Source organism: Amblyomma americanum, chromosome 2, assembly GCF_052857255.1.
Source record: "Amblyomma americanum isolate KBUSLIRL-KWMA chromosome 2, ASM5285725v1, whole genome shotgun sequence".
Taxonomy (NCBI): domain Eukaryota; kingdom Metazoa; phylum Arthropoda; class Arachnida; order Ixodida; family Ixodidae; genus Amblyomma; species Amblyomma americanum.
In genome coordinates, this window is record NC_135498.1 from 178,943,138 (window position 1) to 179,015,226 (window position 72,089).

General features: G+C 45.6%; 1 long non-coding RNA gene across 3 annotated transcripts; it reads right to left on the reverse strand.

Moving 5' to 3' along the window:
- Nucleotides 1–27,435: 27,435 nt before the first annotated feature.
- LOC144122020 (uncharacterized) lies at nucleotides 27,436–44,345 on the reverse strand. Of its 3 annotated transcripts, none has more exons than XR_013312780.1 (4): nucleotides 44,219–44,345; nucleotides 42,741–42,813; nucleotides 37,838–38,063; nucleotides 27,436–28,614 (listed from the first exon to the last, which is right to left on the reverse strand). It is a non-coding gene; the product is annotated as an uncharacterized LOC144122020 (long non-coding RNA). The 3 variants fall into 3 exon arrangements; XR_013312779.1 differs by lacking the exon at nucleotides 27,436–28,614 and adding an exon at nucleotides 32,134–34,465; XR_013312778.1 differs by lacking the exon at nucleotides 27,436–28,614 and having other exon boundaries at nucleotides 37,709–38,063.
- Between the last annotated feature and the right edge of the window lie 27,744 nt (nucleotides 44,346–72,089).

The following is a 72,089-nucleotide window of genomic DNA, read 5'->3' on the forward strand; positions in this document are numbered from 1 at the left end:
TACCTTCTGGTACGCCCGCACGTATAGCTTTTATTTCAGACACACAACCATGTATTGCTATCATTTGACAGCGATGTTCAAAAATACGATGCCAAAAGGTTCAAGAATGTTCCTCGAAAACCATAGTATTTCAGTTTTGTAAATAAAGTATTACGGTTCAGGCGATCGAATGCCTTTGAGTAGTCAACAAATATACCTAAAGCATTTGATTTCTTCTCGAACGATTCTAGAATGTATTCTTCCGGGGTTAGGAGGGCAGCTTCGGTAGAGCTGCTTTTTCTAAAGCCAACTTGACAGGGAGTAATTAAATTGTGTATGGTGGAAAAACTGATCTTGCGATTGTGGAGTATATTTTCAACGCATTTCTAAAAGCAGGCAAAATATAGATAGAGCAGTAATTCGATGAGTTATTTCTGTCGCGCTCTTTGAACGGAACGGTCACTTTCGCTACCTGGAGCCGTCTAGGAAAGGTTGCTTGTGAGAAAATAAGGTTTATAATTTGTTCTTATTCGGAAGAAATAATACGTACTGCATGCTTAATCGGCAAGATTTGAAGGTTATCAATGTCTACACTTTTGATGTTACTTAATGACAGGATAGTGGCAGTGACTTCATGCGACATGGTTGGCATCAAAAGTGCGCTGTCCGAAAGCAGGTCTAAATTTTCTGTGCACTTGGCATCGTAAATGCCTTTTCCCAAAGAAGCAAAATGGTCATTAAGGACATTAGCAAATTCTTTCCCATTTAATATTTTCCCGTGAACAGAAACAGAGATCAAAGGGGTAGAGTTGAAATCTCTGCCAAGTACTGTATTGATTCTTTTCCATAAAAGATAAGATCTTTTAAGTACCTCTGAATTAAATATATTATCATAATATCTTCTCCTGGCAATTCGAAGAGAATTATTTAGCCTATTCCAGTGAGCTTTAAAACACGCAAGCCATCTACATTTTTCGTACTAATAAACCGGTGGTAAAGTCTGTTTTTCTCATCTACAGAAAGGATATGTTCTCTGGTTATCCAAGGTTTTCTTGCTTTACGTCGCGACTTAGTGGTTTCGTACGGAAAACATCGGCTGTATACTTTCTTAAACATGTCTAAAAAGGTATCATAAGCTTTTTCAACGGCTCTAAAATCGCTCGTTCAATTTGCACGACTAAGTTCGTTACTAAGAATCTGCTGTGTGGTGGAATTTATTTGCCTGAAAGGTATACTTGGAGAGGGTGCCTTGCTAGACTGCTTACCGCGACTATTACTTGTTGCGAGAAAAATGTGCAAATGATCGATAATATGCGTATTGATAATGCCTTCTGTGAGCGGAGCAGTAGAGAGGTTCGTGATAATTACGTCAATTAGTGTCGCTGTTGAAATCTGAAGCGCCTGTAGGCAAACATATAGCGTTGATGAAAGCACTTTCCTCAAGGATTCTACAAAGCTCGGTCTGTGTTCCTGACAATCGAACAAAATTAGTGTTCCGGTCACGTCCCACGATTAATGTGTAACTTTTATCATTGACCCAAATTAAATATGTTTCAAGAAATGCAGAAATCTTAGAGCAGTGGCCACTGGGAGGGCGGTACAGTACGGAGTACACGTTAACACCGCTTGTTACTGCTAACATTTCGTAGTCTGCTGTTGACTTAGAAAATTGTTCAAGGATCGAGCACTGTAGGCTATCTTTTATCAGCATCATCACGCCGCCACTCTATTGTCGCGCCGGTTTAAAAAGTAGAATTTATAACCAGACAGTTAAAAATATTCTAACTCATTGTGATACCAGGTTTCGGTTATCATAATAATATCTAAATTTAATTCGAGAGATTTTAGCGACAAGAAGATTTTATCTTCTTTGTTTCGAGCCGATTGTGCTTTATGTGTGCTAATGAAAGGAAATTTTTCTTTTTGTTGAATAAAGCCGCAAATTCATGCGGCGATAAAGAACACTTTTCTATCCTTCTTGCTTTAAGGCTGCACTGCGGTTTTCTTCCGTGTATGCTAGTCTATCTTAGCCAAGTCACTTGGTCTCCAAACGTGAAGTGTCCCCGATGATTCGCCCTTTTTCGCAAACATCTTTTCATCTCTGACATAAGCGAACTTCCACTTCATCTCAGGTTTTTGGCTATTGTTGTTCCGAGCATATTTTTTTAGTGCTGGACAATGCTCCATCATGAACTTATCACGCGCACAACCTGGACATATTTCCTATTGTGTAAATAGTTTGTGTATATTCCCTCTCCCCCTTTCCTCTCTTCCTGTCCCCTTACGTATTTCGTTTCATTACTCCATTCTGCCTGCTATCTTTTATTTCCGCTGCCCCAGCTCAGGTGCTTCAATATCGATGTCAGATGTGCAGGCTAGCAAAAATATTTTCCGTCCTTTTTATTATTATTTAACAAAAACCACTTAGCGCTACTACTGCTGGACAAAGATGCTCATTTATATATATCGCTTGAGGATCTTCGAGGCATCGATTAGCGGTGTAAAGACGTTTTTTTCGAGCCTTCTCAAGAAGGGTGCCCTTTGAGCGACTGTAGAATTGAACAATAATGTAGCATGAGCCATCTTTAGTGGCTACCCTGTGGCAGATTTCCACGTCATGTTGGGAAACTGGCTCGCTTACGGCGTCTCCTATGGTAGCAAGGATCTTTGGTAGGCTTTCGCCCGGCAAACTTGAAATCCCTTTGATTTCAACATTTCGGTTTCTTGAGTGCTGTTCGAGCATTGTGATTCCTTGCTCGTTTTCGCAAGCCTGCTTCTTTAGCAGCGCACATTCTGTCGAGAGGGAGTTTTTCGTTTCCTTCAGGTACGCATTTTCTTCCCGTGATTACTTGAAACGAGAAGTCATCTATTCAAAAGTCTCGTTGACAAAATCAAGAATTGTTTTCATTTCGCGGTGCACTTTACGAAGCTCCCTCTCAAGAGACTGACACATCTCGGCTATGTCTTGCCGTAAACTATTTATCAACGTTTCCACTTCCATACGAGAAATAGACATGGTAAAGGAGCCTCTGGTGAACTAACACTGAAATAACTATTACAGCACGAAAACAGCGGGAACATGAAACGAAACATTCGGCAGCAGCAGCAATATAAAAGGTTGCTCAGAATTTCTCTAATTAATAGAGAAGTGAAAGCAAACTCCTAAGTAGCAAGCAGGTAGCCGTTAACAGTGCGTTCGCCTGCCGCTCCTGCTGCCAAGTGGTCGCCGCAGGGGAGGTGAACTGCCTTTTGAAGCGTTGTTCCTGGTGGCGACTGGTTTTCCTTGAGGTGACGTCACGACGCAGTGATAGTACTCAGTCGATGAGCCGTATCCGTGACGCAGCTGGAAAGTAGGCGCGTATGTACACAGTCGGTGTGATCTGCAAGCAGTAGACAGGTAGATGTTAGCCGTGCGTTCGCCTGCCGCTCCTGCTGCCAAGTGGTCGCCGCGCGGGAGGCGAGCGGCCTTTTGAAGCGTTGTTCCAGGTGGCGACTTGTTTTCCTTGAGGTGACGTCACGATGCTGGGACAGGACGCACTCGATGAGCCGTATCAGACGCAGCTCCAAAGTAGGCGCGTATATACACAGTCGGTGTGATCTGGAAGTAGTAGACAGGTAGGCGTTAGACGTGCATTCGCCTGCCGCCGCTGCTGCGAAATGGTCGCCGCAGGGGAGGTGAGCGCCCTTTTGAAGCGTTGTTCCTGGTGGGGACTGCTTTTTCTTGAGGTGACGTCACGATGCAGTGAGAGTACGCAGCCGATGATCCCTATCAGTTACGCAGCTCAAAAGTAGGCGCGTGTGTACACGGTCTGATTTGCAAGTAGTAGACAGGTAGGCGTTAGCCGTGCGTTCACCTGCCGCCGCTGCTGCCAAACGGTAGCCGCAGGGGAGGTGAGCGGCCATTTGAAGCGTTGTTCCTGGTGGAGACTGAGTTACTTTGAGGTGACGTCACGACGCAGTGAGAGTACGCAGTCGATGATCCGTATCAGTGACGCAGCTCGAAAGTAGCGCATATGTACACAGTCGGTGTGATCTGCAAGTAGTAGACAAATAGGCATTCGCCGTGCATTAGCTTGCCACTGCTGCTGCAGTTCCGCGCCAACACCTTCACAACTAGTGATGGATGCAGTACTGGCAGATCTGAAGTGGCAGAATTGTCTCTTGTACTTAGATGACGTCGTGGTCTTCGCCTTGAGCTTTGATGACCACCTGAAAAAGTTTCGAACAGTGCTGGAGGCCGTCAATTCGTCGGATCAAGCATTGATACCAGAGCAGTGACGCTTCACCTATAAAAGAGCTGCTGTTTCTTGGCGACATCGAAAACAAGGATGGAGTACGCCCAAACCCACAGAAAACAGTCGCTATCGCACAGCTTCCGCCAACAACTACAAGAAAGCTGTGCACAGATTCCTTGGACTGGGCGCGTTTTACCGACGATTTGTAAATTTACGCGCAACACCGATCCAGTGACCCCACTAACAAAAGCAGGGGTGCCATTTAAATAGCAATCACCAAAATCGGAGGCCTTCAAGGAACTTCAGCGCCATTTACAGTCCCCTCCGGTCCACGGGTGCTTTGATGAAAACGCCAAGACTAAAATTGATACCGACGCAGGCAGGGTGAGCCTAGGCACGGTCTTCGTTCAGAAAAGTGGCGGACTGGAGAAAGTAATCGCGTCTAGAAGCCGTTCTCTCTCGAAGGCCGAGGCTAACTATTCGACAACCGAGAAGGAGTGCCTCACCATCATCTGGGCTACATCGAAGTTCCGCCCCTACCTGTACGGAGGGCCATACAAGGTGACAAGTGATCAGCATGTACTTTGCTGGCTTGCCGGTTTGAAGGACCCCTCCGGCCGCCTCGCTCAGTGAAGCCTGCGCCTCCAGGAGTTCAGCATCAGTTCAGGTCGACAAATCTGGGCGCAAGCACGCCGATTCGGACAGCCTATCTCAAGCACCTGTCCAGAATCCACTTGTAAAGAACGATGAGGACACCTTTTTGGAACCGATTAGCACCAGCTACGTCACGCAGAACCAACGCTCGTATCCCGAGCTACAGCTTCTCATCCAGCATCTGAGGCTTTCTTAAAAGACGTTTGCAGGCTTCGCACGACGAAACAACAGCGACGAACCAAAAACCAGAATTCTTCGTCGCATTCAAGATCAAAACTCGCCGCCTCCGAGTCATTCAGTTCATTGTGGGCACAGGTCAGCCCAATAAACAGCTTTCTTTTCGAAGAACATTTCGCTTTCTCCTTCACTGCCTGAACGGCCGTGACACTGCACATTGCGAAGGTTTTCTCGAAAATAATATTCTTTGCTCATCACTTCTACCAGCTTATCACATTGCTTCGAGGGAGCATGCTTATAGTCTAATGCACCATCTATCTGTTTATCCTCTTCCTTGTCGCTGTTAGTAACCTACCAAGTCAAATACCATTTGTTGTATCTGTACATATCGACGGTCCCAAAAGATACATCCTTGCCTAACAGCGTTGTTTTAAGGCATAAACGCATTTTTAGCCTCCACCTCGCAGTTTCGTGTTCGCATTTTGGTTCAGGGCATAGCCTTGAGCTCCCTGCTTTTAGAGCATCTCGATGCCAAGCTCGCTTTATATTTTTATCTAAAATAAAATTTGATAGGAGGAACTCTAGGGCAATATTATGCCTCGAAGATACAAAATTCGTGCTCTCCGAAAATATGTTTGTCTTGACAAATTGAGCGGGCGGCCCAGAATTGCGCTGAAGTGACAGCTAAGTTTTCTGTCGATTTCAATGGTTCTAGTCGGTAACCTGATTTCTTACCAATCAACTCCTTTCACAGATGTCCAACATGTTTGGAGTGAAGAAGTTATGTCAGTTGTCTCATTCTATTAAGTGTTATATTTGCAAAGCAGGAATGTTTTCTGGGCCTCGGCCTCACACTTTCTGACCTTGCAGACACGGCGGGCTATTGTATTGTTCGCAGCAATTGTCATCGGGTGGGACGCAGTCCTGTGTCGCCGCTAAGCGCTTCGAAGCAACCCTTCAAGGCTCCTTGCTTGTCGTTGTAGGCATTATAACTGACGATTGCGTAGGCCAAGCAAGTGCAAGACGCTGCCAAACGCTTCAAACAGTTTCTACGACGCCATGAGAACGTCCAGTCAAGTTTATTCCAGCTTTTGTCGTACAGAAACCGTGGGTGACGAAAAAAAAGTGGTTCGCAATGAGCGCTTGACAAGCTTCGTCACCCGTAAAAGTCGCCAGCATTAGTATAGACAGTTACACAGGAGAGTCATTATACATTGTTAGAGGAAGAAGAAAAAAAAAAGAAATGACAGGTTAAACATCTCAACACAGTAACAAAATACAACCTAGTCAATGGCCAGTTCCTTAAGTGGAGAAGAAGTGATTTTTGGTAAATTGCTATAGAGAAGGATGTTCAAACATTCCGGAAGAATATATTTTCACATCGCACAACTGTAGTTTGTTCTGCTTCTGGGCATCGCACAATCGTAGTTTGTTCCACATATTGGAGGAAAGGCTGATACGCTGACTGATGTTCATGCCATGTGGAACTGTGAACAAAAGTGAATACGTAATGAACTTCAGAATTATTTTGGTATTTAATTAAGTTTCAGCATAAAAAGAGTAGTGCTTAGAAAATACCACTGCAATACCCCATTCCACTGGATAAAATTCTTTGAAAAGGCATTACCTAGACGGACATGTAACGAGTCATTGATCAGGATTTTTATCAAACTGCTTATTGTACTTCCCAGGATGCCTAGGTTGGCCAGGTTGCGCAGGATTCCGAGCTTCCAGTTTAGGACGTGTGCCTTTTCCAGATCGAAGACAGCAAGGTAGCTTCCCTTTGTATGAACGCTTCTAGGACTGCAATTTCAAGGCTATCTATACGGCCAGTTTTGAGCACGCTTTTTCAAAACCGCATTCATTAATGTCCAGAAGTGCGTGGGATTGAAGGACAATGGTTAATTTACTATTCAGGATACTTTAAAAATTTTTTGGTAAGATTAGCTACGGGCCTAACACTACCGCTAGACGTTGGTTGTTTTCCGGTATTCAGAGAGAAAAAAATTGCAGTATTTAAATCCTCGGGCATATTTTGTAATACAGACATTGTGTTAAAAAATTGACTTGCATACAAATTTGCTGAAGTGCTTCTGCAGGTGGTCGGGAAAGATGCAACAGCATTTAATGATGTATTTTACCAGCGCGTGATGCTGCTTGTACATGGGCAGCCAGAACAATGTTAAGTTCTTGCTAGGTAGTAAGACTAGCGTACGCTTCGTTTTTCCTATCACCTGTTGGAAATATTCGTTGTTCAGCTGAGTTTCTGGGCTATGTCAATGCTTCTGTATAATCCGAAAAACTACATGGTTCGAAAAACTTTCACCAAAAATGTGTGCTTTTTCTTCCGTTTGTTTGGATACCAAGGACTCTAAAAATACTTATTTGGAAGGGTGCGTAGCGGTCTTTAGGTCTACGGGGCTGCTCCCATGTTTCTTTAGATGTGATTGAACTGTTTATAGAGAACATTTAAATTATCCATGATGAGATTTCAGACGTCCACACATCAAGTGGATAAGTGGTCATCTTAAATTCGAAGTTCATCATACAGTTGATACTTCGACACTTCGTAGGGTGAATCTCCCGCTCTTGTGCGATATCCCTAGCGCTTAGTGGTCCCTGGAAGGCATCGTTACCCTCTTGTTTCGGCAGCGCGTCATCGGGGGCTCGTTATAGGCTGTGTCGGAGTGCTTACGATCGGACTTGTTGACCGTGGGGGTGTCGAACGCATCGAATTGCAAGCTCCATTGAGCAAGTTAGACGGGCCTTTCAAATATGCTAACCAGCGCAATACATCATCGTCAGTCACAACTTTCAATGGACTTCCGTAAAAGTACTGCAGAAATTCTGGCGTGGCCAGGCTAAGCACAGTCACGTCTTATTTGCCTTTCAGTAGCTCCCTCCTGCTTGACAGAGCGACTGCTGTACGCTGGAATCTTCTGCAGGCCCTCCTGGTTTCAAACGAGAATGGCATGCGTCTGTCATGAACAGGGATAGGCAAAATTTAGTGCGCCACAGGGCCGGACGTAATCGAGTTTTCGAAATCCTTAAATCGTGAGAGCGCCTGCCTCGACTTCGGGAAGTGAGTTTGAGTCACACTGCCGGCTGGAGAGCGACCTGTTTCTTCAAATGAATACAAGGGTATCCCCCACACGGCGCTCGGCTGTCCGAGGTGGGTGATAGGCAGCGGGAGGGATGCCTGCGCCTTCAAGTCTTGCCGGTATGAGGCTGACCAAGCATTTCAAGGAAAAGAGGGGACCACTATGAGCTCTCACATCCATAAAATAGGTGCGACCAAAACTCCCGGCCTGGCAGCCAGCGCTTTATGCAGCGTTCAATGCTCGCAAACCTCTCAAGCCTATACCACAGGAGGCCCGCAGCCACGGAGCATTTGGCCTGGCCTGTGGCACCCTACGGGAGCCCGCCGGCACAAATGGGAAACGATGTCTAACTAGGTGCTCGGTCACTCAGGAGGTTATGTGGCGTGCAAAAGAACCAGATGCAGTGCAGCCACATTTATTTTAGAGTGTCCCAGAGCGTAGCGCTGGTTGCCGTGCCAGCAATGCGCCTCCGACGTTCCAGTCGGCTTGCGCTCCAGGGTCTTCGTTCTCTTCGCGCGTGTCGCTACAAGACAAGGTGGCGCAAGAGTTCCACGTGCAAGGGAGGCTGCAATGCTTCCTCCGACGGGGGTTGTCGGGCTTCCCTGTCCAACCACGGAAGGTTTTGTAGTTCAGCCTCCGCCAAGGCCATGGATGGATTTCAATATCGCCATGGAGCTAGCAATAAAATGTGGAGGAGTGGGCTCCTGGTCTGGTGCTCGCCCGTTATAGGACCAGGGGACCTCGACGCTCCGAAAGATGGCCCACCTCAGTGTGGGAAATTAAAAAAATGACAAGTCTGTTACCCATAATTAATGAGAGATTCTAGGGTGCTCTTTTTATATTTTCACACAGCCATTTTTCATCTAGGCCTTCTCTCCAGTCCGCGCGCCCGTGAAGCGCAGCGCCATCGATAATCCTCTCCTCGGGCGACGCGTTTCGCAGCACCTGCCGCAGACGGACCGTGCTGCCTTCCTCCGCTCCTGCCGTACCCACCCTCCTGTTTCCACTATTATCATGTCAAGGATGGTTACCGTGGTGCACCTTTTTGCACTCTCCCCTTGCCTTCCTCATCTCGCCGTACCTTCTTCGTTCTTCTAGGGTGACGACCCTATGGTTGGTTCCCATGGCAACCAACCACCGGTTGCACCTTCTCACGTTCTCGCCATAACCTCTTTCTTCCACGGTATTCATCCTCTGGTTAGGAATTTCTCTGCCTTCACCACATCCCCTTACGTCCACGGTTGCGACATTCCGGACGTGTTTACCTTTGCAACTACAATCTCATTACGCCTTCTTAACTCTCTCCATATCCTCTTCATTCCAAGGGATCCCTCCTAGTCCTTCTAGAGTAACTATCCTCCCGGTAGTTTCCATGGCAACCACCAAACGTTAGCACCCTACACTTTCGCCATACCCTACCCTTTCAACAGCAACTGTCCCCCAGTTAAGAATTCCTCCGCACTACGATCGTCATCATCATCAGCCTGACTATACCCATTGCAGGGCAAAAGACTCTCTCATGTCTCGCTAATTACCCCTCTCATTTGAAAGTTGGGCCCACCCTATGCCTGCAAACTTCTGATTCTCATTAACCCACCTAACCTGATGCCGCCCCCTTCTACTCTTGTCTTCTCTTGGAATCCACTCTGTTACGCTAAAGGAATAGCGATTCTCTTGCCTTCACATTACATGCCCTGCCCAAGCCAATTTCTTCCTCTTCATTTCGACTAGGCTGTCATTAACCAGCGTTTGTTCCCTCACCCACTCTGCCCGCTCCCGGCCGCTTAATGTTACACCTATCATTTTTTCTTTCTATGGCTCGGTGCGTTGTCCTTAACTTGAGCTGAACCCTTTTCGTTAGCCTCCACGTCTCTGCCCCATAGGTAGGCACCGGTATTAAAACTCGTCGCTGTCGTTGGGTTCCTCGCCAGCGTTAAGACGGCTGGCGTAACGGTTTACAAATGTGTTTTTGCGGTTGCTGTATTCTCTGCATCAACTCTTCCGTGCACATTCTTTTTTATCTATAGAGTCTCAGAACAAACACACCGGCATGTTGTAAATTGATTTTATTATGTGCAGGAGTAAAGGCCTATGCTGTCTTTAGGTTTTTCGCCGTCGCCGAGTACCACGTACGGCACACAGCAGGTTGGATGCACGCATGTGATTCTCCGTTGCAGTATCACCTTTTGCGCAAATTAATTTTGTGTTTAAAGACTTTCATGTTCTTATTATGTTTCGCAGTGCCGTCTGGATGAGCACGTTCGAGGAGCATTATCCTCTTGAGGACAACAACAAAGCAGCATTGATAATAAAAGAGTAATGACATATATATTTAGCGTCGTCTTTGGAGAGCGGGCACTACCGTCTGCTACAAGTAGACTGACCGAAAGGCGCGGCCAGCAGTCTGATTTACGCGCAAAATTATTGCAGCAAAAAATGTAAAAACTGTTGAAAACGCGTATTTAATGATCGCCATTGCACAGTTTAAGAACAATTACAGAAATAATTGTTCATAAGCTTTAGTCAAATTTTTATGCCGCGAGGCGGCATGAGCAGTAGACAAGTTCCAATATGTGGACATGTAGACGGCTTCCTAGAAATCAGACTAGACGTCCTTTCGGACGTCTAGAGAATCGGAACGCACACCGAGTTTATGGAAGCAAATGCGGTTCTTGCGCTTGTGCCTAAATGAAGGAAGCAGCCTTTCTATTTCTGTTACGATATGCCTGGTAAATAAGCCTGGTAAGCGTGTAACAAAGATATTAAATAAGGAGTGCCCTAGCAAGTTGTGTGAACCTACTAGTTGGGTGCTGCTATGAACCGTGTGAACTAGTCTTTAGCATTTTTACATCCTGAAAAGGCGCCTAGGGAAAATCGCGTTATAGCAGTACCTAGCGCCTCAAAACACACGCGCTCTGAAATCAAAATCCGCCCATTTCCGAACCGCTGCCGCGACTCGATCTGCTTTGCGTTTGCAGTGGCCGCAAAATATGCGCCAGCAATCTGCAAGCCCGTTCGTTGGCTAGTTCTTTTAGGAGGATAAAAAAAAGCTACGTAAATAGTGCCTTATTGATAACGTTTCAGTATGCTTCAAAATATACTTTTTCCCAGGTGCAGTATTTAAAAACTTAGGCTTATTATTCAAGGTTATTTTACCGAACGCACAAAATATAGACAATCCATTCTGCCACTTTTCTTAAACACGCAGTGAACATCATGTCCTGCTAAGAGGATTGAAAGCCGGCTCAATGATGAAGCATGCCGGGGACGTGCGAAGATGGCTTGCGAAATCATACGGATGAACTTATATAAGCAATCACGTCAAGAAGAGGCGCACAAAATGCGCCAGTAGTGGTATTCAAGTAATTCTTGTCTAAAGCGCATCACGAGGTGAAGCAGAATAACATAGACACCGTACAGTAGCGTGAAAAGTTTGCATGAAGTAAATAAAAACTCACAGGACGGCTTGGCGTGTTTAACGTGATCGAATGACGGGGCGCTGGCGGTAGTGCGAGCAAACAATTTTTCAGACTTCTTCTATTTTGAGAGTTGCAATTTTTTAATGTAGCGACGACGGCCTAGTGGTTGCTAAGCGAGTTGTTGGATGCTGAATATCGTGGATCATATCATACCTTTTAATCTTATCGCCCGCTCCTCCTGAAAGTAAAGGATATATACTTGTTACTCTGCCTCAGACGAAAGATATCTATCCTGCCCTCTGGACTCAAGCGTATGCGTACAATTGTTGAGCGACTTGAGGCCATGCGCGGAGAATCACGAAGGTACTCAAGTCGAAATTCTTGCTACATAATTAAGTTATTTTGCTAGGAGACTGCATAGATCGCAGAAAACGCTGCATTCACTCGTCGCAAGGACAACGCCGCTTAGGGCACAAGATGCTGGCCGCTTAAACCGCAGAATGTATGTGGCTGCGCATAAGAATGAATCTTTAAGCGTGAAATTGTCTCTCTGAATACAGGAACCCATGGATTCGTTCTCTGTCTTCTCCCGTACATGCGTTGAGAGCGTCTCCTTGTTGGCTCCTCTCTCCTGCGGATCCCCTCACCCAGCGGGCCATTGGCCTCTACCGCAGGTGCTTACTTCGCACAGGTGAGACAACGGCCCCGCAATTTTGCACGAAAATCGCGGGTGTTGCGCCGAGTTCACTCCGCAACTCATTGGGCCGCTTTTCGGGACAGTGAGGGGACCAGGGGTCGCACTGAGTCCTGTAGAGTGATTTGAAAGCGTGCACGCACACGGCGTTCGTTTTGCGCGAGCTTGGGGGCGGCTCAAGCAAACTCAATTAACCCAGCGTCCGGCGATCAGGCGAGACAGAATGGAAGATTCTGTCCGGGGATGACGGTGCGGCCGCCATTGACGAAGATTACGCAAAAGAGCGCACGCTCAAAAAAAGTTCCTCATCAAAGGCTCGAGTACATACGCATAACGCGACCGGCTCGTACACACCTGTCAAAGCGCTCTGCCGCGCCCGGCTCTGTTTACGCTGAGAGCTCGCACTGCGCTTTTGGCTCTCACCACTATATCGACAAAACTCAAAGGTGCATTTCCAGCTGTCTTTTTTCTTTTTGGGCACTACGGCCTAAGCAAAGTCTAGTTGGCACGTTTTATGAACTAGAATATTACAATGCTTGTCTCGATCGACATCACGCGTAGAGGCCAAGCAGTGCATGATCAATGTCGACGAACCATCAATATTGATGGCAGAATACTGACCTATGTACGCGGGGATGTATGCAATTTCGGCAGCCAGTCGCAACAGGCAAGACAGTGTTGAACAACATATGCCCTTATATGCGCATTTTTTTATGAACAATCGTTACTGGTGGGAAAATATTGACAAACGCATCTCAATTTGTGTGCTGCACTGGCTACCCATCGCAACCAGTGGGGCCATAATTGGTTGCCAACCCCAGTTTGTATACACGGTTGGGAAGCCATTCCAACTTCCAGGGCAATAATGACCCCCGCAGTTTTATTCCCCGCACATCACAGGATTGGAACCGCCTTCCTGGACTTATCGCCGGCATTGAAGACCATCACCACTTTAAAAATGCACTAGCTAACATTGTATAATTAAGAGCCTAATCAACTTGTATTTTTTATTTTCTGTTGCGTTGCTTGCTTTTGTTTAATGTGTTATCATTTTAATCACTCCCCTCTGTAATGCCTAACGGCCCTCAGGGTATTAATAAATGAAATGAAATAAATGAAGATATATTTAATGTTCACTGGTCATAAAAATTGGCATGACAACATCGACCAACGCATGCCATGATGTATTACACACTGGCTAGCCTACGCAACTGCCCGTGCAATATTCACCATCCAATGCCACGTTTGGCGCGATGTCAGCGGGCCATTACTTCTGGCTGGCCATCGTTTATTGTTGTTCACCAGGGCATGCAAATGTTGGGGAATAAAGAACATAGCCGGGCCATTAATAGACGCGTTCTTGAATCGCATCGCCATTATTGGTCACGCATTGGCAAAAACGGGCCAACATAAGACCAGGGACCGCCAACGCATTTACAATATCGGGCTGATGACATGTGCTGCCTGAGAGTTGAACCTCCGGAGGTCCAAACTCTAATTTCGTCAGCGTACAGCGAGTGCTTGATACCCTGTATGCTGCTAGGTCATCTCGGTAATCCTAATAGGGCAATGTTGAATAGCAAGGGGACAGCACTGCCCCTGCGGTGTCCCCCTATACTTCCAAGACGCATGAACTCCAGCTTTTCTTATGTGACATTGAGCCTAACCCTTCGATTCGCAATAAATTTTCTTATATAATTATGCGTCCTTACACCACAATTGCAGTCCTGTAGATTTTTCACTATTATTACGTGTTTGACAACATCAAAGGCGCCTCTCAGGTCAAATACTAGAATTTCTCTGATGTTATATCCCTTAGGTTTGCAGACGATTTCTTCTTTTAGCTGTAAAAGTACATATAGATTCGAAAGGATTAGTCTAAACACGAATATCGTATTTGGGAAGAGGCCACTTTTATATAAATTTCTGGAAATTCTTCTGTAAATAACATTTTCTATCAACTTGCCGGTGCACGAAGTTAGCGATATTGGCCTCATGTTCACGATACCGACCTCTTTACTGGGTTTCAGAAGAAACAGAACTTCGGCCGCCCTCCGTTTCTCAGGAATTCTACATTCCGACCAGCATTTGTTAAAAATTTCATGAAAGCCTCCAATGACTGGTCGCCCAAGTTAGCTAGCATTCTTGTGGTCACCCGATCTCCGCCAGGGCAGGTATCACTCCTCATGTCCACGAGTGCAGAATGCACCAACGAGTCTGTGACCTCCTTGTACATCTCCTCATTCTCTGTGCTTTTGTATTCTGCCATGTTCAGACTTACACCCTCCGAGTGTACAACTTCAAGAGGAGCGAAAGGGCGCTCATTGGCCACAGTGATATATCTGTTTCTAAAGCCCTCGCTGTCATCGCTTCGGTGGGCCCGGTTGTTGTGACGCCCGTCTGCTCTATCAATCTTTATCCTCACATCTCTTTCAAGTCTTCTCGGCAGCACATGGCAGTGATTGTGCCTCAGCTCAAGGTGGTGGACTAGCCCTAAACACTTTAATTTTTATTCTCCCTTCAGTCGCGGCATCAACTTGTGCTCCTCCAAAGCACCCGCGGCGGGGGCTGAGTGGTAAGAACGCTCTGCTACTGAGCTGCAGTGCCTGAATTTGAACCCGACTGCGGCGGCCGCATTTGGATGGAGGCGAAACGCTAAAGACGGCCTAGTGCGGTGCGATGTCAGTAGAGTTTAAGGATCCCCAGGTGATCGAAATTGTTCAGTAGGCCTGCTGTACGGCTTTTCTTTCTCTATTCGCTGTACGGCACTTCTTTCTCTATTCGTTTACTGCCACGTTCCTTTCTTCCCTCACGACTCAGTTGAGATGAACACAGAGAAGTAACACAGTTACTGCACCATTTACTTTCCTCAAAAAGCACTCATTTACATTTGATTTCCTCGCAAGTGTTTTTTTTTTGTTTGCCCACAGAAAGCCACATGGTGGTGGCGGTGGTGGTGAAAACTCTACTTGAAACAGGGGAGTTTAGGGCACCCAGGTCCTTGAGCTCCCGCAGCGACCCCACTGCACACAAACGTTCAGGTCCCGGAGGCTCATGACGCTGGCAGCCCGGCCTGCGGCGATGGCTTGTTCTACGGGGTCCTCGGAGCGCAGTAGGGTCTCCCAAGCCTCCCAAGCGTTAAGGTGCTCCAAGCCCCACGGGGGAGGATCTGCCGGGCAGAGTCAAAGGATATTGTCGAGAATGGCTATGGGGTGGTGGCAGAGGGTACAGGAGGGGTATGTGTGGACTTGATGATAGCGCCAGCGTATATCCGTAAGGTGCGTGTTTGGAGCCGCCTTAAAAGTGTCTGATGATAATTGTCGAGCCAGGGATGCGGTGTGATGTAAAGGCAACGCTCAGCTTTGTTGGCCTGCATCAGTTCACTTAATGGATGCATGTGCTGCTGTGAGAACCATAGATCAAATGCCGCCGGTTCCTGGTTGAGAGAACATCGAGCTAAAGCGTTGGCAGCCTCGTTTCTGGGATTCCCAGAGTGGGCAGGCACGCATATGAGCTCCATTTGTCGAGGCGGGTGTGCGGCGATGGAGTTGAATGTGCGAAATGCAGGGACGTTTATTCTCCCGCGAGCAAAATTCAGTGTTGCAATTTTAGAATCTGACAGTGTATACAGGGCGTCCGTGTGCGTGACGGCTAGGGCAAAGGCGGCCTCCTCAACCTTTTCCCATGTGGCCGTGGGAGATATGTAAAGGGTGGCAATCGGTTGTAGGGAGACGTTCGTGATGGCTACAACCGCGTCCTCGCCGGTGCATGCGGCATCCACCCACACGGCATACGGTTCTGTGCCATAGTGTTTGTGGAGAGCCCGTGCACGAGCTCTGCGACGGGGTTCGTGGTGGGTGGGATACGTGTTTTGGGGAAGAGGCTTAATAAGTACATCGCGGTGAATGTGGTGGGGGACCTGTAGCTGTGCGTGATCCGTGGCTGCTATACGGATACCGAGGGTTTGTAGGATGTCTTTTTTTAAGCAAAATTTATTGCCCCAGGGCATCAATGATAGATGAAGGTGTGAGGAATGATGTAGTAGAGATTAAATGAATGGAAAAAGGTTAGCAGATTTGATGAAGTCCTGTAAAGAACGATGGTACGGTCCCGGCGTCCAGGCAATGTATGAAGCAGGGTTGCTTGGTGAAAGGCCTGCTATCATCAGGTGCCGGATCTTTGTAGGCTTGAGAGCTGGGCAGTTCCACAGTAAGTGATGTATGTGGGCTTCAATGCCCTCAGGTTTACATACGGACACCCTGGCCGAGGAAACAAATCTCGGTACTGAGGCCACTTCCGAATGACGGCTGGTGTGAGGGCAACCCCGACCCGGTTTCTCCTAAGCGCAACCTCCTCTGCACGGGTAAGACCACGGGGAGGGTTACCGCACACGGAGGAATGAGAGCACGTGTGCGGCGCCGGAGGAGTTCTTTTCTTGATGAAAGTATGATAAAATTGTCCAAATGAAGGGGCCGAGGCGGTGATAAGTTGTGTAGGATGTGTCTGCCGATGGTGGTTCTCGCGAGACATACGCATTGTTTCTGTCGGTGGACCTCGTAACTTTCCATTTAGGAACGTTTTCGGGCTAAACCGGTTTTCCTCTTTAGTAGGACACCCATACTCTGCTGGCTGTGTTTCTGAAAAGTGGAGTACGTTCCGCTCTATAAGAGACCTTTATTGTTTTTCGTATATACCTGAAAAATTTTATCGCAGTTCCTTAAAGTATAGTGGTGAAATCCTTTTAATTGTGGCCTAGGGCTCTCTACAACTTTGATTTCCAGCTTGATGTTGTAGTCTGGGCGTTGAGTCTTACTGTACTGAACTGGTGGCTTTAATTTTTGCATGAGCGATATCAATATATTCGCTCGAAAACGTCCCTTACTGAGTGCTACCAGCACTTAATGTCATTCCCTCTTCACAGCATTCTTAATACTCTTTTAATTTAAACTTTGCTGTGACAGTAGTATCAACCAGCCCTTGGACTTCTCCGTATCACTCACTATAAGCAAGTACTTTCGGCTTGAATATTTTGTCGGTTTACATACCCGCTGACATCTTACCGGTCCCGGCATTGCTGATCACACATTAGGCAGCCTATTTTACATGAGACATATTTTTTTAATATCACTGTCGCCTGGAATAATTCTCCACTGCTCTGCTCAAACATTATTTTTCAAAACGCAAAAATGTACAAGCTGTGTAATTTTGATTTACCTGGTTATTACTTCAAATCATGACTCCCAAATTATTTAAATTCTTTTTAGTTCTACATTCACTAAATGTTTATTCGTTTGTGCAGGAACAAAAAATTTTTCAATCAGTATAATCTATGTTGGTGCTTGGCCTTCTCACCAGCAGGCGCAAGAAATAACAACTTAAAGTAAAACAAAATAAACGATTGAAATGTCAAATTAAAATTGGCAGAGCATAACGATAGTCACTAATGCGACATTTGAGCGCCGATCTTCACACGGCAGCTGTCACCGCTGGTAGGCAGCTTGTTAGACTGCAGCCACCCACCGGCATCTTTCCGAGGCAGCCACTTTCAAGTTGGCTGCTTAGACAGCCAGTTACAAGGACAACGCAGATGACAACTCCGACGCCGACGATTACGACTACGACGCGGAATGCAGGAACGGGGGCCTCAGTGAAGCTGCGCTCTAAAAAAGACCGCCTAAATGGGACACAACTAATTCTCGTCTTAAACCTGCCAAGTTAAAACGCCGTAAAAATGCAGCGTTGCGCTCCTTTCATTTTACATATCACCAGGGGCGTGTATTGAGCTTTCCTCCTTTACAAGCATTTCGCAATGGCACCAACAAAACAGAGCTTCTCGATTGAGGTCGATGCTCAATGTTTCCAACTCTTTCATTTATTTACACTTTTTCTTTCACATTTCGACACTACGAAAGTCCGCAAAGGTATTCTCTTAACAAGAAACATTTTGCCGTTGGTCTAGACAATATTTATGCTTACCACAGGAACCGAATAATTTGTGACATTTTGTAAGGGCTTGCACGTATAAACAACCTGAATTTTGCAACAGCAATTTTCAGCTGCGAAACAAAAAGAGTTAGGTTTGATCGCTTGCTAGGTTTGTTCTGCTTGTGCGTCATAGTAAGTCTTATAGCCATCGAATCCCCAGAGGAGCTATTCCTCGCGGTTTCTACACAGTCGCATGCGTCTCGTCTACGTAAGGCACCGCCACCGCCGCTTTTGATTTCAAAAGCGCAGGGTAAAAAAGCTATTGTTTGCCATGTGAGAAAAAACAACTTTCTCTCTGGGGACGCATTCAGCACCTACGTGTTGGCAGTTTGCAGCGCAAATGCTCATTTCCTTGGGGAATAATGTTATTGTGATCGCATTTTGAGCACACGTGCGGCATGTTCGCGTTCAAGTGAGAACAACAAGAAAACGCAAGAAATGCTCAGCAAATGTTCAGCAATATATCACGCGTGAAATATGTGCGACCGAAGGATGCAGATTATTACTCAGACGTGGTCTTACGCGCGGGCGAGACGGAGAAAGTGGCGTGATACGTCGATCATTTAATGATGCATCCTGGCAGGTGTGTTGTTCAGCGGGATGAACAAAATTTTTTGTGTCATATCATCAGAGCATAATCGCGTTTTGGAAATCCAGAAAAATTATTCGCCTGTTATTGATGGCCAGCTACGGGTATCTGATCGCAGCCAGGCTCTCACTGTAATGGTTGCAAATTTAGGAAATTATTAAATTTGCAGTTTAGTGACAGGAAGACTAATGAAATTGAATCACATGTTTTCTTACGTCGGCCACTGCTGGTATTTCCGTGCGACAGAAGCCATCTTTATGCGTAAAACTATAATGAGCGTTGGTAGCAGGCTTCATCGTATATTTGTTATTAGGTGAAAAATATGGGCACCTCTATGAAATAACCCCTGAGAAATGTTGTGCATTAGCCTTGCATATGATATAACTTCTCTTGAGGGGAACATAAGTAGAAGCAAGTACTCAACGAAGTGTAGGCCGCAAACGTTTGCTCGGACGCCAGATGCAATAAACCACATCGAAGCCACGAGCACAGAGCTTCTTTTAACATTATAACGCTGGCTGTTCCCGTTTCGCTTCCTCGCAGTGAGCTTCCTCCAATCGCCCAACTTACCTGTTCAGACTGGCAGCGATCACTTACTATTGTTATCATAAAACATTACCTTTCTCAAGTGTTCTCAACGCGCCAGTGTAAAGGAGCTCGTGTCAGCGAAAATCCGGCGTCGGTGTCGTCAGCGTCGTCGTCGTGGTTGACCGTAAGCGAAAAATCCACGAAAAAACTTCAGAGAAGCAACCTAGGAGGCTGGTGAGCTACCTAGGCCACGTAACCTTGTGCCGGCATCACAGCCTGCCCTCCGGATTGTGAGCAAACTGTGCACCGCAGTAACTGGCAGTTATATTAATTATTGGTAGCGAGAGGTTGCCCGTGAAGAGCAACCTGTCTCACAAGCAGCACCGGTGGCAGCACCTTGCATAGCACGGCAGTGGCGCATTGTTCAAACGTTCTACCACTGCTCCACGAGCGGTATGAGGACTCCCAGTGATATACGATGCTGAAGCAGACAATTCTGCATATGTGGGCAAGAACACCCTTAAGGAGGAGCTTAAGTGTCGCATCCATTTTTTTTCTTTCACTGTCGCTGAAGCGGAATACTGCGAGCTGGTGGAAAGCTCTAAAATTTCATATAGAACACGCTATTCATCAAAAATACGGTAGAGTACATGATGTTTAACGTTCCAAAGTGACATGGGCTATCAGGGGCACCGTAGTAGACGACTGTGGGTTAACTTTTGCCACCAGGTGCTTGTTACATGCATTGACGTCGCCCAAGGAAAGGCGTCTTGCACTTCGCCTCTAACTTATGCTTCTGTGGTCGGAATAAAACCCGCAACCTCTGGCTCAGCTATCGAGCGCCCTAACCGCTGAGCCATCCTAGCACAGCTCATCAGAAATACATTCAACAATCAATAATATTCGCTTCAAATAGCGGGTGAATGCTGCATTACTTTAAAGCCGTTCATTAGAACAGGTAATAAGGTTTTATCTTAAGACCACGTCTGAGTAACAATCTGCATCATTCTGTCGCACATATTTCACGCGTGATATATTTGCAGAACATTTGCTGAGCATTTCTTGCGTTTTCTCCTTATTCTCACTTGAACGCAAACATGCAGCAGCACGTGTGCTGAAAACGCGATCACAATAACATTATTCCCCGAGGGAAAGAGCATTTGCGCTGCAAACTGCCAACGCGTAGGTGCTCAATACGTCCCCAGAGACAAAGTTACATTTTCTCACAGCGCAAACAATAGCTTTTTACCCTGCGTTGCTGAAATCAAAGGCGGCGGCGGCCGCGGCGGCTTACGTAGATGAGACGCATGCGACTGTGTGTAGAAACCGCGACGGATAGCTCCTCTGCGGGTTCCATGGCTTCCGCGTACCATGGGTTCCGCCACCCCAAAGCCACTATCGACCATTTCATTTTCCTCGGCCAGGAAGATCCTTTCCCGTGGGGCCTGGAGCACCTTAACGCTTGGGAGGCTTGGAGAACCTACTACGCTCCGAGGACCACTCAGAGCAATCCATCGCTGCAGGCCGGGCTGCCAGCGTCATGAGCCTCCGGGACATGAATGTTTGAGTGCAGTGGGGTCGTGGTGGGGATCAAGGACCTGCGTGCCCTAAACTTCCCTGTTTCAAATAGAGTTCTCACCAGCACCGCCGCCACCATGTTGCTCTCTGTCGGCAAACCAAAAGATAAAACGCTTGGGAGTAAATCAAAAGTATAATAATTGCTTTTTGTAGAAAGTAAATGGTGCGGTAACTGTGTAACTTCTCTGTGTTTACCTCAACCAAGCCGTGAAGGAAGAAAAGGCGGCAGGAAATGAATAGAGAAAGAAGTGCCGTCCAGCAAGCCTAAAGAATTATTTCGACCACCTGGGCATCTTTAACGTCTACTGACGTCGCAACGCACTCGGGCGTCTAGCATTTCGCCTCCATCCAAATGCGGCCACCGCAGTCGGGTTCGAATTCAGGCACTGCAGCTCAGTAGCAGAGCATTCTTACCACTCAGCCCCCGCCGCGGGTGCTTTGGAGGAGCACAAGTTGATGCCGCGACTGAAGGAAGAATAAAAATTTGTGTTTAGGGCTAGTCCACCGCCTTGAGCTGAGCCACAATCACTGCCATGTGCTGCAGAGAAGACTTGAAAGACATGTGAGGATAAAGATTGATAGAGCAGACGGGCGTCACAACAACCGGGCCCACCGAAGCGACGACAGCGAGGGCTTTAGAAACAGATATATCACTGCGGCCAATGAGCGCCCTTTCGCTCCTCTTGAAGTTGTACACTCGGAGGGTGTAAGTCTGAACATGGCAGAATATAAAACCAGAGAGAATTAGGAAATGGACAAGGAGGTCGCAACCTCGTAGGTGCATTCTGCACTCGTGGATATGAGGAGAGATACCTGCTCTGGCAGAGATCGGGTGACGACAAAATTGCTAGCTAACTTGGACGACCAGTTGGGTTGGCTAGCCAGTGTGGCATGCATCATGGCATACGTTGGTCGATGTTGCCATGCCAATTTTTATGGCCAGTTAACATTATACATATCTTGGTATAAGTTGGTCATTATTGCTTGGAACCTGGGATGAGTTCCCAACAAAGTATACGAACTGGGCTTGGCTGCCCAATATTGCCCGACTGATTGCGATGGGCAGCCAGCGCAGCACACACCTTGGGATGCGTTGGTCAATATTCTCCAACCAGTAGCGATCGTTCATAAAAAATGCGCATATAAGGGCATATGTTGTTCAACACTGTCCTGCCTGTTGCGACTGGCTGCCGAAATTGCATACAACCCTGCGTACTTTGGTGAGTATTCTGCCACCAATTTTGATGGGTCGTCGACATCGATCATGGCACTGCTTGGCCTCTACACGTAATGTCGCGCGAGCCAAGCATTGTAATATTCCACTTCATAAAACGTGCAAACTAGACTTTGCCTAGGCTGCAGTGCCCAAAAAGAGAAAAAAACAGCTGAAAATGCACCTTTGAGTTTTGTCGATATATTGGTGGTAGCCAAAAGCGGAGTGCGAGCTCTCAAAGTAAACAGCGCCGAGCCTGTACAGCGCCGGGCGCGGCAGAGCGCTTTGACAGGTGTGTACGAGCCGGTCGCGTTATGCGTATGTACTCGAACCTTTGATGAGGAACTTTTTTTGAGCGTGCGCTGTTTTGTGTAATCTTCGTCAGCGGCGGCCGCACCGTCATCCCCGGACAGAATCTTCCATTCTGTCTCTCCTGATCGCCGGACGCTGGGTTAATTGAGTTTGGTTCAGCCGCCCCCAAGCTCGCGCAAAACGAACGCCGTGTGCGTGCACGCTTTCAAATCACTCTACAGGATGCAGTGCGACCCCTGGTCCCCTCACTGTCCCGAAAAGCGGCCCAATGAGTTGCGGAGTGAACTCGGCGCAACACCCGCGATTTTCGTGCAAAATTGCGGAGCCGTTGCCTCACCTGTGCGAAGTAAGCACCTGCGGTAGAGGCCAATGGCCCGCTGGGTGAGGGGATCCGCAGGAGAGAGGAGCCAACAAGGAGACGCTCTCGACGCATGTACGGGAGAAGACAGAGAACGAATCCATGGGTTCCTGTATTCAGAGAGACAATTTCACGCTTAAAGATTCATTCTTATGCGCTGCCACATAAATTCTGTGGTTTAAGCGGCCAGCATCTTGTGCCCTAAGCGGCGTTCTCCTTGCGACGGGTTAGTTCAGCGTTTTCTGTAACCTATGCAGTCTCCTAGCAAGTTAACTTAATTTTGTCGCAAGAATTTAGACTTGAGTAACTTTGTGATTCTTCGCGCATGGCCCAAAGCCTCTCAACAATTGTTGGCATGCGTTTGGGTCGAGCGGGCACGTCGATATCTTTCGTCTGAGGCAATGTAACAAGTATTTATCCTTAACTTTCAGGTCAGGTGGCGATAAGATTTAAACGTACGATGTGATCCATGATATTCAGCATCCAACCACTCACTTAGCAATCACAAGACCGCCATCGCTGCATTAAACAATTGCAACTCTCAAAATAGAAGAATTCTGAAAATTTGCTCGCACTACAGTCAGCGCACCATCATTCGATCACGTTACACACGCGAAACTGTCCTGTGAGTTTTTATTCACCCCACGCAAACTTTTTACGCTACTGTACGGTGTCTATGTCATTTTGCTTCGCCTCGTAATGCGCTTTAGACAAGATTTATTTGTATACCACTACTGGCGCATTTTGTGCGCTTTGTCTTGCCGTGATCGCTTATATAAGCTCAACCGTTTGAGACCGCAAGCCATCTTCGAGCGTCCCCGGCATGCTTCATGATTGAGTCGGCTTTTAATCCTCTTAGCATTACATGATGTTCACTGCGCGTTTAAGATAAAGTGGAAGAGTTGATAGTCTATAGTTTGTTCCTTCTGTAAGATTACCTTGAATGGTAAGCCTAAGTACTTAAATACTGGAGCGAGGAAAGAGTAAATTTTGAAGCACACTGATATGTTTTCAATAAGGCACCATTACGTATAGTTTTTTACACTCCTAAAAGAACTAGCCAACGAACGGGCTTGCAGATTGCTGGCGCACTTTTTGCGGCCACTGCAAACACAAAGCCAATCGAGTCGCGGCAGCGCTTCGGAAATGGGCGGATTTTGATATGACTGAGCGTGCGTCTTAAGGCGCTAGCTACTGCCATCACGCGATTTTCCCTAGGCGAATATATGAAATATTAGCCACTTAGAGTAAAAACTGAACACCTTTTCAGGATGTAAATATGCTGCAGACTAGGCCTCACGGCTCATAGCAGCACCCAACTAGTCGGTTCACACAACTTTCTAGGGCACTCTTTTTTTAATATCTTGGTTACAGGCTTACCAGGCTTACTTACCAGGCATATCGTAACAGAAATAGTAAGGCTTCTGCCTTCATTTATTCACAAGCGCGCGAACCGCATTTGCTTCTGTAAACTGGGGGTGCGTTCTGATTCTCTAGATGTCCGACAAGAAGTCTAGTGTGACGTCTAGGAAGGCCTCTACATATCCACATATTGGAACTTGTCTACTGGTCATGCCGCCTCGCGGCATAAAAAATGTATCTAAAGCTTGTGAACAGTTATACTGTAATTTTTCTTAAAGTTTGCAATGGCGATTATTAAAAGCGCGTTTTCAACAGTTTTCATTTTTTTGCTGCAATTATTGCGCGCGTAAATCAGACTGGTGGCCGCGCCTATCGGTCAGTCTACTTGTAGCAGACGGTAGTGCCCGCTCTCCAAGACGACGCTAAAGACATGTCATTACTCTGTTATTATCGATGCTGCTGTTTTTCTTGTCCTCAAGAGGATAATGCTCCTCGAACGTGGTCGTCCAGACGGTATTGAAAAACAAAAATTAACACGAAAGACTGTAAACACAAAATTAATATGCGCGAAAGGGGATTCTGCTGCGGAAAAACACATGCGCGCATCAAACATGCTGTCTGCCGGTGGTACTCGGCGACGACGAAAAATCCAAAAACAGCAGCGACCATTACTACTGCGCATACTAAAACCAATTTGCAACATGCCGGTGTGTTTGTTCTGAGACTCTAGAGATAAAAATAATGTGCACGAAAGAGTTGATGCAGTGAATACAGCAACCGAAAAACACATTTGTAAACCGTTACGCCAGCCGTCTTAACGCCAGCGAGGAACTCAACGACAGCGACGAATTTTAATACATAAAATCAAGGCGCTAAGAGCTGGCATCGTCAGATTATAAAAAGACCGTGTAAAAAGACCTACAGCGTCCACTGCTGTAGCAAATCTCTCAACCGCACGATTCTCTCCTGCGTGAATCACTACTAGGAATAGCACGTCCACGAATACTGCTTAATTAGGCAAAAGTTTAAGTATACGAATTAACTTAAAGGAATGAATCACAATTGAAGGCCTATTCATATTCCAGCTGCAGTCTCACACCCGCGATGAGCGCAATTCGCTCCGCGTACGTCTGCTCCACCATCTTTTGACAGGAAGTTAGCCTGCATCGATTTTGACTGCGGTGAAGCAGTCTTATGAGACTGCTTCGTGAGAAATGAAACGCGTCCCAAGATGGCGGCTGTCCGGCTAGATGTCTAAGCAGCCGTCTACTTGCAGGTATATGTAGGTATTGGAGGTTTTGGAGGGGACAGTTCGTTCGGCCGGTATGTTCAGTCCCTGTCTCTCCGGGTGATGTGGCCTTCGGTGGCATGGGTGGGGTGCAGCCCGCTGCAGTCTTTCTTTTTGTCTGTTCCGCCTCTGCGTTTTTTTCTCTCTTATCTCCCTTCCTTTCCTGCATCTGTTCTGTTTCCCCCTTACGTCTTTCTTTTGGCTCCAGTGTCCGGACACCGACACGACCTTTCAAGGGGGTATTTTTTTGGCCCCTTCCGTCATTTTAGACCCTTCCCTTCTGCCTCCGAAGCCCGGCCGCTTCGCTGGTCCCTCTCGGCTGCTCCCTGCTGTCCATGTGAATCCTGACTCCAAGAGCAGGGGCCGATTTCGGCGGATAGGAGACGTCGCTCACCTCCTCTGTATTCAAAGTCGCCTTTGTCAGCCTCCTCTTGACCGGATTACGCTTCACAGCCAATTAAGACGCTCATCTCCTTAGGCGATTCGGTTGTTGTTGCGTTCACAGTGCTCGGCGATGGTGTTGACTTCCGAATTCATTGACCGGACGTTATTCTTGTGCTGCCTGTTTCTCTGATCAAGCTTTTTATCTAGATGCATAGAATTTTGTAAATTACATCCGGGTGTTTCTCGGTGGAGACACGATCCTTGGGTCGCGGTGGAAAGCGGCTGCTCGTTGAAACAGGTTTGAGACACGCAGATATCATGTTTTCGCAAAAAAGTACAAGGATCGTCGTGCTTCTTCAAACTTGTTCTTTTTCATTTTTGCACTGTAAGACTTAACATACATCACCAAGTAGCCGAGCAGTTTTTGTCGCAGAAGATATTTTTTTGTGATTTCCAATTTTCATTCACAATTATTTGCGTCTTGTTTTCAGCGCTGGCAGCTCATCCAGCTAGGGGCCCGCAAGCTGCCAGAGGTTGCGGCCTGTGTTATAAAGGCTATTAAGGGCCATCCCGACCAGCTCAAGTTGAGCAAGAAAGCCTTTATTTTGACAAGGCTCTGCAAAGTAGCTACAGGTGATAATTTTATTTCTAATCCTTACTGCATGTACTAGCTATCCTAGCTACAATTGTCCAAAATGCATTTTGCCAAATCACATTTTCTTTTGCTGTTTGTATCTCCAGATGCCATCACCAAAAAGAACACAGCTCTGCAGGTTTTCTCGGCTTACATTGGCAGGCGGCTGTCTGAAGATTGTCACCGGGTTAGGCGGCCGCAAAAAGCGCATGGCTGAGGTGCTAGCTGCCTGGGATAGCACCTGGGCCTGCCCTCAATGCAGCCGCTCTCTCGTACCCGGGGCCTGCTACAGCAGCGGAGCCTTTGACGAGGCGGTCGAGCCCTGATGAGACCCTACAGGACTAATTAGTCACTTCCGCGCAGCCTCCACTGCCTGCCCAGACCTGCGGCTATTTGTTATGTTTTTAATAAATTTTCAAACATTAAACTTCACTGCTGGTCCACTCACTTTCAATAAGTGTAACACCAGAGTGTGGCATTTACAAACTCATTGCATAGACACTGGATGCCAAAATGAAACATTCGTCATAGATGCATTTGGCAGTGCGAAGCACAGAGTGCATAGTAAGCAATTTTGGGGAACGACTAATGGCACTGGTAGTGAGCGTGCCTGGATGCATGCGCTGACCAACCAGCGGGTGAACTTGGGTGGGAAATATTCGGTAGCCAGTGAGTGGCTCAATGCTTTTAGCGAACAACCAGTGCATTAGCTTGGGTGGGAAATACTGGGAGCAGCGAGTGTCATTGGAAGCCTCTAATAAACAACCAGTGAATAAGCTTGGGCGGGAAATATTGGATAGCCGCTGAGTTCACCTTAACCACAGGTGGTCGAAATTACCGGAGCCCTTCACTACGGCGTTCCTCATAGCCTGAATCGCTTTGACACGTTAAATTCCCATAAACCGTAAACCAAACAGGCTTTTATTGTGAGCAGAATCGCTTACACAGCACCATATCTGAAAACGGAAGGAAAGTGAGAAGAACAAGTTGGACGTCATAATACGCAGTTTATAAAAGAATGCTTGGTATCCCGGTAAACGCAGGAACATAAGGATACTACACATGGGGATTCACAACATTGTGGATGAAATTACTGAAGGCCAGTCGACATCGCAGAGGATGCGGCTATCAGAAAGCAGGACAAGAAGAGAAGTACTCGATTGACTAGGGCTCCCATGCATTTGTTCTGTGGAGGACAGAGAGAACGCGGGAAATGAACTTAGAAGCAAGATCGAGGTGCAGCCAATAGAAGTGTCCATTACAGGTATGTCTTCGAAGGAAAATATGGCTGGGAGTTTGGATTGTTGCGCTTTGTCGCGGATTTCGAGGAGTACGTCGCCACTAGCCAGCTTTGTCACCTTATAGCCAAGGTCCAAGGCATCAGTCAGAAAGTTAGAAACAATGAACGGAGATATTCTCCTTGCTGATTGGTCTGCATCTCCACTATATGCAACATGGTGCCTAGGGAAATCTTTTGTTTCTTCCAGGAATTATGCTGCTACATCGGTCCGCACTCTTTTTTGAGGGCTATCATTTTGTGGGAGAGGGGGGCTGTGTAATGTATGCGTTTTTCGGCCGTGACGTGTCAGCTAGCAACCAACCGACCACCCCAAAGAGGGGACGGGACAGGAACTTGTAAGCAGGCGCTGCCTACGCTAGCTCTACACCCCAGCTATAACCAAATATGACGCCACTCAGGGCAGTTGGCCACACAAAGTTAACCCTCGCCGCTAAAAAAAGGAAAAACTAGGAAGTGAGTAAGAAACGGGAGAGTTGTGAGAAAGGGATAGGAAGGTGAAAGATAGAGAAGAGGATAGGAAAACGCGACTGCCGATTTCCCCAAGTCGGATCAGGCCGAAGGTGCCGTCTACAGGAAGCTGGGGCCAAAGTGGTGTGTTTCCTCCGCCGAGGGGCCTTAAAGGTCCAAACGCTCGGTATCGGCTCAGCCACCACGATCCCTTTTTCCTCGAACACGGCTGAGCCATGCAGGGCAATGCGTCGCCACAGTCCGTGGTGATGCACTGCTCACCATCATCCCGTAGCAGAGATATTCCTGCGGATGCTCAGGAACCCGTGGTGTCGCAACTCACCAGCATCTCCACGCTGCAGAAGCCCCTGCGGTGTCTGAAAAATGAAATGTCACCGTTAGGTTTTCAATAATGCAGCGTATTCATTTCTGAAACAGTTTTGCTTGCACTTCCGTATTCCCCAGTATTACACGCCGGGACTGAGTAATATTGTACGTTGCCACTGTGTTTATTTTTCCTCTGCCAATCCTGTCTCTTGCATCATGTTGTAGCCTGCTTTCGAGTCAGAGAAATGTGTGCTGCTAGTGTGATCGCTTATAAAAAACACTTTCCACGGTGCACAACATTCATACCGATGTTTTCTGATGCCGAATGCATCGTATTCGCTTAGAGAGTAAGTCCCCTGATGAGACGTCGATGATCAATTTAAGTGCTTCATGGCCTCGTCGTTATGTCGCTAGCGAGAACGATTGGCAAAGTACGGTCGAAATCGCCGAGGGGGCACTTGATAATTTTCAGGATTAATCACTGGAAGGTATTTGGAGGCATCTCGCGGCTTGTTCCGGCCATAAGCGCCAACCGGCGACTACGACGCTCGTTCGAGTCTCGTCTCGCGAGGTCTGAGCACTTTGGCTACGATTGTCTTATCGTCAACTGAAACTCTTCAGATCCGCCATCGAAAGGCGCCCGTACCTGCGTCTTTCCTTAGCAGGAAGACCAGTGTTCCGTCGCACTCCACCCTTCTCCTTCCCCTGGACGACTGCGCCATTTCAAGGGCAGTTAGTGCTCCATTTCTTCTTCTAAAAATTCATTTTTTCATGTTAACAAATACCGCTATAAAACAGGAAGGCAACGTTTGCGCCATGATCACGCGAAGAGTCAATAAAGGAACTGTGGGAACACGTTTTACTGCGCACCACGTGATTAACTGTTGACCAACTTCTAATCTCTATCAGAAATGTCAATATTCACCACAAGGGATCCTTCCTTAAAATATCCTTCAAAGGTAATTTTATTTCTTGAAACGCTTATCGAAGCTCTTATGTATAAATTCACTCCACGTTTATGGATTCCACATGCATTTGTTAATACTGACACCTTCATGGGGCACATTGATGAACATAGCTGTTAGATAGTGGAAGCTATTCAGATTGCAAAGAACTCTGAGCTTTGTGCTAGTGAACCCTTCACCGCGCATAGAATCATGATTTCTATCATTTGTAACTATCTCAGCCACTGCATTCAGAGCCTGCAGTGGTTGTCGGGTTTGTACAGTTTTGTTTCTTGAACCTGTGCGTGTCGATTCATTTAATTCACTTTCGCAATAAACCTTCAGTTTAACAACAGTGACCGGCCGATATGTTCGCTCTCTGCCTCGTCTTTTTTGCCCTTTCCGCCTCGGACATGAACGAAGAGCAACTCGCCCTGTTCTCCATTCTTGTATTCTTTCAAGGTGGCAAGAGGTTGTCGTTGTCTCTACTTTCGCTGCGACAGGTGAACAGGAACTCGTAAATGATTCTCATAGATCTGCTCTAGTGAAAGTTTGTAGATACGACACACAAGTAGCAAAATCCTTTGGAGACGAGTTGTAAACAGTGTTCTGAAAAATGAGAGCGAAACTTTATCAGATTTGGTTTGCGGTTTTTAAAGTCCCAAAGCAACTCAAGGTATGAGAGACGCCATAGTGGAGGGCTCCGGATGAGTTCGACCACCTGGTGTCTTTTAACGCGACTGACATCGCATAGTAAACGGGCCCCTAGCATTTGACCTCCATTGAAATCCTACCGCCGCGGCTGGGATCTAAACCGCGTCTTTCGGGCCAGCAGAACACTATAACCACAGAGCCAAAGCAAACTTTGCGGCGGGCCAATGCCATACTCAAGCAGTCCTTTCTTTCTTAAAACAGTTTCTTTCCGCATCAAGCACAATGCGGCCAGCGTAATCGATATCCGATTCTACGCGGTTCTCTTTTTCAAGAACACTGTAGGCCACGGCTTAGAGTGCTCTCATTGGTGCGAATCTTGGTTTCGGCGTCGTCATCAAAAACTTGAGGAAGTAGGGTGATTTGAGGTGAGGCTGGCGTTCACTCTACATTCCTACTTGCAACTGTTCAGAGAAAAAAGCATCTCTGGCTTTACCAATTTTTTAGTGATTTCCTGATTGGCGAAATGTTATGTGGAAAGTGGCTGCTGAGAGCGCAAATCCTCTGACGTCCTTCCGGTGTGTCGACTGCAAAACTTATTTGGCGGTTGTCTTTTGCGGGTCCATGCGCACACCTCCCATGCGAATAATTTTAATGTACAGCAATTAAATTTCAGAGGAAAATAGCCATTTCCTGATCTAAAGATATGACAGTTTGATTGCGTGTATCATGCCTGTAATTTTTTTACGTGCTCATGAAGGCTTCCGGCAAGTATGACTGCGTCGTCTATTAGACGAGGCAAGTCTGACTTTTCGGTTCTACCCACAAGATATCCATGTCCTATTTAAACCTGGCTTCTGGAACGCAAGGATAAACTTGTGAGACACTGAATTAGAAACAACCTCCGACGTAATGTAAGGAGCCTCTCGCCGGCTTCTCCTGTCCACTGTCATTCACCAAGAATTTATTCTAAAGTCATGATATATGCCTTATGTCGGTAGCGCAGAAGAACCATGTTGCGCTGGACAGCCAGTGCACCATGCCATCGCTTTGTTTTTCATCATGAACACATCCAGGGAGTGGCTGTCGACACGAAGCTGCAAGGTACCATCTTTTCTATGTATTGGACAAGTAATGTCGTTATAGCATTTATAATTTTATTCTATGATCATCCTATTATTTCGGTATTTAAAATTGTCTTTTGATGAACTGGTTGCTGTGATTCGTCAGTTAGAACAGGATGCTTGTCGACTGAAGTTTCACAGACCTCTGATGAGAATAAGAAAAACATTTTGCACCTATGAAGGGGCCTATGCGTCTCTTGACTGTGTCCTGGCTCCAAGGCATGACACCACTCATCACTGAATATTCCAGTCCTCTATCTATGATATTGGTTTTCTTTTTGTGCTGTTCATTATTCATAGCCCGTAAGATGATTCCAACCGTTATTGGAGGAGACCGCTTTTGTCTTGACTGATGTTGCCGTCACGGTGGTTTGTATCGTCTTGCTAGCGCAGCGTTGTGGAATTGACGAAGTCGCTTTTCTTTGGGACAATGCTCTTCTGACATGTTCGTTCTTCGCTATTAAATTTGTGATGTTCGTTAGTACTGAATATTGATAATTTAGCCAATATGCAACACTGTCTCCACAGGGTGTTTCTTTTGGCTCCATAATTTTGAGACGATCTTTACACTGCCATTTCTTAGCTCCAGCAAGGCGACGCAGAACGTGAGTCTCATTGCTGATAATATTGATACTATCAGTATTTGTTAATATTTTATGGTTTATGTCAATTTAACGTTCTAAAGTGACTCCCGCTATGAGGGACGCCTTAATGAAAGGCTCCGGAAATTTCGACCACCTCGGGTTCTTTAGTGGGCACTGATGTTGCACAGTACACGGGCACACAATTCACAGAATTTCGCCTCAATCGAAATTCTACCGCCGCGGCTGGGATCGAACCCACGTACTTCGGCCACTAATAGTTTAAATCCACCATGTTAACAGTAGTACAGGTCTCGGGCATGCTAAAGCCTGATAAATGTTGGCATTCTGCGCATGGTTGGCACCATAAATACCACCTACAAAACAAACAGCAAAACGTTTATTACTGCTTTTAAAGTTTTGAATGAAAATTTGAAAAAGCCAGATAGTATGGTCCCCAAAATGATTTAAAACAAAGTACAATACAGTACTTCTGACGAATTGTTTCAAAATTTCAACAAAAAAAAACGTCAATGTTGCACTGCTTATCTCATCGCGCACTACAAGAAGCTCAAATAAAACCCAAAAAAGTGTTCGTACTGACTGGTTAGTGTGCAACGAAATGCGTTCCTGACCACAATTTGCTGACAAATAAGGCAAGCCGGGGTAGAAGCTGTTCGCGGTGATAGGACCTACGGAATTACGATGAAGGCGTCCGTGACCTGCTTCACATACGCGCTGAGTCCTCCTTTCCTTGTTTATGATACCTTCAGCCCCTTCACGCTAAGTAATCGAAGGCCCCTCAAGAAGCCATTGGATCTTGAATACGTCCTGTTAGTGTGGCGGCCTTGAGAGCGGATCCAGCATAAAAAAATGTCCTGCCGTGGACAAAGAATTTACACAGCACATCCTTTCTGTCAACCGGCGATATTTTTACTCAAAATCAGCATTGGTAAAAGCTGGCATTAATGAATCCACATTATTTTATGGCATTTGTATTTTCATATCTGAGGAACTACATCCTATATTCAGTTCTCTTCGCGGAGTCCGTGCAGCGAGATACTATTTTTGGTTCGCCCAAATACCTTTGCCCGGATACAAAACAGTCGTCTTTTTTTGCGAAATGATTTTGTGGGCTTCACAGCATGCGCATAAACCCATGAAACCCCCAGCTATTTAGGAGAATTTTACGTTTTGGTTATGAAATAAATGAGAACTTAGATTCTGTTTCTCTTAACCATTTAATGTCATCTAATGTGCCCGCTTCCAAAAGTCGGGGTGAAACATTTCTTAGTGCCGCTGAAATTTGAGAAATAGGTATATCGCTCATTCGCCACGCTGGGCAATTTGTTCACTTCGTGCAACTAGCCGTAAGTGCGTGGAAAACGAAGGCTAAGACCTTTATCGGTCAAAAATATTGTCAAAACAATTGATCTTGCTTAACACAGGGGCTAATTTCATATATAGCAAGGAGAGTGTCAGGCGATAGCAGTTCAGACGTATTAAACCTGATACTTGGCAATGGGACATATGCGGACTAGTGTGTTATAGTTTATTCCACGATGTCTTCTTCTAATGCAAAAATTAAATTCCGAATGTCTCAACAATACACGCTCCAAGTTCAGTTGGTTCACTATGGATTCAAAAGAAAAGAAGATTAGAGTTACGAGAAACAGGTGCGCCTTTCACTAAATCTAGTTGAGGTCAACGCAAATAAGAGTCATGAATCGTTTCTGCATTAAGTACTGAGGCAATTGGTTTGGCTCTCAGCTGGGTAGTAAAGTTCTTACTGCACCCATAATAACCAAAAAGTCTCAAAGGTGAAGATCAGGGTTCTCATTACCTACTACAGAGTTTGCTTTCAGGGGTGCCATGATTAAGTGCTCCATTACGCTTTAAGAAACAAACCGCGTTATCTGGTTACTTTTGCAGAGACGGTACGTCGTGTGTGGGTGCTAGGAACAATATCCTGAATTTCGCTTGTTTCAAAACACAGGTTATCGTTGGCAATACCGATTGTTCTTCCCGTGATCATTGAACAAAAACTGCAATTGTGGGGTGTAACGTCCGGAAGCAAAGCCGTAGCAGAGGGTTGCGGTTGAATTTATACCACGCAGGGTCTTTAACGAAAAGTGACATCGTACAGAATGCGGGAGTACTTGTATTTCACCCCGATCAGAATACGGCCGCCACTGCCGGTATCTTACCTGCGATCAGTTTCCGAAACGTAAAGCTTCTGACCCACCGCGATCAGTTAACAATGCTGCTATGTTCAACGGCTGATGACTTCCTAAAACGGACATAGAGTCTGGGTCGTCATTTTTTTGTTACTCGCGCAGTACCACACGGTGGGAGACAGCGAAGAAGGTGCTTCTTGCACCACCCACTTCAACAAGAGAATCACGGCGCTAAGCCCCAGTCCGCCGACCATTCTTTCAACAAAAGGACTCGTCTTCATCGGTGTAATGGAAGACATCGTTGGCGGGCATCATATGGGCTCCTCCATGCGAGAAATCAAGGTCGGTGCGGAATCAAGGGAAGGGGAAGGCGTGGTGGAAGAAGTGGCTTTGAAGATTTGGTGCCTTCTCCTTAAAATGTTTTCTGCAGGTAAAAGGAGACATATTTGCCGGGGGTTAGAAGTTGTTTGCATCATGCAGCTGTTGCCGCAAAACAAGCATTCTTTAGCCTGGTGGACTCCGAACAGCCTGTGCTACACTTTGCATGTAAGGTTGTATGGTTAAATTCTCCAGCGAAATGCGCTTCTGTGCAGATCTTACGGGAGCAATAAAGTGCCCAAATGCCCAATGTCGCGGATTCGTGATGCACTGAAAGTGCACGAAATAGTCCCGAAATTAAAGCGTATAAGACGTCTAGTTTCGAAAAAGGCAGTCTTAAGGGGCTCAAGACCAGTAAGACATTTATCCGACATTTTTTTCCCCTATTCTTCCCCAGCCCTTCTTGTGAGATGAATCAGTCTTGCAGTACAGTCAACGCTAATTCCTCAATCACCCGCGTACAACTCTACCCTATTTCTGAGAAAGTTGGGGGCACATTGTCCCCTTCTCGTCGTCAACATAAGCCGCGTGTTAAGTAATTACCATACCATGCTGAGCTAGAGCGCAACGCTCAGTGCGACTGAGCTCAAGTTCAGTAGTTCTACAGTACCTTTTCAGTTAGTTTACTCCAGGAACGGCCGTGCTACCGCTTAAACTTGCGATGTCGTTCCAGCACCTGCTGCTCTAAAATGTGGCCCCGTAATCGCATCAGAAGAGTTCTGCTAATCATTTAAACGGGCCCGCAAACAACATCAAGTGGCAGTGAGCTTACTTTCTGATGCTATTCAGATGCCACACACATGTCGCGAGGGAGAGGGAACCATTAAAATGAAGAGGCGCTAATTTAGGAGTGATTTCGAAATTCGTTGATCAAAACCAAGCTCTTCCTTCTCTGGAATACATTATCAGACATTTTAATGCGTGTACTGTGCACAAAGTTCGACCATGCATCAGCATACGTCATATGGTACGACGAGCAAAAAGAACTGCTCCGAGCAATGAAAAACAAGCAAGAATACAGTTGTGCAGAGTGATTGAGCGGCCCAGACATATCGAGTTAGGTTAATTGAAGCAACCCGAGAAAGAAAATTATGGAAGGCAATCTTTTTTACACATTCGATGGCTGCTCTTCTTTTCCAGATGAAGCTGAGCATGACCAGAACTCTACTAACGATGAACCGGTAGGCATCAGCTCGGGGGCTCTTTGTAGCACCGGACAGCACGGCAGCAGTGGGGAAGAGAAGGAAGACGGGGCTGCTCCACTTATTGAGATTTCATGGCACCGGGTGTTCACCGTTACCTTCGAACTTTATCTCGAAGCACAGCTAATTGCGACGCATAGTGAAATACCCAACCACACCAATTAAGATTTTTTTAAGGATGTCGTCAGACTACCGTCTAATGTGTTTCCCATTTTCGCTCTTTGTCGCCGCTAAACCACCTGCGCTAAATACGGAGAAACCAACAATTCGGAAATGTTTTAACGCATATACGTTTCATCGCCCTTATCCTGAACAGACTAGTTCCGCTCACAACACCCCTTCATGCAGTGTGACTGGTTATTTACACATTCATCATTTACATGAAGCTGACGTATGTCAACATATCCCTCAAAACAATCGCTTGATACTTGCGAAAGGCAAGATATCAGTCGGTAAGCACCGAGTATTTCCTGTGTAACAGGACACCGCTTCCCATGTACGCTTGATTGTGTACACAAGTCTGTACGCTAAAAGGTCATGAAATATATTCCCTTAACGCACCTCTGTGATCCCCATAATACATAGAAAGGGAAGACTAGTGGCATGTGGAGCCAAGAAGGCGTTGCTTAAGGTCGGCGCGATGAACGTGACACCCCGATAGCGACGGCGGCCATACGAAAAAATTTGAAACCATTCCAAAGAACACTGCCTCAGCACTCCACTGCGTGTCACTTTTAGTACTGTGTAGAATAACCAGCACAGCCGTCTATTTACTAATCTTGCACTCATTCTGCAGCCGGTTCGACCGGTAGCACGTGGACGGTTCGAGTCATCAAGTAAACTTTATTGTAACATAATCTTAGCAGAACAGCGCCTACCGTCTACCTGACGAGAGTTCAGAGCACTGGAAGGTACAAGTGCTTTCCAGAGTATCTATGAAAGTAATCACGTTCGGTTGTTGAGCCCCATCTGAGTTACAAAGCAGTTTCCATAACCATGGCTAGTAATTTCTCCTTCGTTGCCATTCTTTCTACGTAAAGAAAGAAATTCCTGGAGGGAACGCCGTCGTACGCTTTTTAAGAGTACAGATTTTCAGTGCCAGCACAAAGCAAGCTAATCCGTCGGTGCCCAGAAAGCCGTTTTTCCGCACAGCGCTAACAATGCCTTTTGTGCTTCCTTGCTCCTCAAACGGGCTTGGAGCCAAAAGCTGCAGATGGTGGCTTACGCAACCGGTAGATTTCAGTTCACACTGCAGCCGAGAAACACACCTGCTCCGCAGAAACGGCTGTACACATCTCACCCGGCTATAAAGCTATTCAGAAAAGTCCGACTTTACTGCGCATACAAAAAGAGGCATGTATACATCACAAAAAAAAGGAGCACGCAATTCAGAACAAAGTATTTTGTGTTCGTGTAAGATGACGCACGAAGTAAATTCTGACGAAAGAAACAAGAACATCCAAATGCAACGCAGTTTTCTTCGTAGCGCCCAGATGCTTTATAACTGCATATGGTGTTTAACATCGTCTGCAAACTGATCGCATTATTGTTGGTGCGCTTTTGAGCAGAGTGTTAAGCCGAACAAACTTTCAGGGGTTATGAAGAAGCAACATATGCAGTGGGTCAAAGGAGCTTATCTCTATCACAATCCATCGCTGCATAATTATTTCTTGCTGCTAACCGCGGTGGCTGGACGCATTCGACTCTTAGTTCAGTGGTAGTAGCGCCATAACCAACATCCCCTCAGGAATATTTAACTTCATTTCTAAAAGACTGCGCTGCAGGCCTATGACTGACACATCTAGCTATTATTTTAATTCCTTCACTTTCACGAAGCTCATTTCCCGTTTCCTTGGCAAGAAGAAGCTGCAGTACTTGCAAGCGCACTAGGCAACAGCCTGAAGCGCATGCCATTAAGTCTGCGGGAACATACCGCCAAGCCACGGTGGCATTTTAAGCGCGCTCGCATGCCGAGAAATGTGGTGTCCCTCAACTGAACAAGACGCAATGCCAACTCAAGTCAACCTCGCACACAGCATCCGTTCAATTCCGCAGTTCGGAGGCAGTTTTTCTTGAGTCGCGAGCCTTTTCTGACCCAATTGTCACAACACGCGTGCACTGACGCTAGCCAGTCACAAACAAGACAGTTTATTCAAGACTCTGAGTTCTTTGAAAGCATAGGTACCGCGTTCTTGAAGAACATCAACTCCGGTTACCTGTCTTAAAGCGAAGATACCATCGAATATTTCGACAAGCGGTGCGTCTTTCTTCAAAGCGTCGCTTCATTCTCCCCAGTTGTTGACGCCACAGGGCAGGCTCCGTTAACACAAACTACGCCAACAATTCTTAGGGCCTGTTCTGCTTGCCCATTAGTGGGTGCATCTGCGGCAGTGCTTATGGGTTCCTCCATATGTTCAGCAGGGGCGGGTCGAGATGAACTCCCTGTAAATGAAGTAACATTACCAGCTTTATGAAAACCGCAGCGGTAATGGCCGTAGCAATGTATTTATCACTATAATCTGCTTCACCTGAGATATCCCTACTGCAGCAGTCCAGGAAGTTTCCTGCGCCTGCTGCAGGACACCCTGTGCAGGTAAGGTACCTGAGGTCATAATTGCCCTTGATTCCCTTGAATTCACGCTAAATTTTTCTGTATGTATCCCGCTCTATGGCTTTTTTTAGGTACACCATTGTTTTTTGTGCACGAACTTTTCCAAACCTTCTGCATGCTTTTGCTTCCACATTAACGTTTGCTCGCATATTCCTCGAATGGTGGTTTGCGCTTCAAAGTACATGGTGTTTTTTCAACTTTGGATTTAAAAGCAAATAAGCTAAATGATGCTTATTTAATCTTTTAGGAAAGGAAGACACACACACGACAAACTAAGTGAGATTTCTGGCTGCAAGTGCCCTCATTATTTTGCGCATTAATTTACGCATTAGACAAGTTTTATCACCGCTCTGTTACTTTTTGCATTGTGCCCCTGCTTTTCCAAAGTATATGGTCAATGGTCCAGCCTAAAATTACTAAAAAAGTACGTAGAGCGCAATACGATAGATACCTTGAAAACTGAACTGACGTCGGTAGAAGAGACACACATAAAAGCCAAGCTTCTTCTATCTCGCCAGCTCTTAGCAGGATACATTAACAGCAATTTTTCTCAATATTTTGCACATTATAATTGGCAATGGCAAAATCTCACATCAGGTAAATGACTCCACTGTAGCTAGTAGTGAAGTTTCGGCATTGCGTCATAAACAACGTCACAACGTTGACCACAATGTCAGAGTACCATAAATGGCATAGTAACAATCATTACTAGGAGACTCGTTATTTCAATAACTTCAGGATTTTTGCTGTAATATTTTTCATAAGTTTTGTATCAGTGTATTACACAAATGAATGAATGAAATGAAAAGGAAATCCATACTAACACATAAGAATTTACGTTAAGTGTACTCTCTCTTTGTGATCAAGGCACTGAAAAGGGACTCACTTGTAATTCTCGTGATGCACGCTTTTCAGGTCTAATAGGGAGTCTACATGGCATATATCTTTCAGGCCAACTGAGCTCTCTATACTGAGTTATATTAAGCTTCTGTGTAAGGCACCCAGGCAGAGCAAGCGAGGCGCTATAGGTTTCGACATCAAGCAAGCAAAATCTTCAAAAGGGGTGGACAAGTACAGCTACTCTTCGGAGTCACAATTCAGCCCGCAACCATCAAAATTATCTTCTACAACTTTTTTTCCGCAGCGATGACACTAGTAAGAAATCTCCCCTAAGTTCTTATTGCGTTAGCTCTTAAGACCGCACTTAAAGGTTTCGCCACGGTCCCTTTGACCCCCCTCCCTCCAATGCCTAGGTAAACCACCTCCGTGGCTCCTCTAGTAGGGTGCCTCGCTGCGCGCGCCCCCGCTTAGGGTGAGGTCACCCTTTGAACCATTCGACGCCGCCTAAACCTGTTTTCGCGCGCTCCCTCCGCCATTGTGTCACCCGCGTCGACCTCGCCGCTCTGCTGCCATGCGGGAGTCATTGCTGCGTGCCTGCGTTCGCGCGGCTTTCATCGCCGTGCAATGTCTCAATGTTTTGTTCCTCAGTGCTCCAACTATGCGAGAAATGGTTGGAGGGTGTCCCATTTTCCAAGAGACCCGAAAAGGAGGTTTCTGTGGCTGGTTCGGATCAAGGGTGACAAGTGGCAACCGACGAACTCCTCCTGTGTCTGTAGTGTAAGTGCCTCATGTTGGTTCAGTGCTGTTTTTGTTGCGATTTACCGCTTTTGCGTTCAGCCGCTAAGTGTAGTACAGCATTTGTATTGGTCAGATCTCATTTCCGCACTATTATTCGTGCTCGGCGTAAAAAAGGGGGCACGCTTCAGGGCCGAACCGGCCGCTTGCCTGTTTGCATCCGAAATTGCATGACACAATGTTTTCGCCCGTGGATGCGTGCCTAACGTGCTTGCGCCGCTTCTGTTCATTAGAAAACAGTTGCCTTTACGAGGCGCTTGTCAGCGAACCGCGGCCGGCACGAATCAAGGCACAGAGCACATCAGCTGTGGCAATTACTGTGCATCTGGGTTGTCTAGGAACCCATGCAAATTATTTTCTTATGATTTTTTTAGTTTTTGACACTTATGCTTCGTTGGGTAGATTGCGCTGCCTGTTAGGCCGATTCTTTGTCCAACGACGCCGCATTAAGTCAGTAAATGATAATAACAGAATAAGTTTTTATGTGCAGATTCAGGCGCTCATTCGAGTAATTCTACTGATATATGTGGGCTACTTTGTTTTCTTGCGTTCTGTGTTCATTCTTTTCATTCTCGAGCAGGAAATGTGCGGCTAATTCCAATAACAAATTCATCTGCAGGCTCATATCGAAGACAAGAGCTTCGAACAAAACCGTGAGGACGGATGGAAGAAGCTCCAGCCCAATGCTGCCCAAGCCGGAATATGAAATTCCGCGAAAGTTTTGCTTCAAAGCATGAATTCTGCATCTATGTATATATGCAATCACAACTGTTTTATCAGTTTAACATAGATTTCTACTTTGAAAAAGTGAAATAATGTTCACGTTCCCATAAACAGGAATATTGGTAAATTTATTGTGTGTTTTCATAACCATTGAATAAATGATTTCATGTTTGCTTGGGTAACAGTTTATGTGTACATCTAGGTATACCCAGACGAACAGGTGAGTGCTTATATTTTATTACCGTTGCTGATAATTTCTGTTTCTTCAAAACATGTGAAAGCTAGACGCTGTGTCATTGACCGCGTCTGCTCAGTTTTCTTACCCATTCATTGCACTCACTTGTATTGGGACATTCATAGTTCAAAACTTAAAAAATAACGTCAAAGGTGCTTCGACACAAATCACCCGACGCGTTTCAGCAATTCTAATAACTTGGTTGTTTGAAATTAACTATAAATGAAGTGAACAGAATTAAATACATTCAATTGAGAGAGGAGTGGTCTAAAAGAAATTTTTGAAACTCCCCCGCCACGCAAAGATGTTGGCATTTTTAAAGCGTTTCGTTCGCCCGGAGATTAAACATTCGTTGGAAGGACAACGCCAACGGGACTGCCAAAACCCGCGGCAGTAGGCAGAATATCCCTTGACATAACCGTTATCAAGATTTAACTCATCTAAAAAGTGGCTCAAAACATTTATTGCATGCTCCTCTGCATAGTAACTGTTCCCTTCATCGTAGTCTGTCGCAAACATTGGTAAATGAACGTTTTCAGGAATTTTTTCCTTCTGATTCTCTAGGAGGATAGTCGCTTGAAGCGATTAAGCTGGCTGACGACGCAAATATATGTTGAGGTGGAGTGCTGTTTCGACGCACCAACAGGGTCAGTGCATAATATATATGTTTTGAACGCTAGCGATAGATTCTAGAGAAGCTTCACTGGCATAATTGGCGCATATCTTGCGTACCCGCTTTCCTTGTTACCGTCGACGCCTTGGCGTTGGCAGCTTGTTCCGTTTTTAAAGCAGAAGGCTCTGCAACAAAATTTACTATTCTACTCTCATGTAAAACGAATGCGCACCGCAAGACTCCTTATTCTTCTTATTTTAAGCGCCCGCGGCAAGCGAGAAAGGAGCAGCCCTTCCCCCATGAGAGCGAAACCTGCACGCCGCGGGCGCGAGAATGGCGGCCGCCGTAGCAGACGGCGTAGCTGTCCTCACCCTGAGCGGAGGCGCGGGCATCGAGGTACCCTATCCTCTGGGTGGCAGGTGGGCCATCTATGTGATGTAACCTTGTGACGGCATCACAACCAGCCCACCGAATTACGAGCAAACCGCCCACCGTGGCAGGAAGAAGTGCAACTATTCACTAATCGAGAGGAGTTGCGCCAGAAAAGCAACTTCAGTCTCACAAGCCCCACCGGGGGCTGGTTTGTAACAGTCACCTGCGGGCAACGCTGCATGGCTTAACCGCTATTATTGGTCCGGGAATGGTATGAGTGCTTCCCGCGATTTGTGAAGGTACAGTAGAAAATGACCAATTCTGCTTAACAGATTAACGCTATCGCGTCATACACCTTTAATGCGGAGCTTGTGTCCCCTCCAGCTACAGTGTGCTAGAATGAAGACCCCCTCGCTTCATTGATGTCGCCGATATTTTTCTGAAGATACGAGGCGCAAGAGCAGACAGGACGAACAAACAACGAAAACGGACCAGGCACTTCTGCATATCCTTTGTCCATGACTGACAGCAAGCACGTGGCTACCAAACAGGGGTTACACGTCATGTGGAAGACGCTTATGGCGAAAATGGAAAGAATACTGGCAGAACACACAAAATGGCCCGATATTCTTGTAACGAAGTTCAGAAGAATCGACTGCTGTGCGAAATGGTGCATGACTCGAAGATACGAGGCGCAAGAGTGGGCAGGACGAGCAAGTGACGAACACAGACAAGGCACTTCTGCATACTTGCCGAACAATCGATTCTTATGAACTTTTTCTCAAGCCTGCTCGACCTTGAAAGCCGAGCCTCGATTTGAAACCGGAAACGAAGTGAAAACGGAAGTGCTAGGGCACCTTAATCGCATTTGGCTTGCTCACGCCAGACATCCATCATTTTTTTTAATTATGCCATGTCATTTTTACTCACCCCACACCATGCAGCCAAAAATAAGCAGCATATGAAGGATCCCTGTATGTCTCATTGTAGGTCAGCTGTAGTACTGAGGAAGAGCAAAGAAAAAAGTCAGTGTAGCGCAAAATATCTGCAATGTGTATACTGGAAACCTGAACATGAATGCCCTCCTTCCACATTTGTACACTAAACGATAGCTCCTATTCTCGCATAGCCCTCGGTAAAAATTTTGTTCATAACGAAACAAGGCAGTCTGTACTTGCTGCATAGGACACTGATTACTCCAGAGAACTCATATGAAGCCTTTCCCAAAGAATTCCTCGTAAGAACTTTGCATCCCAAATTTCAGTCCCCGTACTCCTGCCAGTAAAACTCCGAACGACCAAGTAAGGCGGGCTTATTGAACAGGCATCACTGTCCTGCGGCTAATATGAAAGTCGTATTCAGTGCTTACGCAGTGTCTCATGAGAGGTAGGCTTTGACAGACTGCTAAATGGCAGAAACAATTTGCGCTGCATTATGATACCTGTCACTTCATGGTTTTATTCTCTCAGTAAAAGAAACTCTCAGAAATAGTACTCCAATTTCTGTTAGTGAAAAACAAATTTTTGGCTCTTTTTCGCCATGTTCGTCTTCGTACGGAAGCTAAAAAGGAATTATTGTTGCAGAAACTGGATTTAAAACGGCAAAACTTCTTCCCGCAGATCACTTCAGACTCTTTTCGTCCAGAGAGCAAAATACTCCTTGATGAGTGTTCGCAAGCGGCTGACGGTGGAGCCTATTCTCAAGTTTCCGCACCAGATAACTATTTCAATGTCACCGCTGTTTCTAGGCGAAAATGATTGGCAGTAGCCTTGGACGTATTTCACCCTTTTTTTTACTTATCTTCCTTACGAAAGTACCGCATTCAGTGAAAGTGGCATCATTATCATTCCAACCCTCATGTCTATTGATGCAAGCCAACATCAGGCAGTCGTCAGCATCCTTTGAGTTTGCTAAAATCGACGCCAAATCGTTCTTGCAAATGCGGAGACAACGGCCTTCTTCCGGTGGAAGCGAAAAGTGAAAACTCTCGTGTGCTGTAAGTTGTCAGCGCGCCATTGAAGGTGCTCGAATAGTTGAGATTAATCACGACCTCTCCACTACGCCGTCCTTGCTGCTGGCTTGGTGCTTGGGCACGCGGAACTCCATGTACCATGTATAATACCAAAAACCGCACTGTTCTGCGACCTCATTTTTAAAAACTTACTTCACTCAGAAGGAGCCTGAATCCCTGACGCTAAGCCTCATCAGTATTTTCTGCTGTTTTTATTAGCCTTAGTAGAAGAAACCCTTCTTTCGTCCTTCAGCGGCCTTATTTCATTTCATCATTTCTAAGGCACCAAAATGGTGGACTCTAAGCCCTCTTGAATATTTTTGCTGTTTTTTTTCTTTGTAGCTATTAAACGCAGTAGGATACTACCGGTCAAAAGTTCTAAAGATGCTTCACTTACCAGACAGGCCACGCAGAGTTCAAGCGAAACTCCTCCTTACTGAACCGTTTAAATATGAGTGAGTGGTTGTGATGCCTTTATATCTTCCTGTGCGCCATGAGGGGTTAAAAACACCGGAATTTTCCGTTCAGGCTCTGTCGGCACCGGGTTATGACGCACGTGTTTCTGAGTCAGGATGCTGAACATCTGTTATTGGAAACTTGGCATTCGTTCAGGCCGTTTTGGCGAACAGCTGAAACTGCAGAAGCCAAGAGTTCTGAACGCTGCAGAAATGATGATATAAAAAAAAAGTCCGTTCTACGAAGCACTCGAATTACGCCTAAAGTACGCATAAAGGAATCAATCGTTTGTTAAATCTACGCAGTGTAGTTTAGATAACGCATCTGTAGTTAAAAAAAAATCAGATTGTAGCGCTAGCAATCGAACCTTGAGCAAAGCTTCTTTTAGGCAACAGATGAGCAAGAATAGGCACCGCAACTGCGGTCGAACTATTTTCACATATGCGCAGCTACATGCGCTCTAAGTACATAGAGGGAGAGACGGCCGTATTAGGCTTAGCCAATCATCGATCCTGTGACCGAACTTTTTTTCGCGTCCCTTGTTTCTTCCCTGATCTCTTTTACATAAAAATTATTTTTCAACACTGCATTGAGCGGAGTGTGATTAGGCGTTGCGTGTGCAGCAGTTGCCCCTGATGGCTCACAAGTATGCATGCAGCGCAGAAAGCAAAAAAAGTCCGCTCGGAAACAGTGATGTACACAATGAACAAATATATTTTAAAAGGCAACGAACTAAGGAAAAAGAGTGTGAAACCAACCTTGTATAAAGCGAAAGAAAATAATTAGGGCAAAATTCAGGCAGAAATGTATTAGAAAACATTCCGTCAAAGATTCAAAGATCAACCTGTAGTCAAATATGGTTTCAAAAATCTGTGTGCCTTTTGCAGGATTACCCGCATTTATAAGCACAATTTCGCTGATTCGCCCGCAACTCTGCTTCATTATATTCAGTGATGGCAAAAAGAAGCAGTCATTAAAAATTTTTATCACAGTCGTTCGCCTTTTCGATCTCGTTTCTTGCATTGTGAACGGAAACCGATTACCCAGATTGCAGGCTGAAAATATAACTGCGAGTGTTTTTCGATATTAGCGTACTTCAATAACTCTTATCTCTTCCTGATTCTTTCCACCAAGTTTTGAAGGAGTGAGGCAATTCATTCCTCCGTAAGTGGATTTTTAAGTTTGCCGTTTCCACAGCCTCAGTTCAGGCGATTTCTGCGGGCAACATTGCGCTTGAGACATGACAGATATTCAATGTTAAGCTTTTTATAAACACAGTAGTCGTTTCTATTAGGAGAGATTCGCTCAACTGTGGCGGCAGCATGCGACCCTGCTCGGCTAGCTGATGTCCGAACCCAAGCGCTGCGGATTTTTCTGCACGTAACTTTCATAGAGAGCTCAATCGCTGGCATACAGCTCCTTGCAAAATTCCTCGTGCAGTTCAAAAGAGAAATACCCCGAAACTTTTCTTATCGGGATAGAGGCCGATTGATGTGTAAACCCACCTCGACATGTCGGCGAAGTTGTGTTAAGGTATTCTTCTTCCTGCCTGCTCAATATCTTTCTTTCTTCCGTTTTTTTTCTTTCTTTCTTTCTTCCTTTCTTCCTTTCTTTCTTTCTTTCTTCCTTACTTCCTTTCTTCCTTTCATTATTTCTTGATTCCTTTCTGTCTTTCTTTCTATCTATCTTTCTTCTATTCTTCGTATCATCCTCTTTGATGGACAGCCATTGCGATCATGCAGAAATATATAATTCTTTTGAAGTAAGCGGCAGCAGCAAAAATACCATCTGTATTGTGCAACTGAATTCAGTTTTTTTTTTGCTTAAGGAATGCCAACAGCTATGTATTTATTTACGAAAATAACTTGCCTAATCTTCCATACTAATATATCTCCGTTAAAACTATAAAGGTAACAAGCCTTGGCGGTTGCATTTCGATGGAGGCGAAATGTTAGAGGAACGTGTACTGTGCGATGTCAGTGCACATTAAAGAACCCCAAGAAACCGAAATTAACCTCAGTCCTCCCCTACGGCGTCACTCATAGCCTGAATAGCTTCCGGGTGTTAAATCCCGTAAACTAAAATAAACATTAAGGCTAACTAGGAGGTTCATTGATGTGCACGCCCTTTCTGCGAGCTTTTTAGTTATGTGTAAATAGGAAACGGGCATACACCTTAGATAATTATAGCGTCATTTCTTGTAAGGCAAATTGGTAATGTCGCCGCCATGAAATCAGTTTTCTTGCTGGCCCTGTTATCCAAGCAAACAGTTCGTTGCTGAAGTGATTCTCCGCTTTCTGCTAGGCCCGCTGTTAACTTAAATCAGTATGTTAGAATCAGTCCCCTTTATCCGAATTGGCTCCACTGCCGTTACAAATTTACAGCTGTCGCAGCGACATCTTCAGGCTTTTTTAATACCGTGACACACACCATTTTAGGTGAGCCTGAGCGCCGGAGAGTAAAAGTATATGGCTAAAATTCTTGATTTTTCCTCTTGATTTCTGTGCATTTAAAAGATAGACGAAAATATGCCTTTGGTGTAGTGTCACGGTACAAAGAAACACTAGACCATGCCACGACGGCTCAAGGAGTGCAACAATAAAAAGCCGTCTCATGTTGAAAGTCGAGTGTACTGACATGTTTATCAAGCTAAAACAGGATTTTGGGCCAGTTCGTAGTCACCTGACAATAAACAGCGCGAGTTAAGACTGGAACGAAGAAAGACACAACGACGAGCGCTGACCTTCGAGTGAAGTTCATTGCTTAGCCCGTTGAAATATATGCGATAAGCTCAACCAACAAATAAAAACATACCGACAATCCCACGAAAGTAGGCATACTAGCAACTATCGATGGCGTCAACAGCGGTGTCATTTTCTTGTGGCTAAAGACGTTAGTCCACTTGCTGTCATTGTCACAGGGGGACTGTTGACACACGCATTCTTTACCCTTTCCATTTCTGCGGCTTCAAGAACGCTCTAAAAATGCACTTAAGAAAACGTACATACATTCAAATAAATATCGCCCCTGTTATCAAACACACCGCCTTGCGAACGCTGATTACTCCCAAGCCCCTGCTTGTCTCAAATGCGGAATCCATTCTATTATGTTTGAAGCCACCAAAAGCGCACTTCCAGCAGCGCCCATCTGTGTGTCTTCCTACTGTCCGTGTTCAAGTTCACGCTCAAGCTTCTGTTTTAACGTATTTCCCAACCAAGCATCTTCTACCAATAAATCCCGTTTTAGTTAATTCAGCCAAAGATTATTGCATAATGACTTTCCTGCCCGTAGCTCTGCGGTAAATCTTCGAGCTATTTTGTACAATGTAGGCCTTCTCATTTCGTCCTTATACGGTAATGCTTTATCAGACACCAATGCGCGACTACTATTAGGACAATTCACCCACACAATGACAAAGTCTGTCTGCAAATTATTATGTAGAAATTGCTCCATACAAGACCCCTATTAGCAAGCTGTCGTTACACTTTCATGACCACGTAACTGCACTAACTATAGCAACTTTTGTAAAACAGCGCGAAAAACGTCGAACAAGAAGCACTCGTCCCGTGTCCTCCTTGTTCTTGTCCGACGTTGTTCGCGCTGTTTTACAAAAGATGAATCTGTAACTACTGGCCAAACTGAACGTTCTACTTCACTAGAAATAATTCAGGTCATAGGGCTTACAAGGCTGAAAATAACCAACCTTAGCTCACAAGCATCTGTTCTTTAGAGGGCAACGCACCAGAGTCACCGAATATCCGCAGTTTAAGTCCACATTTGTGTCTCGCTTTATGCAGTGCTATCCAAGTGCGCCAAACGGACTCATATGTCCACTACGCGGTCTTAAATAAGCGAGAGAGAGAGAGATATTAACAAAGCGCGAAAGTTCAAGTCCAGTGAGACATCGCGATCCATAGCGTCGAGGTCACAAGATTCGAACAGAAAAGCGTAGTGCTTTCGTTTTGGGAAATCCTAGCTTTGATTCGGTTGTTGGTTTCCTTTCGGTTCAAGGAACATAATCATTTCAAGCGGAGAAAACATTTTAATTTTTCTAGACGCTTCATACCTCAAAAGAAAAATCAGACGGCGCGGTCCGTAAAACAAATAGAATGACGTTTCCGCTCTGATGTTCCGCATTGCTCATATTTCATGCATTAATTCCCGGGAGAATGCCATTGCGCTGCATACATTTTTATTCATTGCAGGTTCCCCACTGGAAACGCTTTTTGAAGAGCGTATAGAATATTTCTTTTTCTTTAACCGAGACGCCTTTACTATTAGAACTTTATTACGAAGAACCATTTTGTTCTGTTTACGTTTAGTTTTGAAGGAAATAGTCGTACAGTTTAAAAAAAACATCTTTTTTTCTTGACTTCGTCCAGCATAATACGTCCCCAGGCCACAAGGTGTGCTTTTCAGCAGTATATAAGGGCCTTAGGGCCCCCTATGATGCTACGAAAGCTTCAGCAAGGCGGCACTTGTGGCCTGTTGTAAATTCTGAAGGGTTCCATGCGCTACCACTAGAAACCTACAAGAAAGAAAACAACGGCCAGAAGATAAACGCGCAGTTGACAAAGGGGTCTATTCAACAAGGAAAAAAAAAAGGGGGGGGGTTGTATATTCATGCATTTCATGCACATTCTCAGGTAAAGGAACTTAAATGATCTTATAATAGCGAGCTTTGTCACACGCGTGCGCTACGGTCGCGCCTTTATCTGTTTCACTTCCTCCGAGGTTAGCCTGAAGGAGGAAATGAAAATGATAAAGAACCGACGGCAGCGAACACGCGTGACATAGCAAGGCTCTATATAACCGTATGAGTGCACTGACATTGACATGCCCAGGAAATGTACTGATATAACCCCCCCCCCCCCCTTCTTTTTTCAAGTAAGCCTGTTCGTTGGGCCCTTCTCTCGAGGTCGCTGTTTTGTCTTTTGCAGTTTTCTAGCCGTAGCGCGTGGAATCCATCTGTACGAAAGGTTATCGGGAATGATAATGGTTGCTCTCATTCCCACCAAAGAGATATTGAGGTTCAGGGGTGTCCTATGCGCACCATTATATGCCTAAAAAGCAAGCCCAGAGCCTGGGAGCACTTGACGTGCACTTAACAATGTAACAAGCTTAAAAACAGCGTTTTTTTCTGAACTTCATGTTCCCATCACAATGACTCCTCAGCAGTTTTGAGGCGAAGTGTCGCTCCTAAATGCTAAGCAAGACAATGGCGTTCAGTAGCTGAAGATTGTGCATGTGTTATAGGTCAGAAAAGGGAGCAGAATTTTAACGTTCTATAGTGGAACTTGTAGTTGCGCAAAGAAAATGTTTCCACGGGGTACGAACAACGTTTATACAACTTTATCTTGCTTTGCCAGTGATTTCCCTGCTGTAGTGTGCATTTTAGAAACACATACTGCTGTTTGCGAAGAATGACAAAAGGCTTGGACGAGAGTTGCTCGTTGCATCTTTCAAAAATGTTGCATTCTTTTTTGGTCCAAACGGAGGTTTGGTGCAATGTGCTAAACATGTTTAGCATGTGAAGTTGAGCCTGCACGCCCCCGCAACTTTTCGGAGCGCTAAATGCAACACCAAAGCGGTGCTTTCCGGTTGCCGGTCGGTGTTCTTTGATATCAAACATTTCGCTGTGCAGGTTATGCAATGAATTGGGTGCATTTTTACGCTCCTGGAAAAATGTTCTCTTTTTCTTTTTTCAGAAATGCTCTGCGTGCACGTGTACACATGTTCAACTGCTATAAGCAAATAGGAGGATTTGATATTTTTCTCCTTCTTCAGTTAAGCAAAATAGATCATGCCTGCTTAGATTTCTGTTCAAGGTTCCTATAACGCCTTGAACGGCATTGTTCAGTGGTTTTTCTTTCTTTCGATACAGTGAAAAGATGAGACATGAAGGGATGGGCGCGTAATACCACTTATCCACGTATGCCGCAGCATGCAGCTTATCGTTGTCAGCACGCACAGTAAAAGCTTTTAGGTCACGGCAGCCACTTGCCACCTGCAGTGGGAAGTTCGGCTACACATAGACACGTGAAGCTAAAGCACCCACGTGCCCAAAAGCCATCAATAAAGCGCTTCGTTATTTTGAGGGTAATGCTCTCCTTTAACTCTTCGACGAGAACCGGATGCGTCAGAATGTTTCTGCCAACTAGCGACGTTGTTCCAGATGATATTCATCTCTCACATACTTCTATACACTGCTCATCTGTGGTTTCCAGCTATGTGTTGTCGTGTTCCTAAGTGAGTCATTCCAAGCATTATAGGCGTGGCTTACACCCCGGGGAGGCTCGCTTGATCGAATATTTGTTTCTAACACTGTGACTTTACAGCTTATTCAGGATCGACGGGCACAAGATACAAAAACAAGTACGCGTTTAGAGCCCGCCTGGAGGAACAGTCGTCCTTTTTGCATCCCATCGCGCACCTCAGCGCAATCCATGGCAAGAAGTCGTTACGAAATCCTTCTTGAGCAGCGCGGCACCCCATGGAGTGTGGCGCTCCTTTTTGTCTTAGTTGAACTTAATGCGAACCTTCAGCAAAGCGTACCATGGATATTAAGTCACAATGATGAAAAGTCTTTGAAAGTAATAAATGTTTGCACTGCACAATTTTCAGCCGTTTATCAATCAGTAGAGAGTGAAAGAGATACCAACTGTGCTTAGTTGTTTTCAGTTTTTGTCATGTTCATTTTCCTCCAATTCTCCCCTGCAATAATGTCCTTGTGCTGCTGCAGGTATATGTGTAAATAAATAGAAAAATAAATAAATGCCGCTTAGATGTGAAGTATATTTCGTCACCAAAGAGAGGGCATCGTCATATAAAACGACCGGCTCATCGCGTTACCTTCGGCATCAGCTGCCTAGCTCGGAGTGCGTACGCCAGGAATAAAATTGCTTGTTGGTTACACAGGAACATTTAATAATCGCACTCCTCCAACTTGCCACGTTCACTGCCTATTCATAAATTTCAAAGCAACAATTTTCACAGATCTGATCTTCAATGTGTTCGCACGGTCCACCGCCGCAATTGGCTTAGTCAGCTCCACCACGAGAATGGTTGATCCTCTGAAGCGCATCCACCGCTGTGGTAAAATGAGACGATTAGCTGGTTAAGTTTTCGTGAAGCGGCCCCTGCATAAATTATACGTATCTTGTAGTTTGAAGCTATAAGCAGATTTCCAAGTGGGTTGAATCATTGCCTCGAAATAAACTTATAACCGGGATTGCATAAGCTGTATATGAGGTGTGTGTGTGTGTGTGTGTGTGTGTGTGTGTGTGTGTGTGTGTGTGTGTGTGTGTGTGTGTGTGTGTGTGTGTGTGTGTGTGTGTGTGTGTGTGTGTGTGTGTGTGTGTGTGTGTGTGTGTGTGTGTGTGTGTGTGTGTGTGTGTGTGTGTGTGTGTGTGTGTGTGTGTGTGTGTGTGTGTGTGTGTGTGTGTGTGTGTGTGTGTGTGTGTGTGTGTGTGTGTGTGTGTGTGTGTGTGTGTGTGTGTGTGTGTGTGTGTGTGTGTGTGTGTGTGTGTGTGTGTGTGTGTGTGTGTGTGTGTGTGTGTGTGTGTGTGTGTGTGTGTGTGTGTGTGTGTGTGTGTGTGTGTGTGTGTGTGTGTGTGTGTGTGTGTGTGTGTGGACTGGTCCTCAGTCGGAATGTCTGTAAACCTTTTTTTACGTTTTTAAGCGTGTGTCAGGCTACTTTATAATATAGGGATATGACTTTTGGTTCATAGCGCCTTCCTATTATACATATTGCCACCTGGTGGTCTCCCTGTTTTCCGTTACAATATATACCAGTTGTTTCAAAGAAAACTACAACATTTTTAAACGTGCTTTTTGGAATGAAAACATGGCTTTTACGTCGTTGCATTACCAGTGTTAGCGGACACCAGGAAACCGGGGAATCGTTTTAAGCAGTAAGATGGTTAACTTACTTTTTATAATTAACTTAATAACTCAGAATTACATACCTAGTTGCAATTAGAGAGTTGTGGCTGGCCGTAGTATCAGCCATATCAGTTTGTAGAATTTCGAAAACGCGAATAACCTGGTAGCCGCGTATTGGAGACACTTTGCTGTAAAGAGAGTGACCGCGAGTCGCCTGAGTGCGCCGCTGAAACCCCAGGCCCGAACGCAACGTTAGGCAAACAGCATGATTCAGGAAAATACGCGGGCCATGGAGTTCCATGAAGGTCATGAATGTCATGAACGGCCATGAACCTCAGTGCATTAATCGGGGCTTTATTTATTAATAGGAGTTACGCCATCGTGGTTAAATTTGTGGTTCCAGGTTCAACGATGCATTAACAGATCACCTCCTAAAAAACATAGGTGTTTTGTAATCAAGTGAACATTCACCTCATTTCTGAGTTCTCGACAATACTTTTTGAATAGATTGTTGCCTCAGGATTTCCTGCTACCATTACATAATAAGCAGAACTGCACGGGTCCGGCCACAAAAGACAAATTAAATCGGCTGATGAGCAGCTAGGCTTCCAGTACAGCACCATTTTTGTTTGAAGTCATTTTTTTTTCATGAGAAAACGTCTTAGAGGTTTGCTATAAAATATATTCTTATACTACCTCGGGCATTAGATATTTTTCTGGAATTTCGGGGAGCATTGGATTGAAACACAATTGTGTTCCAAAGCAATTTTCAAAGGAAGCGATTGATATTACTAGCCGTGAATGTGAGTGCGTAAGAATGAAACGTGGCATTGCTAGTTGGCAAAGGTGTGAAAGAGGACGCCGTTTTAGATAGAATGTCACAGAAAATGTGACAAATAGGCATTTGAGGTTGCCCTTTGGGATCAAGGGGTCGAATCAACCTCGTTTAACTGACATTCTTACTCCAGCGTTTTGGACAAGTTCTCTCCGACCCCTCAGAACCTTCTTGCATTCTAGTTGCTTCATGCTTAGGTCGAATGGTTGGCCCAAAAAATAAAGAACAGAAGACAAAAAGAAGTGGAGGTAAAAAATCGTTACAAACACGCAGGATTTCATTTTAAGGGTTCCACTCCTTTTTGTAAACAAAGAAACTCAACATATAGGCATAACTTACCGTTTCCCTTCCTCTCTACCTATGGTGCTCATGGCTAAATTATTCACGTCCCAGGAACACATCTAAGGCAGTTCATATCTTTATTCCTCTTAAGAGCCATATCTAGGCTATAGTGATGCACATGCCGCCGGCTTTGTCAGTTACGATGGCTTAAATTCAAACCCTTGAAAGTTGCGTCTTTGCTCAACTGAAAGCTGCGACTTTTTCATACATTGGATGCCGCTTACGACATTCTGGATAGCTTCCTGAGAAGTGGCTTTCACTTTTCATGTGTACGTTTTCGGCGTTCTCCCGCTTTCCAACACACCTTTTGCAGACTTTTTCAAGGTTTGCAAGATCCCGAAAACATACAGGATAACCATGAATTTTTGTTTATTTGCTTCGTTTACTTCAACCAGCTTACAAGCTGGACTCCTCATCTTTTTTAGCAGGTCTCCAGCTGCTGACACCACCGATGAATGCGTAGGCATCAAACGGTGCTCCATTTGGTTCGGAAATATAAATCTCACTATGTAAGCGCAGGATTTTTTCATAACCCTGGAGAAAACATAGCTACTCAGTTGGAATTTCGACGCTGCGGCCCAAAAAATTTTGGCTATTTTGACGAATTGCATGCGTTCGAAGGGTTGCATTGCCTGTAAGCTTTCCGAAGACGCGTTTCTTCTTGCGAAGTCTGTACAATACTTGTTGGGCCAAAGCTGGAACGCTGTTTTCGAAATTATAAAAACTGATATAGATATTACTTACGGTAGGCTACACGTCTCCAAATGAACAAAAATACTATCACTAGAAGGTAAAAGTTAACTATTCAAAATTAGTTAACCACCCTCCTAGTTCCCATGTCTTAGCAGTAACCTGATGAGCCACACCGCTGAGAATGCAGAAAAATCCAGGGTGCAGAACACTTTGGGAGAAACACCAGTTAAAGTGTTCGTAAATTAAAATAAAGCATTTGACTCAGTTGAACCTTGAGCTGTCTGCAGGCGTTGCGGAAACATGGTGTAGAAGAGCCTTATGTACATATAATGGAGCACATCTGCACTGGCTACACAGCTACCAGAGTCCTCAATGAAGACAGCAGTCAAAGTCTTGTAAGGAAGGATGTCGGCAGGGAGGAACGATCTCCCCAAGCTATTCATCGACAACTTACATGAGTTATTCAGGGGTGTCAATAAAGAATAGTTGGGATTGAGAGTTTATGAAGAATACCGAAATAATTCGTGATTCGCTGATGACATTGATTTTATATGTCAAAAAGTCGATTAATTGCAAAGCACAATCAATGACTTAAATATACAAAGCAGAACGATGGATCAGCTTAGAATATTGAGAACTAAAGCATTGTTCAACAGTCTCGGAAGGGAACGACAGTTTACGATTTTTAGCGAGGCGCTGGAGGTTGTAAGGGAATACGTCTACTTAGGGCAGGTAGTGACCGAAGATCTAGACCACAAGAATGAAATAACTAAAAAAATAAAGTTGTTCAACATGAATTGGTGGGCGAGTTTGGTCGCCCATAGTATCCAGTGAAGCAGCGCAACGGCACGAGGCGAAGAGGAGACGGACAAAGAGCTCTGATCAGCGCTTTGTTTGTCACCTCGAAATCAACAGGAAGAAACAGGCTTCGGCAAGGCATGCAATGCAAAGAAAAGGTGACCGGTGGCCTTCAAGGGTGGCGAACTAGATTCTAAGAGAAAGCAAGCGCAACAGAGGGCACCAGGAATCTACGTAGGTTGATGAGATGAACTTTGCGAGATGAAGTATACGCGGCAGGAACCGGGCACTATAAATTGCGAAGATATATGGAAGAGGAATTTGTCCTGCAGGCTAATGATGAAGTCTAGAAATGTGAAGAAATCATTTTTTCGTACTTCGTGTGTAAGTGCTAAGGTTTCTATCCACTTCAAAGAATCAAGATATTCTAGCCCACTTTGGCATAAAAATAAAAGCTATCCTTGTGACATTCAATTAAACTATGAAATCGACAGCGAACTATGCTGAAAAACGCCGGAAAGCTACCTTTATATATATTCTTCACCCGTAAATCTTTCAAAGATGTGTGTCCCTTTAGAGTGACTGTTCCGGAACGGATATCCTGGCAGCACGTCTAAATAGGTTTCCAATAGGAGATGTTAGAGGCCGTTTGGTTATGATGGTCCTGCTAGTATTAGGAACTGGAATCATGCATTCAGTTTTAAAAACCCACCTGCACGATAGTAATGGATTAGTATGTACCGAAAATAAGTTCGATAAGTCACCAGTTTGCACCGACACACAATGAGAGGTTCCGTTTTTATAATCGTGGCTTTTCTCTGAATTACATCGCTGACCTACTTTGCATATATAGGGTGCCTACTTGTGCGGAGTGGAATAGCACAACTATCATTCAGCAGCAAGTAATATGTGTTAGTTAAGCTTAGCACACAGCCTCAGGGATATCTTTTTATTACCCGCTGCAAAATAATTAATTACCGTTGTTAAAAGTCATTTTAAAGCTTCCCAGATTCGGTGATGATTTTCAGTGTTAATTGGCTTCCACAAATAAAACCTTTATGCTTGTGTGGACAACAACCTTTTGATGCTTTCGAAGTGCCTTGGACCCTTGGTGATGACACTAGGTGTGAAAAAAGAACTGCTGCAGGTTTCGAAACCTAGGGTCGAATTTTTCAACGGGACACGTAGGCTCGGCTTTCGAACCAAGAGTCCACAAATCTTTTCTCCATTTACACTCTGCGCACTCAACGGTAATAAAAAGAGGAATTGACTAGACCTGTTTTTCCAAGGCTCTGAATAAGCCGTGCCAACACGGGGTAGGATATTCCTTTCTGAACCAAATGGCGCGAATTTTCTGCCCATGTCTACATGAGTGACGCCAGGTGCCGGAGGCCTGTTAAGAAAGATTAACAGTCCTGCTTGTAAGCTCGCTGAAATAAAGGAAACAAATAAACAACAAAGGGCGTTATCCTGAAAAAAGTTCGGGATCTCGCATAACATGAAGTAAATCTGCAACAAGTGTGGCGTGGCAGTTTCAGCACGCTGAAAACATATACCAGAAACCAATTGGTAGACCGCTGTCTGGATGGCCATAAGTGCCGTCCAGTGCATGGAACAGTCGCAGTTTTAAACAGGTAGGACTCGACTTTAGAGAGACAGTGTAAGCCATCGAAATTTATAATTACGGTGACATATGCGTCAGCAAGGCCTCAATATGGTTGGCAAGAAAAAGATATCCACTGCCTTAGACATAGCAGTGGGACCTTATTCATTCTGTGCACGGGCACGGCAGCAGGGCACGGCAGCAGCACGGTAGCAAGGGCACGGCAGCAGGGCTTACACGCAAATGGCTCATCCGTTTGTCTTCTACGTGCAGATCGTCGCCAGCCTGCTGCTGATACCAACGGGACAAGAGTTCAACCGGCCTTTCGTGATTCACCAGGCGCATGTGCTACAGAACGCCAGCATTTTGCCGCTTCCTATGCTGGAACCTGCGGATGGGCCCCCATCATCGTCTACTTCCAGCGGAAGTGAATTCTTCAAGCCGTTCAGCGCAGCGCCACCCCCCTTCCGAGGATAAAACCCGCCAACGCGCCACCGCATTCCAAAGGGCACGGCAGCAGGGCTTACACGCAGATGGCTCATCCGTTTGTCTTCTACGTGCAGGTAAGAAGACGTTTTGGAAAATGTTTTCGCTCTAGCGAGCGCGGTCTTGTCGTGCTGCCGTTCCCTGCGGCACTTCTGGATGCTTTGTATGACATAGTGTACCTTGCAAAGTTGCTATTGCCTGCCGGTGATGTCGAGACAAATCCCGGGCCCGGGATGTCGGAACTTTCAGAACAGCTAAAACAAATCGCTGCCGACATAAAGTCTATAAAAGAAGAATGACTGACGTCGATCGAAGAAAAACTAGAACGTCTAACATGCCTTGGAAATAATGTTTCAGCCTGCACTAAACAAGTCGCTAGCCTACAAAAACAAGTGTCATCCCTGGAGTTAAGAATAGATGACCTAGAAAATCGATCCAGAAGATCTAACCTCATCGTGTATGGTATGACAGAAGATGAAGAATAAAACTCCGAATCCCTGGAACAGGCAGTGAATGAAAAGGTCATTAAGGATACTTTAAAGTTAGATGAGGTCTCAATCGAACGGATCCATCGATTAGGCAAACCGGAGGTAAACAAAACAAGGCCAATAATTTTAAAGCTGTTAGATTTCCGAGAGAAAACAAAAATTTTGCGAAGCTTTCACAAACTGAAGGGGAGCGACTACGTCATCAGCGAAGATTTTTCACCCCGCATTCGAGACATCAGGCGGAGGCTATGGGAATATGGGAAACCAAAAAAGGACTCTGGTGAAAAAGTGGCTTTGGTTTATGACGAACTAAAGATCAACAGTGGCCTTTATTTTTGGGATGAAGAAAAAAATGCGGTGTCTCCCATAGTATCCACTTCTAATAAACCAAAAAACCAGGACCCCGTTACGCGCAACCTGCGTCCGCGCCGCCCCCAGTGTCCAAAACAACCTTCGTTAATGTTAACGCTCGAAGTATAATTAACAAGCTTGATCCCCTCGAATCGATAATATTAAACTTTGAGGCAGAATTCATCGCCATAACAGAAACTTGGCCAACCAAAGACATCAAATACTTTGAAATAACTCCCCCAAACTACGTCATTATTCGCAAAGATCGGCCAACATGAGGCGGAGGCGTTGCTTTGTTGATAAAAAAAGAAATACGGTTCATTACCTTGCCGGACGTTGAAGGAATTGAAGCAGTTTTGTGCAAACTTTGCCTTGTAGATACTACGATCACTGTGGGATGCATCTATCGCTGTCCTTCTTCCGATCTGATTACAATGCCATCTTTGTACGCGTATATGCAGCAGCATGTGAAGGGAAACAAGGTGATATTACTGGGCGGCTTCAATTTACCTGACATTAACTGGCACACACTACACCATCGATCACCTTGCGCCGATGTTCTTTTTGATATCATGCTTTCTTTCGATCTAACCCAGATAATAAACGAGCCTACGCGGGTACAATGATCTAGCTCAAACATTTTAGACCTAGTACTTCTTTGTAATCATTTGCCTATCCATGAGGCAAAATTCGAAGTTTCAGCCGGCCTGTCAGACCATAAACTGGTCTATTGTGCTATCATATAATGGTTCTCTACCTTCTTCACGATCAACAATAATGTATAAAGATTACAGCAGAGCCGATGGTACAGGCATCATTGATACACTATCACTCGAACTCTCATCCTTCCATCAACTCGCAAACGATACAAACACAAACATCGAATCCCTATGGCATAAATTTGAAACAGTTGTGTCATACTGTGTCACTAACTACGTACCATTGAAAACTAAAAGGACCCACAAACATAACCCCTTGATAACTCGAACCGTAATCCACGCAAAAAGAAAAGTTTGACGACTCAGAAAGAGACAGAAAGACCATCCGTCACAAAGAACAGTTCTAAACCTTATTTCCGCTGTTGATGATTTGAAATCAAAAATGAAGAGGGCCAAGACATATTATTTTACACAAACACTTCCTAAATTTCTGAAAAATTCTCCCCGAAAATTCTGGCGTTATATAAACCCTAAAAAACAAGGTGAAAGACGGGCATCGCCGGAGGATGACAGAAATGCAGCAACTACTTTAAATAACTACTTCTGCTCCATCTTCACAACGGATAACGGAGAGCTACCAGGAATGAACTCTAGCACAGGCGTGACAATCGAACCACTAACGGTAACTGAACCAGGAGTGTTAAACCTTTTACTAAATCTGGACACTAAGAAAGCACCAGGGCCTGATAACATCTCTAACATATTCCTACATTGATATGCCTGGTGGATAGGTAAATTCCTGGTACTACTTTTTAACAAATCATTATCCACTTGCACCCCCCTAGGGATTGGAAAACAGCCAAGATAACACCGATACAGAAATCAGGAAATAATTCCGACCCTTCGAACTTCAGACCTATATCACTAACGCGCACAGTTTGCAAGTTATTAGAACATATTGTTTTAAAACACATAAACGCTTATCTTCAAGTAAATGACATTTTAACCCCGTGTCAGCACGGCTTTCGTAAGAGTCTTTCTACTATTACTAAATTAATTGAATTAAAAAATGACATATCCATGAGCATTGATAACCAGAAACAAATTGACCTTATATTCTTAGACTTCTCGAAAGCATTTGACCGTGTGTCACATACTAAACTTATTGCAAAACTTCAACTTATTTTAGGAACTGGCTCTATTCTAAACAGGATTAAAGACTATCTTAGTAATCGCATGCAATTTGTTGAAATTAACGATGAGAAATCAGCGACAACTAATGTTACACCGGGAGTCCCTCAAGGAAGTGTCCTAGCACCAGTACTGTTTCTAATATTTATAAATGACCTACCAGCTTGTGTTTCACAGAATATTAAACTTTTCGCAGACGACTGCGTCCTTTACAAGGAAATTAACTCTTTTGATGACCATATAGTTTTAAACAACGCCTTAACAGCAGTGTACCAGTGGTGTCAGGACTGGCAGATGGACATCAATTTAAATAAATGTGTTCTTTTATCTATAACTAGGAAAAAACACACATCAGCTTTACAGTACACGCTTAATAATATTCATCTTGCATCTGTACTTGAGCATAAGTACCTTGGTGTGACACAAACCTCTGATTTCAGACGGGATTCGCACGTTAACATCATCACATCTAATGCACTAAAACAAGTCTTCTTCACTAACGGACGCCTTAAACTAGCACCCCCTGAAACAAAATTACTAGCATATAAAACCATTGTCAGACCAATTCTAGAATACGGCAACACCGTTTGGGTTCCCTTTACTAACAAGCTCATTAAAAAACTTGAAGGGGTGCAGAGAAAGGCACTAAGATGTTTATATAATAAACACTCTCTTACAGACTCACCAACACAATTACTAAAACGTGCAGAACTCCTAACCCTGGAGACCAGAGCAAAATTTGCAAGACTTAGACTTATGTATCAGCTAATACACAATCAACTAGAAGTGCCCGCTACAAAATACATAACGACCACAAAAACTAGATCGACCCGCTACAACATCACACACAAATTAAACGAGTTTCCATTCCTTGCTGACATATTCAAATACTCATTTTTTCCTCGAGCTACACGAGAATGGACAATCTAGACATAGATATTACTAACAGCTTATCATTAGATGCGTTCAGTGCCCTGGTTATAGATCACCTTTTCAGGAGGACACAGGGGCGCAACAAAAACACACGGACATAGAAGTAGACAGGGACGAGCGCTTACTATCAACAGGCTTTATTTGACGTAGACCGTTAATATACTTTCGCCTACCCAAGCGCCACTGTGCGAATCACAAGCACGTGGGTAACAGAAAGCACCAAAAGAAATCGAAAGGTAGGCGATTACAGAAATCTATCTAAGAAAACCGTTTCAGATCGGCGAAGCATTACAGACGAATCACTGATGCAGTTATCTCCTTTTTTTCTGATGTAATAGGCTTCCACCAGTTCCCGTTCAATCTGATCGCGGCTTCTCAACAATACTCTACAGTCCGATAATCGGGGAAAACAGGCGACCTTAGTCTTCTTGGTGCATTCTTGGCAATGGTCCGGGAGATGGGAGCCTGTCTTCTTTAAAGAATTTTTGTGCTCCAGAAGGCGCTGGTTGAGGCAGCGTCCAGTTTGCCCAACGTAAACCTTCCCGCAAGTGAGCGGGAACTCATACACAACTCCTTTTTTGCAGGTTACGTGGGGCTTACGGTGTTTTACGCCACACTCTTGCCGTTTTTCTTTTCTTCTTATGCGTGCGCACAGACCGGACAACTTTCTCGGAGCAGAAAAAACAACTTCTACTCCGTACTTCTTGGCCACCTTCTTGATGTTGTGGGAAGTTCTGTGTACGTATGGTACCACCTCCGGCCTTGAACACTTCGTTTGGTCTTTCGCGTTGCTCTGCTTGCTGCACTTCAATTTTTTGACCAAGGACTGCGTCACAGCAAGAATGAGGGAATCAGGGAAGCCTGCCTTTTCCAGCCTTGAGACCTGTGACAAGAAGCCAGCGTACACAGCGTGGTGACCGGACTTCGTTAGTGCCGATGAAAGACATTGTAAAGCGATAGCCCTTTTGACCGTCTTAGAATGATTAGAATGAAATGGTAGCAAATCTTTCTTTGCGCGCGGACAATATCGCCAGCAAACATGTGAAGGGTTAAATGTTAAGGTGATATCTAAAAACTGCAGTTGGTTATCACTGCTTGGCTTTTCATGGGTAAAGGTGAGTCCCATGCCTTTCCTACCAAACGTATCTAAAACTTCAGCTACGGCCTCGTCAAAACTAAAATCACTTTCCTTCAACAGAACCAGGTAGTCATGTACATATCTGAAGACATGAGCTATACGGTCCGAGTCAAAAGTTTCACTCAAAGAGCGGTCAACTTGCGATATAAAAATAGTAGAAAGAACCGGGGCCTCGCAAGAGCCTATGCAAATACCTTGCTTTTGAAGATAGGTACGATCATTAAATTCAATAAAAGTGGCATTCAGGTAAAGCTCTAGTAATGACATAAAGTTGTCCACGTTCAAACCAGTGGCATTTTGAAACGCGGTGATACCATTTCTATCTATACAATCACGCACCGCGGTGAACAGGGGCTGGTGTGGAATAGAATAGAACAGATCCTTAACATCGATTGAGAAACCGGTCTTAATATTCCTCGAAGACCGGTTTCTGAATCGATGTTAAGGATCTTTTCTATTCTATTCCACACCAGCCCCTGTTCACCGCGGTGCGTGATTGTATAGATAGAAATGGTATCACCGCGTTTCAAAATGCCACTGGTTTGAACGTGGACAACTTTATGTCATTACAAGAGCTTTACCTGAATGCCACTTTTATTGAATTGAATGATCGTACCTATCTTCAAAAGCAAGGTATTTGCATAGGCTCTTGCGTGGCCCCGGTTCTTTCTACTATTTTTTTTATCGCAAGTTGACCGCTCTTTGAGTGAAACTTTTGACTCAGACCGTATAGCTCATGTCTTCAGATATGTAGATGACTACCTGGTTCTGTTGAAGGAAAGTGATTTTAGTTTTGACGAGGCCGTAGCTGAAGTTTTAGATACGTTTGGTAGGAAAGGCATGGGACTCACCTTTACCCATGAAAAGCCAAGCAGTGATAACCAACTGCAGTTTTTAGATATCACCTTAACATTTAACCCTTCACATGTTTGCTGGCGATATTGTCCGCGCGCAAAGAAAGATTTGCTACCATTTCATTCTAATCATTCTAAGACGGTCAAAAGGGCTATCGCTTTACAATGTCTTTCATCGGCACTAACGAAGTCCGGTCACCACGCTGTGTACGCTGGCTTCTTGTCACAGGTCTCAAGGCTGGAAAAGGCAGGCTTCCCTGATTCCCTCATTCTTGCTGTGACGCAGTCCTTGGTCAAAAAATTGAAGTGCAGCAAGCAGAGCAACGCGAAAGACCAAACGAAGTGTTCAAGGCCGGAGGTGGTACCATACGTACACAGAACTTCCCACAACATCAAGAAGGTGGCCAAGAAGTACGGAGTAGAAGTTGTTTTTTCTGCTCCGAGAAAGTTGTCCGGTCTGTGCGCACGCATAAGAAGAAAAGAAAAACGGCAAGAGTGTGGCGTAAAACACCGTAAGCCCCACGTAACCTGCAAAAAAGGAGTTGTGTATGAGTTCCCGCTCACTTGCGGGAAGGTTTACGTTGGGCAAACTGGACGCTGCCTCAACCAGCGCCTTCTGGAGCACAAAAATTCTTTAAAGAAGACAGGCTCCCATCTCCCGGACCATTGCCAAGAATGCACCAAGAAGACTAAGGTCGCCTGTTTTCCCCGATTATCGGACTGTAGAGTATTGTTGAGAAGCCGCGATCAGATTGAACGGGAACTGGTGGAAGCCTATTACATCAGAAAAAAAGGAGATAACTGCATCAGTGATTCGTCTGTAATGCTTCGCCGATCTGAAACGGTTTTCTTAGATAGATTTCTGTAATCGCCTACCTTTCGATTTCTTTTGGTGTTTTCTGTTACCCACGTGCTTGTTATTCGCACAGTGGCGCTTGGGTAGGCGAAAGTATATTAACGGTCTACGTCAAATAAAGCCTGTTGATAGTAAGCGCTCGTCCCTGTCTACTTCTATGTCCGTGTGTTTTTGTTGCGCCCCTGTGTCCTCCTGAAAAGATATGAACCAACACGCCCAAATACAAGTACTTCTGAGTTATAGATCACCTGTTTGTTTCCCAGTAGTTATTCTCATGTTCCACACTTTTCTGCCCTGTTTATTTTTACCGTTTTGTTTGTGCCTAGATTGAAAACACAACACTAACTGCAGCCGATTTCCTTTTTTTGGTATCCTTGTCATCATGTTTGCCGCCTATTATTTGTACCTCAACTTGAATTCTCTAACCGATTTTGTACCTATTTTTGCCATATGTTATTAAATCGTTTACTACCAACATGTGCACTACAACTGTATCATTCAGAGCCCTTCCTGTTACAGTCCGTGATGGGACTTACAGTATCAAATAAAAAAAAATACTTTAGTGAGAGGGACATGGAGGCGATTAGTTATTCCTCTATGTAACCTTTTTATAAAGAGAGGATGCTGCGTTTCAGTAAAAACCTCAATTATTAGAAGTGATGCGTTCCATCCGCTTCATTCTGTCGGCGGTTTTTTCTTTGTGGCTACCAATCCAAGTAAGCATGTAACAGCTTGAATGCAATAATATTCTAGTAGATCGTGTTGACCTTCCCCAAGAGGCCACTCCCAGAACGTCGCCTCCCTGTTATGGCAGTGACAACCTCAAGTAAAAATATCAGCGCAACCGAAGTTGATTCCCCTCCTCGACTCTACAGGTCAACCTGAAAAATCTGCCTGCCAGGTTTTATTTTACATTGAATTCGCAACGACCTGCTTTTCAGATCCTTTCAAATAGCAATATTTTTGACACACTCACTTTCTTGGCGAGCAGTACCACACGCCTGCCCTGAAAATCAGCTTACCAGGCACTTAAAATTCAATCAAATGCTCCCAATATTTCTAAACAAATGTTTTAAGCCGCAGGTGCTATATGAATATATTTTGACGAAGAAGAAGCTGGCAGTGGTGCGGGACGGAGCGCTCACGCTAGGCCTGCTGCCATTAAAAGGCCCTCGTACACGACTTGAACTTTCGCTTCCAGCTCCTCGCAGTGCGCTTTTTCTTACGGGTACTTCAGCCTATGCCTGGAGTGGCTCCTCCAATTTTTTTTGCAAACAAAGCTTTGTTTCTAGATAAACATTGGCCGCTCACAAACCTTCTCAATTTGTCTTTACAGAGTACCTGTTTAGAATTGCTGTCTCGTTTAGGTCCATCCAATGCGTTAGCAATGCACAGGCTGCACCAGCTGTTTTTTTTTTACTTTACGCTGTCACTATATGGAAAGAACTTGTCTGCCAATGTGCTAAATGGTCTCCTGCAAGAACATCTGCTCCAGTATCCGAGCCACGCAGTTATTTTCAAATATGCACCTCAACAAGAAAAAAAAGCCGCAGTTGGCGCTTTTTCCCATGCACTAGATTGAGGTTATTCTATTCGGGTCCCTGATTACACACCAATTTTTCTGCTGAATTCCTTGCTATTGGTTTGGCCCTTCAAAAAACGGCCGTGGCTTAGCTTGGTTAAGCCTGGTGATTGCGAAGCAGGGCCAGCCTTGGTGAGAGATTTCTCCTGTCTTTTCTTCGAACGCTCTTGTCTCTGCTGGGGTGTTTCTTCTGCACGCTGTTTTCTTCGCTTTTCGTTTTCCTTCTCTAGAAACGCACGTTCCTTCTCAAGCCGCTGTTCCGGGGTTTCTTGGACACGCCTCTGCCGTTTAGTCGCGTTCCAGCGTTCTGACCTAGTAGAAGGAGACTCACTGTCGGGCAAACTCATAATTTCTTCCTTTGCTTCTGCTGTTTCCACAGAGGAGGTTGCACGTTGTCGCCGAGCTGCATACCGGGCACGCCGCTTAGAAAGTCGTTCTTCCGTCTCCATAGCTCGCTGATGCTTCCTCTTTGCATTCTGCCGAGCTGCCTTGTTCGTAGGCACCATCGTAACATTTGGCTGTATGACTGCTTTGGCGAGAGGAGCGGAGCTGTTTTATACAGTGGTGTGACGTCACTCTGACCGTAGCGCCCCTGGTGAGAGGAGCGGGAGTTAGGCCGCCGTTGGTATCTACCGCCTTGCTTCGCGACGGCGTGAGATGGGGCCCCGTTTTTACACAGCTGGTGTGACGTCACTCTAGTCACGTGGTGTGACGTCACGCAGCGAGATCACGCTAAAGGTCAATGGTGCATACCACCGCCTCGCCAAGGAACGGGCTGAAGAGCGACCTAATGTAGTATTGCTTCGCAATAAAAGTTCCCTGCAATAGTTATCATGTAATCATTCTCTCGGAATATCTCTCAGTCTTGGCAGCGCTTGAAAGCTCGAGGGCTAGTATCTTGTACTTATTCCCAATGTACTTTGTGCCCCTTTATGTGCAAGAAGTGCGTTTTAAGTGGGCTCCAGGGCGCTGTAGCATCACTTCAAATTCGATGGCTGATTTGGCTAAGAAATCAGCCATCAATAGACCTGTTGCTCATTTCGTTCTAAACATTACCCTGCTGAGCACGACCCGTTATGAACGTTTCTAACTACAGCAGAACCTGGGCCATGAGCCCGTCCTTCTTACAGCTGACTTTCAACACTTAAAATTCCCATGGAACATACGTTCATGCGCGTCAAGGCAATGTGAGGTTTCCATGACGCTGTTTCGCTGCAGGATTCTTCATCTCAGTCTGTATTTATGCCGTTCCCGGATCACGCGATCGAATCTACATGCGTCAAGTGGGGACATTGAAACGTTAGATCATTTCATCCTTGCTTGCCGACGGTTTGCATGGCGGAGATTAAGTTTTTGCAAATTCCCATCGCTCAATTGGGGCTGCCGTTTAAGCTTCCCGTCCTCATCTCAAAGGGCATTCCCTTAAGCAGGTGTGTGAGCTCTTTCAGGTATGTTATCGAACCCGGGCGATTTCTGTGTTAACTTCTCGTTGCCCTTAATTTCTCTCAAAATTTATTTCTGATTAATGCTTTAAAATTTGCTTATTCAACCCTCGCCGCTTTGTTTCCTCGATTTTCATTCCGATTCCCTCTAGATCTCTCCAAATTCGTGATTTGTTTTGACAGATTCCTCTATTTATATTTATGAGCCGCTTGAGATAAACCTGTTTTAAATTTTTACTTTTTGGATGTGCACCAAACCCTGGCCAATCGCCCACCTTGGGCATGTGCCCCGCTTTTAAGGCAACAACAGTAACAAAATCATCTGTCTGCCATCGTTCATCGCGCCACATTCTTAGGCTGGCCGCCACGTAAAATAATTTTTACCGACGCCCAAGACTCTTAGTTTTACAAAAATATTGACTTTACACATGAATTCCATTTTCCACAAAGACGACCATGCAATCATAGAGGCTTGTTTTCATTATTCGTTGCACGGGCCCAACCAGTACTGCTTCTCATAAATAGAAACAGGAAATGCTGAGGCATCTACCTGTCCCAAAAAGTATTCTCTACAGCTCAGAACTGTGTTGCATGTGCATGTCATTGCAACAAACCTCAATTTTGATTGCTGCTTTTTTATTGTATTGTTGGACCCGTACCCAAAATATCACCACAATGATGTGACTTTTATCTGTAGAGAGAGAGAAAGACAAACGGAAAGGCAGGGAGGTTAACTTGAGAGCGCCCGGTATGCTGCCCTACACGTGGGAAGGGGAACGGAGGGAGAGAGAGAAAGGGGAGAGAACAAAGGGAGATCAACACTTTTCCCCATGTCCGTTGGCCATTGCCATTATCAACACCGGGCACACACTGATAGTTCACAACCTTGGCCTCAGTCCTGAGTCCTCCAAGAATTTGAAAAGTGCCTTCTAAGCTGTCCTCTGCGACGAAGGCTAACTCAACGGACCCAGAAGCTTGGCTTCACTAAGGGGCCGAGGATCTAAACGCCGTAGTGTTGCACCCAGTAGTTCATGCTCACGCCGAAACCGAGAGCAGTTACAAAGAAAGTGTTCTATAGTTTCGTCGGACCCACAGATCTCACATGCAGGAGAGTCTGCCATTGCGATTAAGTTGGAGTAGGCATTTTTGAACGCCACTCTCAGCCACAGGCGACACAACAGCGTAGCACCGCAGCGGGAGAGGCCGGACGGTGGACTGAGCTGGAGTAAGGGGTCTACGCGGTGCAGACGGCATGTGGAGTTGCCAGTAGAAGGTCATGACGCTAAAAGCTCTCTTCGGCCAAGCATTCGCACATGTCTCGCAGAGTCGGCTCTTGTCAACGGTATCTGGACAATGTTGGCCCTGTCGTGAGCCGCTCGAGCTGCAGCGTCAGCTGCGTCGTTTCCGACAATGCCAGAGTGTCCCGGTATCCACTGGAAGACCATGTCATGACCGTCTTCGTGCGCCTGGTGTTGGAGATGTCTTAATTCAGCTACGAGTTGATCGTGATCGCCATGGCACAACGGAGAATTAAGACACTGTAAGGCTGCTTTTGAGTCTCAGAACACAGCCAATTTGTGGGGTGTGTATGCACCGATGTACTGCACAGCCGCAGGAAGAGCGGCCAATTCTGACCCGGTGGAGGTTGTCCGATGTGAAGTTTGCTGGATAATACAGGTCTGTCTAGCAGGAATGACCACGGCGTAGATTTAACTTGCACCTGAGACCGAACCGTCTCTAAACACATGAGTGCGGTCACTATATGCGGCGTGGAGTAGGTCGAGTGTCAACTGTTTAATGGCCTGTGTTCATGAGTTCGATTTTTTTGTTATGCCCGGTGTTGTAAGGCGCACGCAAGGCTCCCGCAGACAACAAAGCGCAGAGGAAGGCTGTGCTGCCGGGGTGAACTGTGATGGGATGGACAACTGGTGGGCTGCTATAACCTTTGAAAACGCTGCGTGTGGTCTTTGATCCGCCACTGACACAAGGTGGTGCTGGGGAATCCTTGTTAGATGCCGTATGTGGATCCGCAGGGTGTCAAGGGCTATATACGACGACAGTGGGTAGTCCTGGGCGATTGCAATGGCAGCAACAGTTGATGCGCTGCGAGGGAGACCCAGGCATGTGCGAAGTGCTGACCTTGTATAGTTTGGAGGGCACCCAAATTCATCTTGCATGTGCTTGAAAGCACTGGTGCACTATACCGAAAAAATCCCAATAAGAGTGCTCTATAGAGTTGCAGCATTGATAGAAGAGCCCCATGATTTTCCGCCAAGAAATCTGAGCAGGTGTGTGATAGAGATTAGCTTTTTCTTTGCAATGCTGCATTGCGGACTCTATGGTAAACTTCGGTCCATAACAATTCCTAAAACACGATGAGATGCACGATAGGCAATGACATGGCCGTCAATAGTTAGCGGATAATGAGTCATACTTTTGCGCGTAAATGCCACTATAGCGCACTTCTCGGCTGACACGCTCAGACCTTGCTCTCGGAGATAGGAGGAAGCTATGGTTGCTGCCCTCTGAAGTCTTGCTCGCTCCTGGAGACGCGTCACACAGGAGGCCCAGATACAGATGTCATCGGCATACACAGAGATATAGACGCTATTAGGTAGGTACTCCTGGAGTCTTATAAGTGTTCGATTAAACAAGGTAGGGCTGAGCACTCCGCCCTGGGGCACGCCCTGGTAGGCGTAATGCACGGGTGCGGGCCGTCTTCACACATAATAAAAAATGTCGTTTTGGTCAGATAGCTTTGGATCCACTTAAACATCCGTCCACCGAATCCAACAGCCTCTAGCATATCAAGGATGTTCTCATGTGTCACGTTATCGTATGCACCTTTGATATCAAAAAAAGTGCAGCGCACAAGAGCTTCTGGCGTTTCTGTTGCTGTACTGTGGACACAAGATCAATAACGTTGTCTATACAGGAGCGACTTGGTCGGAAACCCGCCATGGCATTAGGATACACGTTATTGTGCTCACGGTACCACTCAAGACGCGCCAGAAGCATTATTTATATGACTTTTCCCACAAAACTGGATAAAGCTATTGGCCTGTATGATGACAGGTCGAGCGGGGATTTCCCTGGTTTTAGTAATGGTATGATGCGTCTGGATTTCCATTGGGGAGGGACAACTCCGTCCTGCCACGAGTGGTTGTAAAGGCTGAGTAGCTCTCTACGCGCGTCGTGGCCAAGGTGGCACAGCGCAGCATATGTAATGCCGTCTGGACCTGGTGCAGACGAACGCTTACATTCTGCAAGGGCAGCATCAAGTTCCTCACGAGTAAAGACAACATCCATCGCTGAATCCCGTGATGCAGAGGAACAAGCGGGGAACCCGAGGTACTCACTGCACCCGCGATTGTCCTGTTTCTAGAAGTCAGCTGCAACTTCAATCTGGTGACGGTTTTGATGTAGAGCCAACGCATAGAAAGGCTGTCTTTGCTGTGGAAGCGTTCGAAGCCTCCCACTGCCTGCCAAATGAGGAACATGGGCTTTCGAGAATCCAGAGATTGACAGAAGGACTTCCAGCGCTCTTCCGCCAGCGTGTCCATTCGTCACTTGATTTTCCTCTGCACACGTTGCACCTCTCTGAGGTCCCTTACGCATTTGGTCCGTCTGTAACGTCTTTCTGCACGCCGACGAATAGCCCGTAGGTGGTCTAATTCGACATCAAATTCAGTGATCATTCTAGTTGACGTGAGGAAGCCTCTAGCAGCCTTCATTGCTGTTGCTATAATGTCCTCCAAACTGGAATTGTGCGCTTCTTTGCACGCCACATTCATTCGAGTTTTAAATGCCGTCCAATCGAAGTGCGCGTGTTTAGTTGGGCCGGACGCCCCAAGACCTGGAATCTTGAGATAGGTGAGTATGTGCTCACTCCCGTGGGTCTCCACATCACAAAACCACTGGACACGCCAGCGCAGAGACCGAGAAACTAGCGTCAGGTCTAGGCAACTGCTGTATGAACTGCCTCGCAGGTATGTCAGGCTGCCGTCATTCATTACGTAAAGTTCATTTTCTGAAGCAAATAAGGCCAGATTCCTCCCTCTGGCGCTGACTATAGGACTTCCCCACAGGTTATGACTTCAACCTCTAGCAGTCTAATTGAGAGGAGGAGGAGACATACGCTGCAATCAGTGTGAACTCTATGGATCCTTTTTTTGACTATAAAACACACGTACTGATTGTCATTGTGGTGTTGAACTGGGCAGCAAACGTACGTTATGTCAGTGCGGATGTAGACCAGAACTTTGCTGTGCTCTCCGCATGTCGGAGCAAAGAAGGGCTCGTACCCGGAAAGCCTGATTGTTTGGGTAAGTTAGGTTCACAGATGACTAATATCTGGAAGTGGTTTTTGAAAACATATTGCCGAAAACTTTCGATTCGTGAATTTAAGCCACTTGCGGTCGACTGGAAGACCGCAGCGTCCCTGATTTCCTCACGAAACGTGGGAAGCTGGCCAGCCATTCTGTTTTAAAGATGTTGTAGTGCTGGAACCAGAGAGTCCAGCACCAGCAAGACGCTTCGGGCGATTGACAATTGCAGGGCCTGTATCAGAGTGCGAATGGCGTTCACCACCGTCCTAAGGATCACGAGGGCTTGACGATCCTGCTCTGGGAGGCCTTCTCTAACGACAGGTGAGCTCGGCGATGGGAGCTTGCGCTGAGGAGGCTCAGCAGGACGTAACGGCGGAAGCGCTGGCCAAGCATCTGCACACGAAGAGGTCTGATTATCCTTGGCAATATTTCGAGGACTGGACACACTTGTACGTGGCGGCACGGAAGGAGGTTGAGAAGGAGGTGCCGTGGGCGCGTTGATGTGGTTGCTTTTTGCAATAGACTTTCTTGAGTTCTTCTTGCGGCGAGAACGCCTTTTCCGAACAGTCGCGGCAGCTTCATGGTGCGTAGAATTGTTCCGAGCCATTTCCATTAGAACGGCACGCTCATTTTTTATGCGCGGACAATTTCTAGATGAGGCGTCAGTAGGCCCGTTGCAGATGGAACACTTAAGCACTTTTGCACCACAGGACTCAGCGCTGCGAGCTCCGGCACAACGAGAGCACACTATCGTGTTGTCGCCGACCCCGCTCACAGGACCCAGTTTCAAATATTTGTGGAATTGCAGAGGTTTTGGAATATACAGCTGCACGGCAAAACGGAAATGGCCCACCTTCATGTGTAATGGAAGGCTGTCGCCTTTTAACAAAATCTTCACGCAACGGGAAATGCCCAGAGGGGATACCCGGAGAATTACGGTGCCCTCATCAGCCGGCCTCACTATGGACAAATCATCTCGCCTGATAGCCTCGTCGACATCACAGATTACGCCGGAAAAGGACTCATTCCCGCCGAGCGGGATAACAGTACGTACTGATAAACCGCCGAGCTGAGTTATGGCCCACAGTAGTTCCAGCGCAGCCGCATGGTGGGCATCAACGGCTACAATGTTCTTGCGCGCATTCACTCGAACGGCTTTGATTTCGTTAGGCACGAGGGCTTCGAATTCTACAGAGACGACTTGCCTGTTAAGCCGCCTCATGCTGTCGGTTGGCTGCACAGGAAGGACGAGCATGGTGTGTGCCGGTGTGTTGGCACTTGTTTTTACAGTGGACTCACTGGATGACGATCCGGCCCTTAGAAGTCTTTTCCTGGGCTTCCGGTTGAGG